Below are 72,089 nucleotides of genomic sequence, written 5' to 3'. Positions count from 1 at the left end.
TTTGTGACCATCCATCATCTTCTATAGATATGAAATTTTAAAATAGAAAAGAAAAACCTTTCTCTTATGATGATAAATCTTAGGATTTACTCTCAACTTTCATATATAATGTACAGTAATGTTAATTATATTTATCATGTGGAACACTACATGACTAGTACTTATTTATCTTATAACTGGAAGTCTGTACCTTTTGACTATTTTTATCCATTTTCCCCTGCCCCCACTCCCACTTCTGGTAACTACAAATCTGATCTTGTTTTCTAAGTTTGTTTTTTTCTGAAGTATCACTCACCTACAACACAATGTTAGTTCCTGTTATGCAACATAGGATTTGGTATTTTTTATACATTTCAAAATGATCACCACAATAAGTCTAGTTACAATATGTCACCATATAAAGGTATTACAAGTTACTGATAAATTATTTCCCACACTGTACATATCTATCTATCTCTATCTATCTATCTATCTAATTATTTTTAGTTGCTGATCTCTTAAGTTCAAATGAATTTTAATGACCCTGCATTGTAGCTCCCCTCCTCCCACATTTACTATTTTTAATATCATATTACAATTTTTTGTTTTATGCATCTTTTAACTACTTATTGGTGATATGATTTTACTACTTTTGTCTTTTAACCTTCCTACTAGCTTTATACCTGGCTGATTTACTACCTGTAGTGCATATTTTTCTTTACCAATGAGAATTTTCCTTTTGTAATTTTCATGTTTCTAATTGTGACCTTTTCTTTTTTGGGTTAGAGAAGCCCCTTAAACATTTCTTGGAAAGCTGGTTTGGTGGTACTGAACTCATTTAGCTTTTGCTTGTCTGTAAAACTTTCAATCTCTCCACCAAATCTGAATGAAAACTTTACTGGGTATTCTTATCTGCAATTTTTTCTCTTTCATCACTTTAAATATATCCTACCACTCCCTTCTGGCTTGCAGAGTTTTTGCTGAAAAGTCACCTGATAGCTGTATGGGAGTTCCCTTGTATGTAACTTGTAGCTTTCCCTTGCTCCTTTTAATATTCTCTATTTATCTTTAAATTTTTCCATCTTAATTACAGTGTGTCTTAGTGTGGTCCTCTTTGGGTTGATCCTGTTTAGGACTCTCTGTGCTCCCTGGACCTGGATGTCTATTTCCTTTTCCAGATTAGGGAAATTTTCAACTATTATGTCTTCAAACATGTTCTCTGCCCTTTTCTCTGTCATTTTTCCTTCTGGAACCCCTATAATGTGAATGTTAGAACACTTGATGCTGGCCCAGAGGTTTCTGAAACTGTCCTCATTTCTTTTCATTCTTTTTTCTGTTCTGCTCAGCAACTTCCACTACTCTGTCTTCCAACTCACTGATCCATTCCTCTGTATCATCTACTCTGCTACTGATTCCTTCTAGTGTATTTTTTATTTCAGTTATTGTCTCCTTCATCTCTGTTTGGTTCTTGTTTATATTTTCTAACTCTTTATTAAAAACTTCTAACTTCTCACTCTGTGCATCCAATCTTCTTCCAATTCTTTGAATATCTTTGCCATCATTACCTTGAACTCTCTGTTGGGTAGATTGCCTGTCTTTACTAAGTTATTCTTTGGTGTTCTATCTTGTTCGTTTGTTTTGAACATATTTGTCACCTCGTTCTGCCTATTTTGCTGTTTTTATTTCTGTATATCTGGTAGGTTGATGATGTTCCCTGCCAGGGTCCAGCCCAGGCAGGATCCAGGGAGTCCCTTGGGAGGGGTAGAGTCCGCGAGAAAAAAAAGAGAGAGAGAGACAGGAGGCAGAGAGAGAGAGAGAGAGTGTGAGAGTAACTTTAATTTTTGCTCCGGTCTTATATATCTTACAGCTTGTTATGTGGATTTTTCCATTAGGGGCCCCATATCCCTCCCCCAAATGTCCCATTGATTCTGCCGGGGGCCAGTCCTTAGTCAGGTGATGAGTCTTCTATGTAATCATTAGTTCTTATCAGTTCTTCGCGTTCTTGTTTTGTCCTTCCAGTGGTTACAAGGGGGAGGGGAGCACAGGATAACAATCTCTAAGGGCAGGCCTCTCAGGCGCCCAGGCTTGAAGTGACAGACACATTGTTAGCAGGTTAAGCTTAATTAGTGAGCTGCATTCTCTATGCTACGTGACAGCAGACATACAGGACATGGACGTAACATAGATACCCGTAATATTCCGTTCTTATAAGGGAAGAGTGCATGGGATATTTTATAGGCAACTTTGGTTTGACTGACCCTCACTTCAGAGGTTTGGGATAATTGTGATTGGGTGAGGCAGCATTCCTGATCACAATGCATGGCCCATTACGGCCGAATTGCCAGCATGGCCCAAGGGTGGGGATAATAAGTTTAAACATTCCTCCATTACCCGGGCCCCCTAAGGGTCTAAATGTGATTTGTTTGCGGCCCATAGAATTTCCACAACACCAAGAAAGCGGGGAGTAGCCACCATTCTTGAAGGCGGCGTTGGCGCCCCTCACCCAGAGAGCTCATCATTCCTAGAAAGAAAAGTACACAAAGGAGACTCATAGTGAAACTAAATCTCGGAGAACTCCGGTACTTCCAAGATGCCTGCTTTGCAGCTCTCCCGAACCGAAGATGCCTTCATCGGAATTCCCGCCTTGCAGGCCATTCCCGAAGTGCTCGGCCTTGCCTGAGCCTTTAGGCAATCCCCGGATGGCTCCCGGCAGTTCCCCAACTTTGGAGAAGTGGCCTTTTGCAGAAGACATTCTATGTATTTCAGCAGAGTACACCCCTCTGGTCACCAGAGCGTTATGCTCCAGGGTTTCCCCCTATTTGGGCTGCATAGACCCTTCTTTTGTGGCAGGCTGACTACTGTGGGCAGTCTGGTGTGCATGGCTGGCTTCTGGTATGCTTGGTTGCCAGGCTCTACCTTGTGCAGAGGCTGTTGGCTACTTGTGAGCAGGGCTGGGACGTGAGACTGCTGGCTTTGAGGACTTAGGGAGTCCTGAGGCTAGTGCTGGCCCTCTGGTGGGTGAAGCCAGGTTGTGGAGTACGTGGTTGTGGGGCCAGAGTTCCTGGATCTAGATTCAGCTCACTGGTAGGGTGAGCCAGTTCCTGATATTGTGGGGTCCCAGTGTCCCAAAGCTGATATTGTCCTTCTGGTCAGTGGGGCTGGATCCCAGGGAAGCTGGCTGAGGGGTCCAAGGTGTCTTAAAGCTTATATAGGCCTGTTGATGGGTGGGACCATGGCCCAGGGAGTCCTAGGGTTGTTGCCTATCCACTGGTGGCCACGGCTGGGTCCCAGTGTCTCTGGCTGAAGTGCTCTTGGTGTCCCACGGCTAGTGCCTGTGCACTGGTGTGCAGGGACAGGTCCTGGGCACCCTTGTAGGTGGGTCAGCTCATGGGCCAGCTCTGGGCTCAGGGAGTCTTAAGGCAGCAGACTTGCTGGTGGGGAGGCTGTGTCTCCACCGGATAGCTGCTTGGCCTGAGGCATCCAAGTGCTGGTGCCAACAGGCTGGTGGGCAGGACTGGGTTCCAGGGCTGATAAGCTAGAGGGAGAATTTCAAAATGGCGCTTGCTAGCACCAGTGTCCATGTGGTAGTTCAAGCCCCACAAAATGGCTGCTGCTGGTGTCTGTGTCCCCAGAACGGGCCCCAGTTGCCTCCTGCCTCTCTGGGAGCTGCTCCAAGATCAGCAGGTGGGTCTGACCCAGGCTACTTTCAAATTACTGTTTCTGCCCTGGGTCCTGGAGTGTGTGAGATTTTGTGCGCACCCTTTAAGAGTGAAGTCTCTATTTCCCACAGCCCTCTGGCTCTCCTGAAAGTATGCCCCGTTGGCTTTAAAAGCCAAATGTTCTGGGGGCTTGTCTTTCAGGTGTAGGACCCCTGGGCTGCAGAGCCCAATATGGCACTTGGATCACTCGGTCTTTGGGGAAAACCTCTGCGATTGTAAGTATTCTCCCGTTTGTAGGTTGTCCACCCAAGGGTATGGGTCCTGACTACACCACCTCTCTGCCCCTCCTGCCCATCTCATTATGATTCCTTTTTTATAACTTTAGTTGTAGGAGTCTTTTCTCCTAGTTTTCTGATTTTTCTCATCAATAGTTGCTCTGTAAATGGTTGTAATTTTGATGTGCCCAAGGGAGGAGGCGAGCTCAGGGTCTTCCCACTCCAGCATCTTGGTCACTTTCCTGGTACTATTCTTATCAACATTTGAAATGAAACTGAGTTGCAAGGAGATTCAACTTTATTATACTGATATTATTTGAATATAGGTACAAATGCTATATTTGATTTGGAAAGATGTGGCTGACTTTGAGGGATATACTTTGAAAGAATTAGTGTAATTTTTAGCATGGATCCCCAGCACATGAATATCTAACTAGTAGCCACTTCCCTCTCAGGCATCCTATCATACTTGCCTATTCTAGAACCTGCAATAGAATGGATGACCCTCCCTGACCTAGAGAAAACTCAACTTTTTCAAGAGTTCACAGGCTACCAGAACAATGTTCACACACCAGCATTGTCCTCACCCTGTTTGGGCCTGTGAGAGCTATAGCCCTGGACCAGAGATGTTCACTTTTCTCCCCACTTGGGCTAGGGGTACAGGGCTAGCATTAAGGCTTGTTCATATTTTACTTATGTCTAGTGAATCTATGGGAACGTAAATGTTAATCTATGTGAACTCCTGTGAAATGACCCATTTGGTTAAAGGAAAACCCTGCTCTTAGTTATTCTCTTAGCATTGGACGTTAATCTTTAGTAGGACTAAAGAAGAATGTCACTCAATGATCCTGTCTCTATGGAATGTAGCCAAGAATAAGGAAGAAAATAAAGGAGACCCTCAGTTTGAAAGAGATGCCCCTATCTAAATTCAATAGCTAGAAAGTAGTGTCGATGAAAAATTAATCAGTCAATCAAAGAAAGAAGTAGAAAATGTATGTGAGCCAAATTTGAGGATTATAACTTGAAAAGAGCATCTCAGAAAGCTCTGAGAACTGTTCTGCCCATTAGAAGTCAAGGCACAGTTATATAAGTTTTTTGAGACAGGGGCTGAACATTAAATGAGGTATTATTGACAGTTTACACAATCCAGATCTAAGTGCCATGTGACCCCTTGTCAAGAAGGAATGCTATCTTTAAGGAGATGTCTTGTTGGTGCTAGAAGAACAGTGCCCTTTATGGTTGAGCAGGTATTTCTGCCTATGGGGGAGGTTTGGTCAATGCATAATGCAGATGCACAGTGCACAGCTGGGGGAGAGAGGAGGCAGAGAAAATTTTTTATGTTTAAATTTTTCTTGTCTTCCCATAAAATGTGAATTTTATTTCACAGGAGAGATTATGCAGGCAAAGCACTAATTCCTACACAGGAGGCCTTGGAGTCTCAAGAAGGTGTAAAGCCCTTTTGCTTGTCTTGGGCAGCTGAGACCTGGCTCTACCCACTTCTTGAGGTCACAGGGATGAAAAGAGACAGGAAGAGGGATGTGGCTCTGCTGTCAAAACCATGTTGGTTTTCCATGTTCATTTACCAGAATCAATGCCTTTGACCCTCTGTTTAAAATTGTCTGTTTTAGAGGTCAATAGTAGTAATGGTGAAAACTCAGCCTTTGTGCACTGGTGCTGAATCAAATCTTGGAGACAGAGTTCTGGGTGAAATAGAAAAGAATAGCTTTATTGCTTTGCCAGGCAAAGGGGGGACACAGCTGGCTGATGCCCAGAAAAACCTTGTGTCCTAACCTGGGAAGATTTGGTGAGGAGTTTTATAGCAATGGTTTAAGGGCGGGGCTGCTATAAGGATCAGGGCTGCTATAAGGATCAGGATGTGTGCAGGACCTGCACTCATTTAATCTGGCCTCAGGTGGTCTCCTGATCTTCTCTGAAGAATACATCATCAAGTAGTTAACATCTTCCATTTGTTGGGGGTTTTAGTTCTGCAGAAGAGCTCAAAGATATTGTTAGGTGTTGTGTATCCCTTAAGCCGGAAGCAGGACCTTTCCCTAAGGCTGCATTACTGTTTCTTCATCCCCTCCCTTCCCTGATTAACAACTGTTTGAAAGGCTTCCATGCCCAGGAGACCACAAAGTCCTGCTCAGTTTCAGTAGCAAAGCATATGGTATTTTCTTCCAAACAAATGATTCAGTTCTAACACTAAATTTCTCTTCTCTCTCTTTTTTTTCTCTGTTGCCTATTAATGGAGACCTCTACCTTTCCTTTTTCTGGCCAATACATTTTTTTCTTCTCTTCTTGGTGAGTATGTTCACTTCTCAGTTTAACTTCAAATAGTTTACTTCCTCTTTTTCAAAAGGCAGCCAAAGTTTGAGTGAGAAACTATTGATAATTCATTGGTGTTTAGTCTCGAAATCTGGGGTGGGGTGGGGTGGTGGGTTAGGAAACCTAGATTTAAATATTCCTTGATGACTAGCTGTGATTAAAGAATTACTCTGATGAGTGGCTGTTACCTGGGGGACATCACAAGCAAATCAGATTGCTTAAAAGACGCATAGGCCATACGAAAAATTTGACCTTTTACAATGAAACACCTGTCCTTTCTATCTGGTATATAGAAATGTGAAACAGAGAAGGTTCAGAGGTAATTTACCCCCTACTGTGCCTATCACAGTGCCTTAACCATAAGGGACACTGAATTCATTACTTTTGAGTGTTCTGATGGAGACTAGCCTGCAGGTGTGAGAACAAAAGACAAGGGAAATTACATAGGAGGGGCAGAGGGTAGAAAGAATGGTTTTTCGATTTTAAGACACTGTGAAATACTTAAGGGGGCAGAGGTCAGTGCATTTTGATCTCTGGGGAGATGAAACACCCTGAGTCGGACAAGAGAAGAGGAATCCCAGAAAAGAGCAGTTAACCTCGAAGTCTATAAAGGACTTGGCAGTGAGGGTAAGAGTGCAAATCCCATTAGTGGAGAAAGAGAGTATTTTCACAGCCACATTTTAAAAAACTGAATGGAAAGAAATAGAATTTTTCTTTCCCTCTGCCCTCCCTCCCCGTCAGGACGGAGTGAGGGGACTGGAGCCGGCACACTCAGAATAATGGCACTAGAGCAATAATGAGACCTTTCTCCAAGGACTGATTTGTCTGTGGAAAGGAGAAATCATCAGGTATCCATTGTGAGGAGACTTGCCTTCTCTTAACAATGACTCTGATGAAGCTGCTAGAAGGTTCTTATCAGGGAGAAAAGACTCCTAGCAGCAGGTGAAGGGGAGAGGGAAAAAAATGAAAGGCTACCGACCCCAAATCATCCTCTAGGTTCAGTGCAGTGGAGAGAATGAGGGAGGCACGTTTCCTGAATGCAAGTGATGTTGGCTGGTCAGTCAAACTGAGCCTCTAAAGAGAGATATTTTAAAAGATGAGAGAGGCCAACTTTCCCACAGGCAGGCTTTTAGCAGGGAGGGTGAGGGTGGCTGAGTTTAAGCTGTGAATTCTAAGTTCCTCAGGTTGAAGTAAATAGCTAAAGGTCATAGAAGCTTCTCCTCTGGCCTCCACCTAGTGATTTTCTAGACCCAGGTCACAGGGTGGCCCCTTCTTTAGCTGGATTCTGGGAAGGAAGAAGACATTCACAAAGAGCAGAGCCTTGACAAGACTCTAGGCCCATGTCTGCAGGTCACAGGCACTTGGATTCAGAAACGACGGATTTTCTGTGTGCTGTAGATGGGAAAAGAGAATTAGGTTTAACTTTGTACTGATTAACTTTCATTAGATGCTTTACTGTTTGGGTCTCACTTACTCCTCATCACATCCTGAGAGGTGATGCTGAAAACTCAGCCTCTGTGCACTGGTGCCAAATCGAATCTCCAAGACAGAGTTTTGGGCAAAGTAGAAAAAAAAAAATAGCTTTACTGCTTTGCCAGGCAAAGGGGGTCACAGTAGGCTCGTGCCTCAAAAACTGTATATTCCCAGCCAGGAGGATATGGTGAGGAGTTTTATAGCTGTGGTTCAAGGGTGGAGTTGCTGGTAAGAATCAAGGTGTATGCAGGGCCTGCACTCCTTTAATCTTGTCTCAGGTAGTCTCCTGATCAGCTTCTCTGGTTCCTTTAATATGGCCACAGGTGGTCTCAGAATGAGCTTTTTGAGGTTATCAAGCTGTGATCTTCTCTGAACTAAAGAACGCTATCATATTCCATGTGTTGGGGGTTTTAGTTCTGTAAAGGGCTCAAAGATATTGTTATGTGTATCCCTTGAGGTGGAACCAGGACCCTGCCCCAAGGCTGCACTGTTGTTTCTTGGCTGCTCCTCCCTTGTCTCTGCATCCTCGCCCTTCCCTGATTAGCAACTGTTTGAAAGGCTTCCACGTCCAGGAGCCCCACAGTGTCCTGCTTGGTTTCAAAGGTGACTATTACTATTTACCATGTGATCAATGGACTCTGATAAAAACTCCAATCACATCACCCTTTGTCCAGAATGCTTCATTGGCTCCTTAATTAATTAATTTATTTATTTATTGGCTGTATTGGGTCTTCATTGCTGCACAAGGGGTTTCTCTAGTTGCGGAGAATGGGGGCTACTCTTCGTTGCTCTGCACGGGCTTCTCATTGTGATGGCTTCTCTTGTTGCTGAGTACAGGCTCTAGGCCCATGGGCTTCAGTGGTTGTGACACTTGGGCTCAATAGTAGTGGCTCATGGGATCTAGAGTGCAGGCTCAGTAGTTGTGGCGCATGGGCTTAGTTGCTACATGGCATGTGGGATCTCCCCAGACCAGGGCTCGAACCTGTGTCTCCTGCATTGGCAGGTGGATTCTTAACCACTGTGCCACCAGGGAAGCCCCATTGGCTCTTTATATTTAAATTGAGTTAAGCTCTGCCCTTCCTCTATCCTCAGAATTTAGTTTCCAGGATGTGACTATCACCTACCTCTCCTGCTCTTTCTCTCACTACTTATATATGTATCTTTGGTTTTAAAGCAAAGTTGACTCCTTGATTTTGTCCAGTTGAGACCTCATTGCTCCACTTTCCTGCCTTGGATACTACTCCCTCCACCTGGAATGTTCTTTTGACATTTCTGCCTATTCCATTCACTTGTTGAAACCCCAACCACCCTTCGTTCTTTCTCTTTATTTCTTTCTCTTTCTTTCTTTCACCACACTGCACAGCTTGCAGTATTTTAGTTCCTGGACCAAGAATTGAACCTGCACCCTCAGCAGTGAAAGCTCAGAGTCTTAGCCATTGGACCACCAGGGAATTTCCCATACCCATCTTTCAAAGTTGGGTAATTTCTCCTCCCTCATGAGGTCTTTATCAAAATGAAAGTAACTTCTCCCTCTCTGGAACTCTTAGAGAACTTTTCTTCTCTCTCTCATGGGCCTTCTCCTATTGCACCTTATTTATGATCATTTATGGTCTTATCTAACCATCTCTAATGAACCATGAGTTCTTCAAGGGCAGACTGTGTCCCTCTTATCTTGAATTATCTCCCAGTGACTAGCACACAGTAGGTGATTATTAAATAATGATTGAATTAGAATTTTCATAGCATTTGCATTTCTAATTTTTTTAACATGTTTTTCTTATTTATTTATTGTTTATTTATTATTTTTTCCTGCATTGGGTCTTCATTGCTGCGTGAAGGCTTTTTCTAGTTGCAGGGAGCGGGGGCTATTCTTCACTGCAGTGTGTGGGCTTATCAGTGAAGTGGCTTCTCTTGTTGGGGAGCACAGGTTCTAGGCACATGGGCTACAGTAGTTTTGGCTCACGGGCTCTAGAGTGCAGGCTCGGTAGTTGTGGCACAAGGGCTCAGTTGCTCTGTGGCACGTGGGATCTTCCCAGACCAGGGATCAAACCCATGTCCCCTGCATTGGCAGGCAGATTCTTAACCATTGCACCATCAGGGAAGTCCTGTGTTTCTAATTTTTAAGTAGAATGAACTTTCTAAGTTGAGTTAGAAAACAAATTTACAGGAAACAACTGGATCTGTAGAGGCAAGTCCTATATGGAAGGTCACACGAAAAGAGCTGTCACTGACTGGTATTCTTACCAGGGACAGACTATTTAAATGGATTTGGATTTTGGCTCTTTTTGCTTTTTACCTTCTTCTCTAAGGAGGATAAGATAGAGGAATACAAGGTGGAATTTATTGTGTACTTACTCTATGCTTAGCTTTTGGTTAACAATTTTACATCATTAACTGGTTTAATCTTTGTAACAATCCTTTGAAGAAGCATTATTTCCATTGCATAGTTGAGTAAACAAAGTCATAATAAAGTTCAATAAGTTGCTATAAATCATGTAGCTAACAAATGTTCCTGCTCAGATTCTGGCTCAAAACTTGTGTACTTGCCCCCTACACTATGCTGCCTCCTGGACTTGATCCAGAAATTTCTCTAGGAAAGGAATAGCCAGGGAAATCATGAAAGATGCAACACTGTGTTAAAGATTTTAAAAAGTCTCTCAAGAATAGAATACATGGAAAGCAGGATGTAGCAGTGGGTCCTATGCCTATTGATCCTCATAACACCCCAGGCAATTTTGATTATCATCAGATCCGAGAGCCATAGGTCTGGGAGACAGAATGTGGGTGCATCCTCAGAAAACTATGGTTCAAGTCCATCTCTGCCACAAGTCAGTCAGGTGAAGTGTAAGGAAGTTATGTAAACTTTGTAGGCTCAGTATTCCCATCTGTAGAATGGCAAGCATAATAATCTATGGAATGTTTGTTGAAGGATTCAAGGAAAACATTAAATGTGATTAAATGCCCAAGGAAGAGGTGAAATTTCCACCATGATGCTTGAGACACAATCCCTTAGAAATTAAACTTTTTTTTAGATGCATTCTCTTATGCTACCCATAAGTGGTCAACTCCATGTGACACAGTGTTTTATTTTAGTCCATTTCCATCTCTGTGCAGGAAGCCTTCCCAATTCAACACTTTCAGGGTGTTCCTGGGTCATCCTGTGCACACATCTCTCTTCACCCTTCCACACTCACAGAAATCATCTGCAAAAGAGTCTGGTCAAGATGGCCCTCAGGCAGAGGGTAGGGCTGTAGAGGCAACAGTATCCTGTTTTTAAGAATACCAAAAATTTTTATAACTTCTGAGTCCATGTCATTAATTGGAGGCAGAATTAGACATCAGACCTCAGGGCTCCTCTTCCTACACCAGGAAACAGCAACTCAGGAGGACTAGTCCTGGTCTAGGGATCAGGTGACAGTCCAGAGACAGATGAGATTGGTTTTCAACTCATTTCTAATTTCCCTTGATTTCTATACTCTGGTTACATGTAAATGGCTTGGCAGAAATTTCAAAATTAAACTTGTGAGAGACGTCACTGTTACTGGACCTCTAGGCAATTACAATAGCTGTCAAAGGTTTTAGAGCCAACATCCAACCTGACCCTTTCTAAATGACTCAAAGTGGCATTTAAATGAGAAATGAAAGCAGAAAAGATCTTTTTTTCCCTTTAAACAGGAGTTTTTATGGGGAAATTGGCACTGAAATGTACTGCCTGTCCAAAGTGCACTGGTGTGATGGTAGAGCAGAGCCTAGGGCTGTTGACTTTTGTTTGTTACTGTTGCTCCCTTAGTCTCTCCCACTGAACCCTCTCATAAGAAGTCACACAGCGGGGTGCTGAAGAATTACTCCCCAAGAAGGCTTCATGCTCATGAGCGCATTTGGGATAGCTGAATTACCAGGTCCAGTCAATCCCCATTTTCCTCTTCACCTCTGGGCCTGGTCAAGAGTAACCTACTGGGTGCCAAGAACAAGCCACTTTTTTTTTTTTTAAGGCAAAATACATACATCATAAAATTAACCTGTTTAAGGTATATGATTCAGTAAGTTTTATTATATTAACAAAGTTGTGCACCATCACCATTATCTAATTTCCTAATGTTTTCATGACTCCAAAAAGAAACTTGTACCCATTACCAGTCCTTCCCCATTCTTCCTTTCCTCAGCCCCTGATAACCACAGATCTGCTTTCTGTTTCTATGGATTTGCCTGTTCTAGACATTTCATAATAATGGAATAATATATGTCATATTTTGTGTCTGGCTTCATTCACTTAGCATAACTTTTTCAAAGTTGAGACGTTAGAGGGAACAGTCTGCAAGATCAATCTCACTTCTGACGTCAACTGCAAGTTTGGGGGTCGCCAAGACCACCCAGATTCAATAATTAGCTAGAAGGACTCACAACACTCATCAAAAGCTATTATACTCATGGTTACAGTTTATTACAGCTAATGAATAATGTTAAAACAGCCGAGGGAGGAGGTGCATCGGGCAGAGTTCACAAAAGTACCAAACACGGAACCAGAGCCTTGGTGTACAAAGTCTATATTGGGGCTTGGTTATATAAACCTAATTGACTACCCATGTGGCTGACTGTTAGTCTCCAGTCTTCAGAGATCAACCTGTAAAAGTGTCCCAAACCCCATCCTAAATTCTATTGTTAGAATTCGGCTGGCCCCAGGTTTCAAGGCAAACAAAAACACCTTTAACAGTCGGGACATTCCAAGGCACTAGATTCCCAGGAGCCAAGGGGAAAGACCAAATCTCAATTTGGGTAAAATTGAATTCTTTACTACATAAAATTTCATCCTTGTTGTAGCCTGTGTCAGTATTTCTTTCCCTTTTGTGGCTGAAAGTATTCCATTGTAGACAGACTGCATTTTGTTTATTCATTCATTAAATGATAAGCTTAGGGTTATTTCCATATTTGGCTATTATGAATAATGCTACTATGAACATTTGTGTAGTTCTTCCATGGACATATGTTTCCAATTCTCTTGGATATATTCTGGTTGTTAGAAAAGGCAATCTCGTGCAAGCAGTCTTTTGGCCCCCACACAGTTGCATAGGAAAGGGTCTTGGACTTGGAACACTTCTTTACCAAGAGATAAGGGGCCCACAGCCTGTGTTAGGCTTATCGCCTTATGTGAGATAGTAGTGGCCCACAGGGACCTCAAAATTGTGTCACAGTCATTCTTTTGGAATTGAATTCTATTGTCACATCATTTGGGATAATGAGATAAACTGTCAGTATTAATTACTTTAGCATTAATTAAGAAAAATAGACACTGAATAGATGAAAGTCCAATTCTGGTGAGGGAGGAAGCAAGAAAAAAAAAGAGTTCTAGAAGGCAGAAGTAGTGAAAAGCTAGGGGTTGCTTGTGAGGGTCTGTGGGAACAGTGCCAGGAACTGGGGCTGCCAGAGCAAGAAGGGGTACTCTCTAGAGGGAAGTGAAAAAGGACTCACCTCACACACATCACAGTCTTGTATCCATATAGGCTTGGCTACTGAAGCAAAGCTATTTGACTTTCTAACTCAGGCTTAACTTCCTCTTAGTGATTCCCTTAGCATTCTTGTTACAGGACAGTGGCAACAATGGAATAAGACATGCTATCTTTTCCAATTCTTTTGGAGAGAAAAAGATTGATGGGAAACAATGCAAACATCTTCCTGGCACAGATGGGCAGAGCATTTTGCTTGGGGCAGATCAGTCCTAGCATATTGGAGACAGTTCCAAGAGCCGCATCAGAAGTGCTTCAGGGAATAAAGGAGTTAGCTGGGAAAAAAATAACAGGAGCTAAATATGGGCAGGCCGGCTCGTCACCTCTGAAGGGGAACCAAGCAGTATGGTGGTGATCTTGGGGGCAAAATGCTATGGGGAATTTGCCTGGGCTGTAAGGCATAAGATGAAGGAAATGTAAGGCAAAGAAGTATCCAGCACTGATGGATTTACAGGGTACTCTCTCTCTCTTCTTTTTCTTCCCCTGATGTTATGCATTCCTCATCTTTGTTGTGTGTGCATTTCCAGTGTAAAGAAATCTGAAAAGACAACTTGAAAATTGCCTGAAGAAAGACCACATGGTGTGTGCTCACCAAAGCAGATGATGTGAATAGCAACACCTAGGTCTCTTTCCAAGTTTATGGACACCATTTGGAGTAAGTCTTCTTCATAAAATGCTGGGATCTGTATGGAAGGGGCATTCATTTTTCTTTATTTCTCTTTTTGTTTGCTGGAGGAAAGAAAAAAATTTCTTTCTACACTTCTAGGTTTTCAGCTGGAGATCTGTAACAAAAGACACACTAAAAAAAGAGTAGCATACACCTGTATTTAATATAAATTTTATATGATATGAGAGCCTTCATAAGGAAATGCTAAGACCCAATGAAATTGTTAAACCTGAGTGTTTTTATGCCAGGTCTGATGAAGAGTGGACAATAGTGGGAAAACATGATAGGACAAAGGGGTATGAGCTAAGAGTAGTAACTGGGGGAAACAGCAAGGCCTGCTCATTCAGATTCCTCTTGGAGTTCCTCTTTCTTGGATGCTCCTTTCCTCTGGATATAGGGAGAGCACCTCTCACCTGAGGGTCTTATGGACTGCTTCAGGGGAAATTCAGGAAGTCTTTCCTGCACCTACCATTTCTTAAATTCCTTCAGTTTAAAATATTCAATATGCTAAGGTGTTGTATTTTGGGGTAACATGTTCTGAACCTTGTCATTGCGGAGAGAAGAGCAGTAAAACAGTAAGTTGTTTTTTTCATTTTTCTCTCTTTTTTTTTTTAGTGTGCAATTACTTGTGTTTATTCTTTTTTGTTAATGCATTTTTATTGGAATATAACTGCTTTACAATGTTGTGTTAGTTTCTGCTGTACGACAAAAGTGAATCAGCTATATGTATACATATATCCCCATATCCCCTCCCTCTTGAGTCTCCCTCCCACCCTCTCTATCCCACTCCTCTGTGTTGTCACAAAGCACAGCGCCGATCTCTCTGTGCTCTGCAGCAGCTTCCCACTAGCTATCTCTTTTACAGTTGGTAGTGTATATATGTCGATGTTTTCTCAATAGTGAGGTTTTTAAACTTTATTTTTAAACCCATGAAATAGTTTGGTGGGTGAAAAGAGACTTCAATCGCTCTTTGTTTTCTTATTTTTTAAAATAGATTCAGGCTGACACTGGATAGTATCTTTGAAAGCAAACAAACAACTCTGTGATCCCACCCACAGATTCGTGAAACATTTTGGAAACCTCTCTTAGAATATTGCCACAACAAGTGAGCAAGGGTGATTACTGGGTCTGTTGCAAATACCAATGAAATAACCTTTGCTTCAAAAAATTTTTTTAAAAAGTTTCATGTAACTAGTTTTGAGTAATACGTCTTCCCTGTTCATTTGGCTTCTACACAGCAGTGCTATGTCAATTAGGCCTTCCTGGTTGGGAGATAATTGGCTTAGACCTATAGATTTTGGGGTGAAAGCGAATGGAAATTGAGATGCAAGATGAAGGACAGAAAACTGGACAGTTAGGAGCTGAGCTGAGCCATAAACCTTCCTGACAGTGGCCCTGATGCTTGAGAGCTGCTTGGCTTTCAACAGGGATGGGGAAACGTGAGCACCATGATTTACGGGAAGTACCCCTGGAGCCTGGTCTTGAAGGAACAGTCCGGCCGGTCACTTCATAGAAATGGCCGTAAACATTTACGAATCCCAAACATTTCCAGGATGCGGCAGGCAGGGTTTTCAGAAACAGACTGTCCACTTGCCCAGCCACCCCCAGGCCACTCGTAAACGCTGTCTCCTTGGAAAATGTGCGAACTTCTATTTCACCACCTCCCACCCCCGCCCCCCCTGCCACACCACCTCCCTTCTACTTTAGGAACAAGAGTTTCAACTAAAACACCTTCTCCTTCCAGGGCTGGCAGGACACCATGATGTGAGAGCTGCGTTTTTCCACCTGTAGCCCCTTTTATGACAATGACCTCCACCTTGTGTGCAGGAAGTATTCACGGCCCTGTGAAAATAAGCGGGCTAATCATGAGGCAACCAATGCCTCTGGAGTAGAAAATATGACGCTGAATGACAGGCATCCAGCCACAGATGTACTAATTTAATTTCATGCCCCAACATCAGCTGCTCCTCTCCACTTAAAAGGAACATTTGCATCCATCTGTCATCAACTCTCCCTTTCATTTTAAAATCTCTTTGCTCTCTTTTCTTTCCCTTTGCTCTTCCCCCCCGACCACAATCTGATGAAATAATGGGGCACATTTAAAATCCAAACTCAGGCAATTCAAATACTGAACGGATGCTATTTTGTTCCATTCTCAGTCAGCCTCGGAAGAGTGTCTGGGGAGCAGAAATCAAGGGGCCAAACAAAAAAGCAAGTGAGAGAGAGAAGATTTTGAATGCAAATCAACCTCCTCAACCCATTTGAAGCAACCTGCTGTGAACTGGGCTAGAACTCTTGGCCCATTAGCACCTTGTTAGGCTGTCAGAGCCCGAACAGCTTAACGGGGTGATAATGGGGAGGAGGATAATGGCCGAGACCTTGGCAAGCCCAGCCCCAGCTTCTTGCTCTTCTACCCAAACCACTCTTGGGACCCCAGGGGCAGGGTTGGTAAGAGTAGCTCCAGAGAAAAGGAGGGTGACAGAGAACAACTTCATTAAGCTTATTGTAGACTTTTAAAAACGCACCTTTTCTAGCAAAAAGGAATACAAAAGTTAATTTTACTTTTCAGGAGCGGGGGACAATTTATTTATTTATTTTTGGTGGGGATCTCTTTGTGCTTGCTTTCTCCCGCTTCATCAAATATTGAGGTTTTGTAAAAAAATAAAAATTATAGGATATCAGGGACTGCATGGCAAAATATCAGTGGTTAAGTCTTAGGCCACAGAAGGCAAATCCACAAAGAGAAAATGTATCATAGATACATATGCCAGTGAACATTCATTTGCAATTGCTTTTAAGAATGAAATACTTTCTTTAGAGAGGGAAAGGCTTGCGAGGACATCTCCATTTTCTTCTCTCCCAAATGCTTTGATGTCCAGCGTTAGTGACAGTATCTCTAACTCCATAACATGTAGATTTAGAGAGGCCATAAATCTTGCTGATGACAATATTTATTTCTAGATATTGAAGTTAGTAGATATTCTGTTACTAGGGAATGGGAGTATTTTCTTTCTTTCCATCCTAAAAATGCACAATTTATCTGGTTTAGTATGAAATAAACTAGAAGAGCCTTACTGTCTTTAATGAACCAATGGAAATGGCAGTGGGGAAAAAAAATCTGTTGCATGGTTTTTGCTGAAATGTTTTAATGAGATGCTGTTGCCTTTAAAGTCAATGAGCTTACAAATTTAGGACTAGGGCACAGAGAAAAACACAATCACTGTATGAATTAGTATGGATAAGTTTGGGCAAAAAGATGGTTGCTAGAAAATCTGTGGTTTCCCAAATGAACTCTGCCATTTTCAAGCCAAACTTCTTTGAAGTGTTTTACAATTATTCTGCTGTCTTTACCAGGATGATTTTTGTGTGGTTTTGCTTGGTGGAGTAAAGGGATAGATTTCATAAACTCTTAAGGTCACCAGACTATTTCTCTGTTCTCAGGCTATACACCAGTAAGAGATAAATAACCCAAGGGTATTTGTTTTAGTTTTCATTTCAGACTGGAGGTGGAGATTAGGATTTACAATAGTAGGATGCTTCTTTTGTCTCTCTGTCAGGATAAAAAATGAGAAATAAATAACCATATTACACTTAATTTTATAAAAGTGCAAAGTGAGTGCAAAATTTTGCAAATTTTTAAATAGTGCAATGTAAGTGCTAAATGCTAATAGTCCTTTGCTTTTATTCCTAAGGGAGTCTTCTCCCACTTTTTTCTGCAGGCAGGATCTCTGAGGCTAACTCGACATCCTGCTTTTCTTAAGGGATATGGAAATGTCCCCGGGACAGCTGTACTCTGCTGGCTGAGGAGCCCACAAGGTTAACGAACACCCACAAAGACGGAGGAGGAGAGGGAGCATTCTTCAGAGGATGATTAGCATGCCGGCATTCTTTCCTTTGTGGTAATGATGGTCAAGAAGGTGCCTGGCGATAGAAGGGAGAATGGAGGGTTTCTGCTCCTTCTGCCTCCAACGCTTATTAAAATTCATTTCCATTCAAATAGCCATCCTCTGATTTTCATCATCAAATAAGCACACAGTGTACATATTTAACAGGCAGGAGACCTGTGCCGGGTTCATGTCTTTTTGAAGTGAAGGCCTGTTCTCTTAATGACTGTCTATGCTTATCTCTGTATGTAAATTTCTCCCCCTCCTCTTTCTTACCCCTCCACTCTACTGCTACCCCAGTTCTGGGATCTTTGATGGGCAGCCTAGATGCCTATTATAATGATAATTCATTTGGAGCGGAATTGGAATCTCCTTGTCTAGTCTAGCTCATTATAAAGGTGAAGCCCTCGGGAGGGCAGGCTGAGCAGGAACAGGTTTATGGAGTTATTTTTTCTTCTATAAGAGGCAGAGGCAGGATGGGGGTGGAGGTGGCTTCTTTACTTCTCTCTGCTTTGGGTTTATCTCTCTTTGGGCTGGCCCCCATCCCCAGACATGGCGACTGTCCTCTAGCACTCCTGGGGACGGCCATCAGCTGGAAGGCTTTTCAGCTCAGCCAGTTCTATACTGAACAGCTGCTGGGAGCAGCTGGGCTTGCTCTACTGTTATCAGTGAGAAACCAAGTGGCAAATGTGAGTATATTGGGCTTCCTTAAAGGGTTCACGTGATCTGATAATTCAGTAAATACAACATGAAGGTATTGGCCTCTCTTGTAGTGTGCCAGGTAGACCCTGGTAAGGCTTGTTTTAATTTTATTTAAACATAAGGGACATAAGAAATCTCTTGAAGAGCTTTGGAAATCTCAGAGAACGTGATCAAGAAGGCTATCAAGAAAGCAATCATATTAATGGTGAGAGTTCTCTTAAACTCATGGCAAGACTGCATTTTCTAGCATAATTCAATTTGTAAATGATCTCATGATAATTTTAGTCCAATCAGGGTAGAATAACAAGTAACTTCCTTTTGTTTTCTTTTTGTTTTTCTCTCACTTGCCTTGAAAAAACCCCAACACTTTAGGTCTAAAATTATTTAACTCAATCTCATGGGTTGAAAAATCATCTCTATATCTACAGAGTCCTGGTGAGGAGAGTGGGGTAAGAAATTAGTTTTACAAAGCATATGCTGAAATAAAATATAAGGTAGGTGAGATATGGGGTAAAGCAAAGAAAAATATTTCTTGCTCAGGGTCTGGTTCTTGTAATTTCTTCTGTCGAAGCATGTATGCTTTTAGAAACTTGATTATTCATAGGAAGTTCATTCTTTTTTTTTGAAGTATAGTTGATTTACAATGTTGTGTTAATTTCTGCTGTACAACAAAGTGATTCAGTTTTACATATATATAGAGTCTTTCTTATATTTCTTTCCCATTATGGTTTATCACAGGATACTAAATATAATTCCCTGTGCTATACAGTAGGAAGGAAGTTCATTCTGATGAAGCAGTTTTCCTGTTTTTCAACAGAGAAATTAGACACTTTCAGAAAGTTTGCCTAATCTCCTTATTTGACTGTCTGGAGTGAATTGCTGCTACCAATATTTGGTAGCGACTGCTAGGAGCTCATTTCTAACCTTCAGGAGTCCCCAAGAGTTGCCTGGCCCAGCCTAATTAGGCCCAAATGACGTGGCAATATCTGATTCCTTATTGCTTTGACCATATGTTTTTTGTTTTTTGTTTTTTCACTTGGGGGAGGCCACTCATTGCTGGTTGAACAGTAAGAATTAAGTTGTATAGATATAGAATTATTAGAGTGGCTGTTTCAGTCTCATCAATATCAAGGTTGGCAAACATTCCCCTTTCTTAACTGTAACAAAAGACAACCAAGGCAATGTGAAGGATTCCAAAAGAGACAATATGGATGAAGCCATTTATTAGATTTATAAGAGCAGAAGGAAAGTGCTAAAGCTATCTATCTTCTATACTTTATTGAGAATAGGACCAATGACTCAGACTATCAGGACAATATCTCTAAGGCAGAATTGAAATCCTAAAGTAAGCTGAGAATAAGTGCATGCATTTTAGGAGAAAAGGGATCAAAGGCGGGAGTGAAAAGTGCAGGTAAGCCTCCAAACACATTGGCTACAAATCTGTTTGCAACAGTTATGCAGCTTTGTTAACATAACTTTGTAAATAAATATCTCATTTCAGAAGGCTTTAAGGATTTTTTCAACCCCTTAGTCCTTTCCTGCATTGAAAAATCATAGCTCCAAACATCAGGTGATGGTAGGCAAAATTATTATTTGGATCATGGTAAATGCATATGTGTGTAGGTAAATAAGTAAAATTAAGAAAAATGTCAAGAACCTATAATACTATTTGGTTGAGAAATACACGAGTTAGCTCTTCTCTTTTGTTGCGATGAAATTCTTAGAATAAGTCAAATTGGTGAAAATTTTTTTTCTGTGTTTAAAAGTGTCCTGAGTACATATGAGTTTGGAAATTGAGTAAATCTAAAGACATTTGCTTTAGAACCTTGACAGCTTAAAATTCTAACATGTTCATCTAAGGGCATGGATTTCATTTTTTAAATTACACATTGATTTCAAAATCTGTTTTTTGTTTGTTTGTTTGTTTTGTTTTTTTGGCTGGAGTTCCACTAGATAGAGTTGGTTTCGGCTCCTGTAGGTGGTTGATTTGCTATTGACAAGCTATGTGACCTGGGACAAGTTTGAGATGTCTCTTTTTAGGCTCAGTTTTGCCAGTTTTAAAGTGGGGGTGATAATGTTCTTAATGCAAAAATAAAGCTTGATAATGAAATTAAAGCAGTTAGTTCGGTATTCGGTAGTAAATATTAGCTATTATTATTATTGAGAAAAGTGGATGGCAGAGGCTTGGACTCTTCCAGAAGAGAGTTATGAAGCAAATAGGGAGCTGTGAACCAGGAATTCTCTGAGGGGGTCTAGTCACTGCAGAGGATTGAGGCTAAAATATTAATTCCACGGAAAAACATTCACTGAACATCTCTCATTTTCAAGTTTCACACTTCCTGCTCTCTTATAGACTGCATTCGAGTAAAGAAAATTAGAGAATATTCCAAGCCAAAATAATACAAGTGCTACAAAAAGAGCACATACATGGAACTATGGGCTTTTGGAGGAGAGGCATGTCGACTTCAGCAGGGATGGAGGTGGTCAGAGAAAGCTTAGTGAAAGAGCCGTGAAGATGAGTCCTTTAAGAATGAATATAAATTTGAAAGGTAGAAATGTTCATTTATTTAACAAATGTGTATTGAGTACCTGCCAGATACTCTTTCATGTGCTAGAGGTTCAGCCATGAGCAAAGCAGCTGAATTGCTTTGCTTGGTAGAATTGGGAAAGAATATTTGAATGAATGTTCTTTGGATTTGAAAAAAAAATCTGTTTTATGATTATAAGCAACAGTGACTTCTGAATAAATATCTTAAAGTCACAATACCTCACCTCTATCTAACATGCATAAAATTGTGATCCATTTCTCAAAATTAGAAGATGATTTGAGACAAAATTTTATAGATAGATATAAAGATATAAAATCTTAAAGCAGAAAGGATGCTCTGTTTCCTTGACTTATCCTAAGATCCATTAAGTTTTTCCATTCAACATAAAGATAATAATTTTTTCTATATATCTGTATCTGTATTTATATCTTTCCATCTCTCAGTATAACTTTTTTTGAGAACAGTGTATCTAAGCTAAGTTCTTTCATAACTGAGTCTACATTTTATTTTCTAACTTGCCCGCTTTCCATATTTCAGCTCCTACCCCTTTATTGCTAATTCTAGTTTGTAGCATGGCACTCTGAAATGTCTCTCCATAGTACTCCAAACAGGGTACCAAAAGAAACAAAACAAATCCAATTATAAAATAGTACTTTTGATGACCTCACCTCTATCAATATCCTCAAGGCAGCAAGGTAGAAACCTAATGTTGGCGGATCCTGGGACTCTACTTCTAAAATACAGAATTATTGGGAATTCCCTGTGGTGCAGTGGTTAAGAATCTGCCTGCCAATGCAAGAGACACGGGTTCGATCCCTGGTCTGGGAAGATCCCACATGCCGTGGAGCAACTAAGCCTGTGCACCACAACTACTGTGCCTGTGCTCTAGAGGCCACGAGCCATAACTACTAAGTCCATGTGCTGCTACTGAAGCCATGTGCCTAGAGCCTGTGCTCGGCAACAAGAGAAGCCACCACAATAAGAAGCCTGTGCACCACAATGAAGAGTAGTCCCCACTCGCTGCAACTAGAGAAAGCCCACGCGCAGCAATGAAGACCCAATGTAGCCAGTACATAAATAAATAAATAAATTTATTAAAAGTACAAAATTATTGAATCGAATTCAACATAATTATTAGCAACTTAGGTGACATCATGAGTTGTAAAAAATATTTTTTCTATTGGACTGGCACATCTGCCCTTGGTCTGCTTGAAGTCTTCAGCCTCCTGGGCAATATCCACCTTCACTGAGTTTTGAAATCCCAGCAGCTCATACAGACCAGATTCTCCCCTCCCCCAACCACCAAATTAAGATGAATGTGAGTAAATGTCATTCAAAATTCTCGGTATTCAATGTTGCCATGTGCAGCGGGAAGTTTGCTGCCTATGTGTGTCCCTGTCCGTGGTTCTAAAAAGCCCATTGTGACCAGATGGGGGAAAGCCATTAATGAAGACAGTAGTAAATATTAGAAAAGCGTGTTTGAAAGCAAGGGTCTGGCAGTGCTGTTTCTCAGAGACCTGTGCACTTCATTTATACCTATTTTTTTTATAGGGCTGATTTACCAACAGTCTCTTTTTAATTATCATCCTCTCTCTTTCTCTGATTGATTGACCTTAGGTCATAGGAAGAAAATGTCAGGGTTTGCATGGGGAAAGGAACATGTGTTTATTAAAGGCAGATGGTTGAACTGAGCTAGGATTTGTTGCTTCCTATTATAAAATCCTATTTTCAAAGGTTTTACAACTCAACCATAAAAAAATTATACTGTCGGATAAAATTTAGGAAAGAAATGACTCTTTGCAGGCTAACTAATTAGGGGAAAGTCCTATAACCTACAAGTTATGCTCATGGAAAATAAAGCAATGCCAGACTCTAAGTGCCTAACTCTTTACCACTTATTGTGTGGAGTCACATAATTTGGAAATCGATAACTAGGTAGTGTATTTAAGACTTCCAACCCCAGCATTGTACAAGGCTAACCAATTAGAATGGTATTTGGGGAGAAACATTGATAGTGGTGCCAAGAAATGGCTGAGATGTTGAAGTTCATGAGCCAGCTGTTATGCATCTGTTGTACTTTTTTTTTTTTTTTTTTACCAGTATCATTACGAGGAAGAGAGTTAGTGAGTTGGCAAGAAAACCTAATGCCTGACGCTTTTGAAATCATTAAATAAGATGGCATTACTTCAGCTCATATCAGGGCCATCTGAGCCTCTTTAGATTAGGTACAGGGATGTCTTTAAATAGAATTTAAAAGTCAAAAACAGGGCAGGTTCAAATTCAATATTTCTAGTCTTGTACAATAAATTGGCTTATATATCTCTTGCTTGACAGAAAAATAAAGAGCAAAATAAACTCTTTTTGTTTTTCCCCTGAAGCGGATGAAAAAATAAAACCTACAATTCTAGTGTAAAAAATGCTTGACACTTGTATTTTAGTTCTCTACAACCATTAATATGTTTGTTCTTAAAAAATTACTGGTATTTAATTGTATGGTAAATTCTTCACAGCTGTGACTAGATAAAAGAAAAGAACATAGAAAGGATAATTGTATGAGAGTGCTTCATTAATTCTTGTGAATGAGTTAATTTATTAAATGACTTATGATGAGCCCTTAGAACAATGAATGGCACACAGCAAGCCCTTTTACTGCAAATATATTTTATTGTTGCTGACATTTTCTTTATTGTTGTCATTATAACAGATAGGATAAAAAAGCTTATTCCCTTGGCCAAAACCCCATATTATCAGTAAAATATAATCACCAGAGGTGCTTGGACAACCTTCTTCCCTTTTCTCCCTCTCTTCATCTCCGTCCCGTTACCTATATCTCAATATGTGGTTTCTTGTCCTGATAACCTTGGGTTAAATTACTACATCTTAAATAAAAATCAGTTATAAAAAGGTCTCTCTGGATGATCTCATAGTGACAGAATGATCCTTGGTTCAAATAATAAAAAATATATCAAAAGGACAGTCAGGGTTTTAGTCTGGAATCCAAAAAATAAAACAATAGCCTTAGTTTCATCATTTGGAAAATGGGAATAATAAGACATACAGTGTAATGAGGATTAAGCATCCTCAAAATAATTAGTACCTATGCTTGGCACTTGGTGTTTAACTCTTTTTAAATAATTTTTTAAAATAAAATTTGAAGTTTTTACTACTGTTCTTGTTCTTATTTTTTCTCATTGGAACCAATGTAGACATAGGGATCTCGGAGTGTGTGAAATTGTTCTGAGTAGAAACCAGAGAATAGAGCTCTCCTTTAGCAAACTATCTTGTCAGAGCTAATACAATTAACTTGGTCTCCAAGGCCAAGGGGGTTCTCATGACAGGCCTCCACTTTGTCTCTGTATAAACTTTCCCTTATATATCTCTCTGAGGGAGGACTTCCTCCTAAGTAGAGAATACACCTAAGACCTGCTCAGTCAACCATGGGGCACGTAAAGCCACATTATTCATCTAAGAGGAGAAGGTCATACCTGGTATGACTCTGCTGAAGCTAATGCTCGGGATTTCAGGGTAGCCCTCATATTTTATTTCCTAATTCTTCCTTGGTTTTCACCTCTACTTCAAACTAGAGGCCACCTCTTTCCATTTCTGTGTGCATGGAGGCAGCCACGTGGCTAGTTTCTGGCGGGTGTGTATAAGACTTATGTGTAATCCTGACTTCAACAATCTGAGTGTCCCTGCTCCTGTAGTTTTCCATCACTAACCATCTTCTTAATGTTTTTTTGCTTTTCCAAGTCATAAATTCTATGACCGTCTCTTTGTTTCAAGTTTTTCCTGGTGGCTGTCTCCCTGTAACTCTCCATCTGTTTAGTGGCCTGATTTCTTTTTTTTTTTTAAAGAACTTTTATTGAGATACAGTTAACAGACAATAAGCAGCATATATTTACAGTGTACAATTTGGTATCCCAATCTCCCAATTCATCCCCCACCAACCCTCTCCACTTTCCACACTTGGTGTCCATATATTTGTTCTCTACAACTGTGTCTCTATTTCTGCCTTGCATTTCCTCTTTCATAGTTTTTAGCATTTGCCTTATGTATTGAGGTGCTTCTATATTGGGTGCATATATATTTATAATTGTTATCTTCTCTTCTTGTATTGATCCCTTGATCTTTATGCAATGTCCTTTCTTGTCTCTTGTAACATTTTTTTACTTTAAGTCTATTTTATCCGATATGAGTATTGCTACTCCAGCTTTCTTTTGATTTTCATTTGCATGGAATCTCTTTTTCCATCCCCTCACTTTCTGTCTGTATGTGTCCCTAGGTCTACAGTGGGTCTCTTGTAGACAGCATATATATGGGTCTTGTTTTTGTATCCATTCAGCCAGTCTGTGTCTTTTGGTTGGTGCATTTAGTCCATTTCCATTCAAGGTAATTATCAATATGTATGTTCCTATTACCATTTTCTTAATTGTTTTGTTTTTGTTTCTGTAGGTCCTTTTCTTCTTTTATGTTTCCTGCTTAGAGAAGTTCCTTTAGCATTTGTTGTAGGGCTGGTTTGGTGGTGCTGAATTCTCTTAGCAGTTGCTTGTCTGTAAAGCTTTTGGTTTCTCTGTCGAGTCTGAATGAGATCCTTGCTGGGTAGAGTATTCTTGGTTGTAGGTTCTTCCCTTTCATCACTTGAAATATATCATGCCACTCCCTCTGGCTTGCAGAGTTTCTGCTGAGAAATCAGCTGTTAACCTTACAGGAGTTCCCTTGTATGTTATTTGTCGTTTTTCCCTTGTTGCTTTTAATAACTTTTCTCTGTCTTTAATTTTTGCCCATTTGACTACTGTATGTCTTGGCATGTTTCTCCTTGGGTTTATCCTGCCTGGGATTCTCTGTGCTTCCTGGACTTGGGTAGCTATTTCCTTTCCCATATTAGGGAAGTTTTCAACTATAATCTCTTCCAATATTTTCTCAGGTCCTTTCTCTCTCTCTTCTCCTTCTGGGACCCCTATAATGCAAATGTTGGTGCGTTTAACATTGTCCCAGAGGTCTCTTAGGCTGTCTTCAGTTCTTTTCATTCTTTTTTCTTTATTCTTGTCTGCATCAGTGATTCTCACCATTCTGTCTTCCAGGTCACTTATTCGCCCTTCTGCCTCAGTTAATCTGCTATTGGTTCCTTTTAGTGTATTTTTCATTTCCGTTATTGTGTTGCATATCTCTGTTTGTTTGCTCTATAATGCTTCTAGGTCTTTGGTAAACTTTTCAATCTTTGCATCCCGTCTTTTTACAAAATCCTCGATCATCTTCACCATCATTATTCTGAATTCTTTTTCTGGAAGGGTGCCTATCTCCTCTTCATTTAGTTGTTTTTCTGGGGTTTTAACTTGTCCCTTCATCTGGTACAAAGTCTTTTGCCTTTTCATTTTCTCTGTCTTTCTGTGGCTGTGGTTTTCAGTTCCACAAGACAAAATACTGCTGATACTGCTTGATACTGCTGTCTGCCCTCTTGTGGAGGAAGCTCTCTAGGAGGCTCCTGGGTGCTTCCTGATGGGAGGGACTGATGGTGGATAGGGCTGTGTGGGCGGAGCTCAGTAAGACTTTAATCCAATTTGGTGGGTGGAGCTCAGTAAAAGTTTAATCTGCTTGTCTGCCAATGGGTGGGGCTGTGTTCCCACCTTGTTGGTTGTTTGGCCTGAGGCTACCTAGCACTGGCGCTTACAGGCTCTTTGGTGGGGCTAATGGCGGACTCTGGGAGGGCTCACACCAATGAGCACTTCCCAGAACCCCTGCTGCAGTGCCCCTGTCTCCTTGGTGAGCCACAGCTGCCCTCCACCTCTGCAGGCAACCCTCCAACACCAGCAGGTAGGTCCAGTTCAGTCTCCTATGGGGTCACTGCTCCTTCCCCCTGGATCCTGGTGAGCACATTTTTTTGTGTGCCCTCTAAGAGTGGAGTCTCTCTTTCCCCCAGTCCTGTGGAAGTCCTGCAATCAAATCCCACTGGCTTTCAAATTCTGATTCTCTGGGGATTCCTCCTCCCATTGCCAGACCCCCAGGTTGGGAAGCCTGATGTGAGGCTCAGAACCCTCACTTTAGTGGGTGGACTTCTGCAGTATAACTGTTTTCCAGTTTGTGAGTCACCCACCCAGCCTTTATGGGCTTTGATTTCAATGTGATTGCACCCCTCCTACCATCCCATTGTGGCTTCTGCTTTGTCTCTGGATGTGGGGTATCTTTTTTGGTGTGTTCCACTGTCTTTCTGTCAATGATTGTTCAGCAGTCAGTTGTAACTCTGGTGTTCCTGCAAGAGCGAGTGAGTGCATGTCCTCCTACTCTGTCATCTTGATCCTATCTCCTAGTGGCCTGTTTTTTCTTTTTTTTTTTTCTTTTTTTATAAATTTATTTATTTATTGGCTGTGTTGGGTCTCACTGCACACAGGAGAGCAGGGGCTACTCTTCACTGAGGTGTGCGGGCTTCTCATTTTGGTGGCTTCTCCTGCTGCAGAGCACAGTCTCTAGGTGTGCAGGCTTTAGGAGTTGGAAGGCTTCAGTAATTGTGGCACACAGGGTCAACAGTTGTGGCTCACAGGCTCTAGAGCTCAGGCTCAGTAATTGTGGCACACGGGCTTTGTTGCTCCGTGGCCTGTGGGATCTTCCTGGATCATGGATTGAACCTGTGTCCCCTGCATTGACAGGCAGATTCTTAACCACTACACCACCTAGGAAGCCCCCCTAGTGGCCTGATTTTTAATTTTACTCCACGTTCAACCTTCTATCACCAACTGTTTCTTTGTTTAATTTACTTCTAGCTTTTGTTTTATTTAGGTATGCAAAAGTGACTGAGCCCATACACAACATATTTAATTCATATTTATATTATAATTACTTATGCCAAAGTTAGGCATATGTTCAAAATTTGGGGGTGTTTGCACCGTAACTCAGGAGAACTGATAGAAGTATTTTTAATTTAGGTGATTTGAACTAATATTTTGATCTAGACACAGGTTGTGTATCTATTTTCTATATTCAACCATTTTCCCCCCAGTAAATGGTTTTTTTAGCTGGTTTGGGTACGCTGGCTCCATTTCTGTAGTTGCATATCAGAAAATGATATACAAATTCCTTTCTCTTTACCCCTTGAAGTGTGAATTGCAAACTTTGTTTTGGTAATTATTGATTTGTTTTAGGTAGGGCAATAGATTCAAGATGACAAAGTGAAGAGAAAGGAGAGAAGAAGAGTCATTTTCCTAGGCAATAGTCCAGAAAAAGGCCAAAACCTTCCAGGGGTGACAGAATGGTGAGCCATCTTGAGTCCTCACATCTTCTGGGTCCAGTTCTCTGAGATAACTCAGCAGGGTGACCACACACATACACATAAGAAATCATCTTTTATTCTTCAGAACATTCTCCGAGACTTTCTTGTGCAGAGGGGAGGATGCAAACCCTGTTTGTTTTAGTATCTCAGAAATTCCCTTGTATTGCTAGGTTGCTTTGAATAGTCAACTGTTGAATCTTTGGCTACCCCTGTGTGTAGAGTAAGGAGATAATTGCTCTGATCCCAGGGTGAACCATCTGCTAGTACAAATTGCTCTGCTATCTGCTTCATTGAAATGCTTGTGTTCGTTATATTATGTTGAAATGTTCATGAAACGTGATTTATACTAAGCTGTGTTCCTGGAAAATTTGATTCTATAAATGGGCAGAACACTCTTAATTGCAAAGGCTCTTCTCTCTCTTCAGATGTCTAAACTGCTCTGCTGATTTGATCTGGGGCCCTGGAGAGCCAACATCCTGTGATAGTGGCTGATTATCAATGCCTAGGAGGATATAGCAGTGACAATCCAAATTTGCAAGACTCATAACAGTTTCTGAAAACTCCTTCAAAACAGACGTTCCTGAGTTCTGGAATCTGAAAAAAATATGTCTTGTTATTATGATACAATTCAAATGGTCTTTGTTGACGCTACTATTGGAGAGTACCGTTAGTGCCTCATCTATCAGCTTTATGTTCGTATTTTAATACCGGTCAGGGGAAAGTATAATTTGATAAATGCCCACTTCCAAATCTTTTATTTTGCTGTGTTAATGTAAGATTAATGACCATGATGGCTTGAGATGGGATTTTTTTGATTTGTTGCTTTATGTCTTCTAATATTGCACAGATCTGTAAGATGTATCTGTGCACAAAGGGAGAAAATAGTGATTTAAGTAGAAAATAGGAGTAGGGCTTTCAATTAACAAGACATTATTAACATTTGTAGGTGGATTTTATGATTCTCCACACATGTCTGCTGGAAATTTTAGAAGTGAAAGTGGTGAGAGGCAGAGAGACTATGTTCAGATATTAGCAATTTCTTCCTGCCACAGTATTTCTTACTCCACTGTGAATAAATCGAATGCTAATTTATTTATGCATCTGTCTTTTGAACTGCAATTTAAAAAGCCATAAAACAAAGATTCAGGCAGGATGGCAGATTTGCTCAGATTAAATACTCCAGTGATTTCTACCATCTGAGGTCTATTGACATATAATGCATATCAGTGAACCTGGAATCACCCAGTTGGATCTCCCTCACTGTTACCTTTGTGATCTGTGATGATTTGTATACACCAAATATCTTTTTGGGTGGAATGGTTTTACAAATGATGTTTGGAAATTTTATATATAAGGCTAAAAGTTAGTAGATCAGCTTCAAAACAAAATTACATATGTGAGAGTCTTCTATTACTCTCTTGTAGACTAAACAGACAAAAATTTAGGCCCTTGTGTGGTGAAGTTAGTTTTAAAATTCCTCCTTTGTCTTTCCCACCAAGAGCCAAGACTGAGAGAAGAGCTATTTATTTGAAACATCTCTCTTCTATCTCTTTCTCATTTTTCATAAATTTGATTCCCTTTTTATTATCATTATTTATGTTTTGTATAACTAGAAGAAGAATTTGTCATGGATTATGTCTTATTTGCAAGAGGCTCTAGGAAGATGGCAGCAAGGCATGCACAATATATCATAATTTAGCAGCTTCTCCTGTAACTCTACTGAAGTAATGGTGGAAAAAATACATATAAACAACTCTGAGGACAGATTTTGAATGATCCAGTAATTTTGATTTATTCTTGGTATTTGATGGAACTGTATTAGCAGTTAAAGTCAATGGCTAAATGATTCCCAGCACAAAATGAGCCAGAAGTACAAAAGAAGCTTTACAATGCATGATTGAGAGCTCTGAGCCTCCCAGCTTAAATTTCGAAAGTGCAGTGTAAATTACAGGCCTGGTTGTCACTTTCAACTAACAATTCTACCCAGTATGGTCTAGCTAGGTAATTTGTCTAGTATGCCTTTATGAAGCAGTAAACACCAGCTTAATTCCATTGACTTTTCTAAAGCAATCAGCCTCATTTCTCATATCTAGTGCACCGGATGGGTGAATCTCCTGCCTCTGATGACAATAAGCCCTACTTGACAAACGTGCAACCTAGGATTGCATAGAAATGTTTTCCATGCCTATTAATAGCATTCACTGCCAATCATGTTGAAGAGATCTCAACCTTCCTGAGTTCTCTAAGGAATAGAATTCTCATATTCCTATATTTATTTCCCGCCCTCATCCAATATTCCCTTGCACCCCTAAACAGCCATTTTCTCTTCATTTGTTCCCTCTATGGCTTTGCCTTTCACAAAGAGGAAATAAATGAAAGTATTGGAAATCAAAATCCAATGCTCTAACTACCAATATTAACAGAAAGGGAAAAGTGTTCCAAATACCAATAAGAGCCTCAAATACAACCAAGAAAAATATGCAATTAGTCAGGCAGATGCTGGCTTGGCAGCCACAGAGACAGACTGATTTCTACTACTTCATTAATTTGACTTGACTACTCTGGGCAATTTGATTACACCCTTACAGCAGATTTCTTAGCCAGAAACAGATCCCCAGAGATTATAGATATCATGAGGGAAAGACCATCCAAACATGAGACCTTTGATCTCTCCAGCCCAGGTGGGAAAGCTGATAGATTTGCATAAATGCTTCCCAAAAGATCTGTATGTAGCAGTGACACAGAACATTTCATTTAAGAGGTTGGTTGTGGACTGGCGAATTCTTTCTTTTCTAACCTCACCATGGCATTCACGTGCAGAGAAGTCAATCCTTACATCTACCTACTGGTCTTTATTCCTATATTTTTATTCAATGAATATGAGCCCTGATACTGTTATGGAATTGGTTGATTGAACATGCGTTGGGGTCCTAACCTGGGCTGAGACCTCCTGTTCTGCTAGGGAGGATATTTTTCTGATCATATTTGTGTAGCCAATAACAAAATTGATGCTGAGATTGGAACAGTACAAACTTTATTCAATAGCCAAAGAATGGAGAAAAGGTAACTTAGTTCACAAATCAACTTCTCAACCCAATTCCACGCAGATACCAAACATATAGAAGGTTCAAGAAAAAAGGGAGGGAATTTAAAAGAGTGGGAGGAATATTCATGAGTTATCAGAGAACAGCAGTGTGGTTTGGACCTGAACTGACGCAACTCTCCTTTTCAGTCCTTATGTGGGTGTTTCTGGTTATTGTCTTGGCAATCGTCAACTGTCATGGCTCTGGTGGGTGTGTCTTTGGCATGCTAATGTTTCACAATGATCATATAATGAGGCTCAAGGTCTACTGGAAGTCAAATCCTCTGCCACTTTGGGCCTAGTTGTTCTAACCAGTTCCTGGTTTTTCCTCTTTGTAGCTTCCTCTTGAAACTTAGAGAAGAGTAATTGGCTTCTATTCAAGGGAGGGGCAGGGGTATAATTCTGGAGCAACAGCCTTGGTGACAATACTATCATTCATTTGAAAAGCATCCTTTGGGGACTTCCCTGGGTGACCAGTCGTTAAGACATCGTGCTTCTGCGGCAGGGGGCGCAGATTAGATCCCTGGTCAGGGAACTAAGATTCCGCATGCCAAGAGGTGCAGTCACAAAAAAAAAAAAAAAAAAGAATCATTGGAATCATCCGATCATTTACTCATTCACCAAATATTTACTGAATTCTTACTTCTGCTAAGTACTATAATGCACATTAGGGATGAAGAATGAACACTGCTTGGTCACTGCCCTTGCAAAACTCAAAGTCTCATGGGAAAGTCGGATATGTAAATAGACTATTATAACACACAAATAGGTGTACATAATTGACATAAAAACCCTGAAGAGGGAGGAGGAACTAGGAGAGTTATGAAAGGGTTACAAGAACTAGTGGTATTAGAGTGTATTTCTAAAAGATGCCCAGGAATTTGCAACTCTTGGTAAGGAGCTGCTGCAGTGGTAAGGGTCTGGGGGGGTGTGGTCATACTCAGGAAGATTTCATTGAGTCATTACTGTCTTTCCAGCATGGTATCAGGTGAATTCATTATGTCCAAAGTCCATTATTCACCATGTGATCTTCCTGGGAGACATCTCCAGGATGGAAAAGAAGGGGGTGGAGTTGTGGGGAGGAAACTTTGAGGTTCATTACCTAAAGGTCATTTGGAGAACAAGGTGATTGTGACGGGGCTCCTCTTTGGAAGTTTCTCCTGAGCTGCCAAAATGCCACCATTTAAGAAGACACTAGCAGAGTTTTACTCTTTAATTTCTCTGCTCATTAAGCCTTCACTTCTGAGGTGTGAAAATGACTCCAGGCTGGTAATAAACTGCTAGAGAAGTCATTATTTTAAAACCAATCTTGCTCCCAAAGGGGATGGAGTGGTACAAAGCACAATTGCTCTAAGATCAGCTCCTCAGTAGGACAGTGATTGTTCAAATGTTTCAGTTATCATAAGAATAAGAAAGGGCTGTCTAGTTATAGGGAGAAAAGATGAAGCACAAAGCACCCAGAACTACTCAATAATCACACTAGTCTATTTTGGGGGTGGGGAGAGGGTACATTTCAATGGGGGAAAATTATTGTATTGTTAGCTTGTGTATTCTAATGCAAAGGAAGCTGAAAGGGTACTGAAAGGACCAAAGTAGACAGAAGTCACTTTCAGGGAGTTTAGTGATGTTAAGGAAGGGACCAGGAAGAAGTTGCAATAACAATACTGCTGTTAATGATAATAAGATCCTCCGGAAGCAGTAAATGTCACTCCCCTTCACTCCCAGTGAGTACTTAGTCCTGGGTAGACAGGACTTGGTCAGTTTTGCTTTTTTCACGTGGTTCTCATTTTGCCTCCAGATTAGTAAGGGGTTAGGAAAGTTTCTCTGGACTAGCACTTTCCCAAGGCAGTAAATCCCAGACCTTTGGTACATTAACCTTCTGTATCCATTCTCTTCTTCCCCTTCCTTCCCTCCCTCCCTCCCTCCTTGCTTCCTTCCTACCTTTCTTCCTTTCCTTCTTTCTTCCTGTTGTTTGTTCAATGCTTAAGGCTATATATTTCCCCTTAAAACCATCATGTACAATGCCATCTCTGAATTTCTCTCTAAATGAAAGTGAATTAAGACAATTTGATTTTAAGAAATTTTTGAGCATACAGTGGAACCCAGCGCGGTAATCAGAGAGCTCCTGTGTTGCTGCCTAAGTGGGTATTGTGGGAGGTGTAGAATGAAACATGATTGATTAAATGTGAATAAAATGTTATTCTAAGGTTTTTGCTTTTTATCCCTTTTCAGCAATCAGCATCCTCTGCTTGGACAAATTAAGGGGCATGATTAGAGGGAAATTGAAGCTTCTGGCTGGGGATACAGGGATGCTCTTCCTCAGGAGGCAATCTCTTCTCTGGGGAAATGAACCCAGTCAGTCACCTCACCTCTGACCTAGAGCCAGTGAATCTGAAGGGGAGAAGGAATAGGAAAATCCCTGTGGTCTACACGATGTTTTGGCTTTTCTCCTGAGGTTACTAATTTTTTCCTGCCCTGGCAATTTGGTCACATGTCCTCACTGTAAATCACCCAGGGACCTGCCTTTACCTCTAAAGACCCATTCTCAGGTTTCCTTTGGCCACCAGGTGTATGGCCTTGTTCAAACACATAGCAGATGTTACTCAAGACATGAAATGATTAGTTGTTCTTTTGGTAACTGCTTTCAGACTCTATGGTCCCATCAGCAATCGAAAGTAATGTCTTATAGCTCACTTCTTCTCAGACCGTTATGTTATATGGCCAACTTCCACGTGATCAGTTATTCTTCAGCCCTTTGACGATCAATTCAGCATCAGATGGCCACTAATGAGGAGACTGAATTTTAGGGATCTAAACAGAGTACAGAGGAAAGAAGAGAGAACAAACACATGGTGATCTCCACTGGAGTGGCATGGTCAAATTTCTCATGTTTTTTGGCTCATATTGATGACTAAGACTTGTCTGTTGCCTAGGAAGTTTGGAAATAGAACTTCTATGGCCGGTGCGAACAGCTCCAAGAACTTTACCATCACAACTCCGACCAGAACACGACCACTACCTACAGCACCAACTTCACCACCACCTCTAGCCCCACCTCTACCTCCACCACCTCCTCCATTTCCACCTTCACCTCCAGTGCCACAAGGATCACCAGGACCATCACCTTCATCACCACACTCCTGCCACCTTCACCGCCTCCAGCTCTAGCACATCCGTCTCCGGCACCACCAGCACAACCACCCCATCCACTTCAGATCAGTAATGAGTAGGCAGCAGCATCTTCCCTATGTTTGAATGAGGGCTTTGTGAGTCTGCCTTCCCTCTAGTTCCTTTTCTATTGGGAGCTTCAGCTGATTTGTTTTTCATACAAAAATTTTCTTTACTTAATTTTTTAAAAATGTCACTTTCCTTTTGTTTAAAACTCAGAAATTATGAAGAGCATAAGCACTGAAAATTCTCAAAATATAAATACGTCCCTTTTATACAAATGGTAGCAGATTATATACATTTATTTTTAGCTCTTTGTGTTTATAAATTTATTTATTTATTTATTTATTTTATTTTTGACTGCATTGGGTCTCCGCTGTTGTGTGTGGGCTTTCTCTAGTTGTGGCGAGCAGGGGCTACTCATCATTGCAGTGCTCGGGCTTCTCATTGCAGTGGCTTCTTTTGTTGCAGAGCATGGGCTCTAGTCATGCACAGGCTTCAGTAGTTGTGGCATGCAGTCTCAGTAGTTGTGGCTTTCAGGGTCTAGAGTACAGGCTTAGTAGTTGTGGTACATGAGCTCCATTGCTCTACGACATGTGGGATCTTCCTGGACCAGGGATCGAACCCATGTCCCCTGCATTGGCAGGCGGATTCTTAACCACTGTGCCACCAGGGAAGTCCCTTAACTATTTCTTAACAATATGTCTTGGACATCAATCCAAAAGAGTCTATAAATATCTTCATTTTTAAAAAAGTATTTTTAAAAATTAAATTTCTGCTCTTACCTATATTAATTATTTTCCTCTCTGTTACTTGGGTTTATTTTGGTGTTTTTAATTCTAATTTCTCCTGAAGAGATGCTTAGCTCGCAGATTTTCAACCTTTCTAATCCTGTTTCTTTTTCTATTTTATTTTAATATGAATAATTATGTCTATACATTTCTATTTATTTCATTAGCTTCATTCCAGGTAAAGTATATAAACAATTTTGTTTTTTTTTTCCAAAATATTTAAAAACTTTTATTATGCTTTGTTCTTTGACCTATTTAAAAGTATATTTCTTAAGTTTACCAAGCAGGGATTTTTCAAGTTGTCTTTTTGTTATTGATTTTTAGCTTAATTGCGTTGTTGTCAGGGAGCATAGTCTATGAAGTTTATTATTTTTTTTAAGTTGTTCATTTTGCTTTATGCCCCAGTATATAATTATTTTAAGAAATGTTCTGTGTATGTATGCTTCAAAATATATAGTCTATGGATCTTGAATGGAGTCTTCCACATATGTCTATGAGGTACATTTTGTTAATTTTGTTGTTCAAATATTCTATTTCTTTACTGATTTTTCCTTGTTATATCAGTTTCTTGTGGCTGTAAATTTTTGCTTTATATATTTCAAAGTCCATATTATTAAGTGCATGCAAAGGTAAATTGATATACTTAACTTTTAGGTTTAGCCTTTATCATTATGGAGTTATCTTTGTCCATGATGCTTTTCATCTGAAAGTCAATTTTGACTAATATTAATATAGCTGCATGAAATTTGTTTAAAGTTTTCAATTTTTAAAAGCCTTTTGTATCCTTAAGTTTTAGATATGTTTCTTTTAAATAACATATAACTATGCTTCTTGAAAGTCAGTCTCTTATCTAGAATATTTTGTCCATTTATAATAATAAAATTCCTGGAGCTTTTGGGGTTAAATCCAGCATCTTATTTGGTGCTTTATGTTTGGTATACCTTCTCTATATTCATTTTTTACCTGTCTTGCAAAATTTTGGATTAATACTTTTTGTTATCATTGTATTTTTTCCCTTCTACTAGTTTATATGTTAAAGACATAGTTTTTACTTTTTTCCTATGGGCCTTAGAATTTACAACATGCATATTAGGTAAGTCTAAAATTAATTAATATGCTTACCTACCTCCTAGATAATTCAAGAACCTCAGAACATTTTAATGCCATTTAAACACCTCATGGATTAAATGGATTTTTTGTTGTAGTTCTTGCTACCATGTACTTTAGTATTGTTTTAAAAAAAAAACACTAGGTATTGTTATTACTTATCTGTAAGCTATAATTACTAAATACATGTTGCTATTATTATTTTGACAAACTGAAGCTGTTGTCTATTAGTCAATTCAGAATAAGAAAAATTTTTAAATTTTCTTTTACATTTATTTGTTCTTTCTCCAACAGGCTTTCTTTATGTAAACTGCAGTTTTTGATTGATATCATTATTCTTTTTTTTGGGGAAGAATTTCTTCTAGCATTTCTTGCAAGGAAGGTCTGCTGGCAATAACTTCCTTCAAATGTTTTTTGTCTTAGAAAATCTTTATTTTCCCTTTACTTTTAAAGGATCATTATGCCAGACACAGAATTCTAAGTTGGTGTTTTTCTTTTTCAACACTTTATTTTACTCTAATCTCTTCTTGCTTGCATGATTTCTGAGAAATCCGATATAATTTTTATCTTTGCTCCTCTGTAGGTATGGTTTCTCTTTTCCTACCTCCTGAAACTTTTTTCAAGATTTGTTCTGTGCTTGATTGCAGTTTGAATATAAGATGCATGGGTGTAGTTTTTTTTGGGGGGGGCGGTATTTACCATGAGCTTGGTGTCCTATGAGCTTCCTAGATCTATAGTCTGGTGCCTATCATTAACCTGGGGATATTCTCAGTCTTTATGGCTTCAATATTGCTTCTATTCTTTTCTCTCTTTCTTCTCCTTAGGGTATTCCCATTATGTCTGTGTTATGCCTTTTGTAATTGTTCCACAGTTCTTACTCTGTTATGTCTTTTTCATTCTTGTTTTTTCTTTGCATTTCCCTGACATTTCTTCAAGGTAATTGGTTCTTTCCTCTGCCGTATCTAGTTTATTTATGAAATTATCAAAGGCATTCTTTATTTCTGTTACAGTGTTTTTAATTTCTATAATTTGCTTTTGACTATTTCTTAGAGTTTTCATCTCTCTGCTTGCATTACCCATCTGTTCTTGCATGCCGTTCATTTTTTTTTTCCATTAGATCCTTTAGCATAATAATCATATTATTTTTAAATTCCTGGTCTGATAATTCCAGCATCTCTACCATATCTGAGTCTGGCTCTGATGATTACTTTTTTCTTCAAACTATGTTTTTTTTTTCTTTTAGTATCATAAATTTTTGCTGATAGCCAGATACAATGTTCTGGGTAAAAAGAAACTGAGGTAGATAGACTTTTACTGTGAGGTTTTATGTTTATCTGGCTGGGGGTTAGGCTGTGTTTTACTATCTGCTGTAACTCTAAATATTGAAGCTAAAATTTACTCTGGTATCCTTATATTTGTTTACCCTGTTGTTTTTTGATTTTCTTGCACAATTTTTAAAGAAGATCTGAGACATACAGTTTTTTTCAGTTGTATTTCCCTGTTATTATGCAGGAACCCTGTTGATGTGGTGGTAAGGTATGGGGGGAGGAGAAGTGTTCTGTCATCTTATGATTGTGTGTCAGTCTTTCAGTGAGCCTGGACTCCTGGGCTGTGACCTTCACAAGTGCTTCTTTTCTCTTAAGCTCTTTATTACAATATAATTGCTTTATACTGTTGTGCTAGTTTCTGCTGTACAACAAAGTGAATCAGCTGTATTTATACATATATCCCCACATCCCCTCCCTCCCGCGACTCCTTCCCACCCTCCCTATCTCACCCCTTTAAGTCATCACCAATCATTGAGTTGATCTCCCTGTGTTATGCCGCAGTTTCCCGTTAGCTATCTATTCTACATTTGGTGGTGTATATATGTCAATGCTACTCTCTCACTTTATCCCAGCTTCCCCTTCGTCCCCCCCCCGCCCCCCCCATGCCCTCAACCGTTCTCTGCATCTGCATCTTTATTCTTGCCCTGCAACTGGGTTCCTCAGTACCACTTTTTTAGATTCCATATATATGCGTTAGCATACAGTATTTGTTTTTCTCTTTCTGGCTTACTTCACTCTGTATGACAGACTGGTGGATGGATCACAAGTGTATCTTGTTTTGTCTTGCTTTTTCCCCTTTAGGAGAGGCAGGAGGGTTGGCATGGGCTGGAATTGGGTATTTCCCTACCTCCAGGTCGGTTAGGCTCTGATAAAAATCAGTATGTTAGGCTTTGTTAAAATAGTTTGTCTTGAAGGCAGGCCTTGTTAAGAAGATCAGAACATTCTGGTATATTTTAAAATGGTTTCTTGAGAGAATTTTTCTCTACTATTAACTGTGAGAACTTGATATAGCTCCTGGAGATGAAACTCACTAGTGTGAGTATACCCAAAATACTGAGACTCCCTGGAATGTTTAACTCTCAGAAATGTCCGCACTGAGCTTCCAGCAATTCATCAATGACAGTTCAGGTTTTCCTACCCCAGTACTGGTTCCTAGGGAGGCTTTTGCTTCTTTTAAGCTATGATTCTTTACATCTGCCTGTCTGTCTCTCCAATTCTGGGATTATCAGTGGGCCTTTGACCTCAATTCTCTGATAGATCTAAGTTGCTGATTTTCAGTTTGCTCAGCTTTTTTGTGAGGATAGGAATGATGACTTCCAAGCTCCTTACATACCGAGTTCAGAACTGTTTTCCTCAAATCCTGTCATTTTTAAAGACAGATATTTTAACTTCTATTTTCTTTAAATAGTAAGTATAGCAGTTTAAAATTGATTTCTATTGGTTTCAGTATCTGAAGACTTCAGGGATCTGTTTCTGCTCCTTGCTGTCTGTTGGTTCTCACTTCTGTTTTCCTTTTTCCTTATGTAATTGAACACTGTTCTGTGTCACTCATGGCCTTTGAGAATTATTTGTTTATGTTCTCATAGGCCCTGAATGAAGATAGTCCATCCAGAGTTGATCTGAGTTTCCTTCTTCAATTATTTTGAATTCTTTGTCGTGCAATTTGTGTATCTCCCTTTTTTCGAGGTCTGTTTATTGTGTTGCTTTGGTGATCACATGTTTTCCTGATTTTTCCTGACCCTTGTAGCCTTGTGTAGGTGTCTGTGCATTTGAAGAAGTAGTCACTTCTTCCAGATTTTATGGACTGATTTCAATAAAGAGGGTGGGGGTTGCATTGGAGTATGCTGTAATCCTGGGTCTAGAGATGCAGGGCACCAAGTGCAGGGGCATGGAAGGGTTCCAGCTAGGGGAGGTGTGATGTCGCACCAGCTCAGGCTGCTGGGATCCACACACTGATCACTGTGTGATCCTTGGCAAGAGAGCCCTGGGGGATCCACAGTGGCTGCAAGGCTTGTTGGGGTCTTCCACAACACCTCCAGATCCAGCAGCCAGGGACCAGGGCAGGTAGGAGTGGGTGGTGTGCACATGCTCTATTGCAGGCGGCTGGCTGCAGGCATCTGTGTAGTCGTGAGAGCTGGCTGCAAACATACTTTAGTGGTAAGGGCTGGGGCTGTCAGCACAGGACCAGGCCAACTGCAGGCTCAGTAGCAGCTGTGGGACCCTGGCTGTCAGTATGCACTCATGTTGCTGCAGTTTCTCAACAAGGGTGCCCGCGAGGCAAGGGAGACTCATGTTGGGAGTCAGGATGGCAGCGTGCAGGGGCACAGCTGCAGGGGCCAGCTGCAAGTAAGCCCAGTGGTGCCGGCCAGTGACAGGAGAGGGTTGGATCCATCTGGGCTCACAAACAGTTGTGGGGGCCCTGGCTGTCAGTGTGCACTCCTGGGCTGCTGGGGGTAGCCAAGAGTGCATGGTAGTTGCAGTCAGCTGTGAGTTTCTAGGCTGATGTCTTACATGCCCAGAGCCACAGAGGCTGGAGCTGGCTGTCCTTGTGGGGATCCTGGGCTCTGGGGATGGGAGAGGGGTTGGGATGTGAAGAGGCTCTGGCAGCTGACATCTGCAAACATAAAAACCTGTGGGGAGAAAACATCAGCAGTGAAATCTGCAGAGGGTCCAGGACGGCTGTGCTGACTGTTGGTTTTTTCATAGGTGAAAGCTTTTAGGGTCCTCTGCAAAGCAGTCTCCTGGGGTCTGTGGCAAGGTTCTCAGTGATGAAAGTTGGGGGTGCCCTCAATATCCACAAGGGCTGTTGAAATCCTCAGCAGTGAAGGCTACTGGAATCCTTTGAAGAGCAGGCCTCAAGGAACCATGGCAGCTCCCACTACGTGGCTGACACTGGTAGCCCCTGCCCGTCTTCCTTGTTCCTAGCATTTTTTAGATGTCTGAGTGTTGCTGATCTCTGGGTGGTGAAATCAAAGGGCAATGCCCTGAAGGGTGGGGAATGTGGTTGTTCACCCCACTCCCCTTTCGCGGGCAAAGGAAACTCTTTTGAGTTGGGGCGTTTCCTTTTGGTGCTGAGCAGTGCTGGCCTGGGGGATGGGATGATGCAGGCAAAATAAAAGTATTCTTTTACCCCTTTTATTCTCAGGTTTTTTTTGTTTGTTTGTTTTGGTTTTTGGTTTTGTTTTGTTTTTTTGTTTTGTTTTTTGGGGGTTTTTTTTGCTTCACTGTGTTGCTGAAGCTTCTTTTATTTTATAAATTTATTTATTTTATTTATTTCTTGGCTGCGTTGGGTCTTCGTTGCTGCACATGGGTGGGGGCCGCTCGTCATTGTGGTGCACAGGCTTCTCATTGTGGTGGCTTCTCTTGTTGCGGAGCACGGGCCCTAGGCTCGTGGGCTTCAGTAGTTGCAGCACATGGGCTCAGTAGTTGTTGCTCATGGGCTCTAGAGCACAGGCTCAACAGTTGTGGTGCACGGGCTTAGTTGCTCTGTGGCATGTGTAATCTTCCCAGGGCAGGGCTCAAACCCATGTCCCCTGCATTGGCAGGCAGATTCTTTACCACTGTGCCACCTAGGAAGTCCCGTTGCTGAAGCTCCTTAACTGGACATCTGAGCTGAGCTCTTCCAGAGCTGTTTTCAATCAGGGATAACTATCTAATTAGTTAGATAGTTGATCTTTTTGGGGGAGTGGAGACTGGGGTCTCCTACTCTGCCATCTTGCTGACATTACTGCCTCAGCTCTTGGATACCGTAAAGAAAACATTTCAAAAATTTTATGTAGCATCTTGTTTTTTTCTCAGCTGGAGAATTAGTTCAAATAACCTAGCCTGACATTACCAGAAGCAGAACTCCTCATACTTTTTCAAACTGCCCCTTGTTTACTCTTTTGGACTTTTGTTCAAAGATGTGTCAGTATGTTTTTTGTACCAATCCAAAAAGCCCATTTTCACAACTATTTAAAGTCAGAATTCTTTAGAGCAAAGTCTAAGCCAGCTTAGTCTCCAGTGTTGTTTATTCAGAGATAGAGAAAGGCCCCAGTGATCTGATCAATTTGACTAGTTCTGATCCTGGGCAGAGGGTGGGAGGAGTGGTCCTGTGATCCTGAGCTCACTTAGGCTGGCCCGTTGGATGTATGGTCCTATAGGCATAGGATTTCAAAGATACTTAAATTATCTTCTTCACCCTCAGATTTTACTCCACCAGGAATTTTTGTCTTCTTGGATCGATCATTGTTGACTTTCCAGTTCTCTTTGACTTTCTCAGATCTAACTAGTCTCTTGTAGAATGTCAATTCTTTTTTGTTTTTCAGTCTGTTTCCTAATTCACTGCTCCTTCTCTCCGAACTACATTAGGAGTCTGGATCCAAAGTGATGCCTATTTTGTTGCTAAATCACCATGTTGAGTCATAAACAATGACATTTATTGAATGCTTACTATGTGTGTTAAGTGTTTTACTCATTATCTGGCTGAACCTTTACTCATTTGTCATATATGATTATCTTGGTTCTTTTGAAAATTACAGTTATATATGAAAGATTTGTCTTACAAATGTGCACATTTCAGTTTTCATTTTCTTGTTCTATTTGTTTGTTTATATTGTGTTTCTCTTTGTTTCAGTTTGAATCTTTGGGGATCATTGATCTAAAAGTTTTCAAAGATGAATAAACTGAGACTCAAAGAGTTTAATTTTTCAGGGTCACACAGGTAACTTGTAACAGAGTTAAGTTTAGACGTACAAAGAGTTGCAATGATATTCCTTATTCCTTCAGCCTAGATTCCCCTGATGATAATATCTCATATAATCATATAGTGATTGAAACTAAAAAATTCATGTTGGTACAATACTGTTAAGCCATAAATTTTATTCTGATTTCACCAGATTTTCCACTGATTTCCTTCTTCTGCTCCAGGATCCAATCCAGGATGCCGTGTTGCATTTAGCTTCATGTCTTCTTAGTTTCCTCTAGTCTTTGACAGCTCCTGTTTTTCCTTGTCTTTTATGATCAGGCCATTTTTGAAGAATGCTGGTCAGATATTTTGTACAATTTTCCTCCATTTGTGTTTGATGTTTTCTCATGACTGATTGAGATTATACATTTTGGATAAAACCCCACAGATGTGATATGCCTTTCTCAGTACAGGCTGATCTTGTTTTATTGTGCTTCCCTCTATTGCTCTTTGCAGATATTGTGTGTTTTACAAATTGAAGGTTTGTGGCAACCCTGCATCAAGCAAGTCTGTCAGCATCATTTTTCCAACAGCACTTCCTCACTTTGTACCTCTGTGTCATATTTTGGTAATTCTTGCAATATTTTAAATTTTTCATTATTATTAAGTTTGATATGGTGATCTGTGATCAGTGATCATTGATGTTACTGCTCTGACTTGCTGAAGGCTCAGATGATGGTTAGCATTTTTTTAGCATAAAGTATTTTTTAATTAAGGTATGTACATTTTTTTAGACATAATGTTATTGCACACTTAGTAGACAGTAGAGTGTAGATATAGCTCTTTAAAATATTTTTTAATTGAGATATAGTTGATGTACAATATTATATGTTACATATGTACAACATAGTGGTTCACAATTTTTAAAACTTACACTCCATTTATAGCTGTTGTAAAATATTGGCTATGTTCCCTATTTTGCACAATATATCATTGTAGCTTATTTATTTTATGCATAATAGTTTGTACCTGTTAATCCACTACCCCTATCTTGCCCCTTCCCTCTCCCCATTGGTAACTAGTTTTTTTCTCTACATCTGTGATAGACATAACTTTTATATGCATTAGGAAATCAAAAAATGTGTGTGTCCTGCTTTATTGCAATATTGGCTTTATTGTGGTGGTCTGGAACTAAACCCACAATATCTCCAAGGTAGGCCTGTATATCATATCAGGGAGCACATAACATTGATGTCTTATAACTGTTGATGTTGACATTGATCATCTGGTTAAAGTGGTGTCTACCAGGTCTCTCTCCTGAAAAGGTGCTATTTTCCCTTTATAAATATATATTTTGGGGGAAATATACTTTTCCTGTTTCTCCATAAACTTTTACCCACTAATTTTAGCATCCATTGGTTGCTTTCTGTATATTTTACCTTTTATAGAGTGCACTTGTCTGGAAAGAGAGTGGTATCAGATTTTCACATTCTGCCTGAGGGACCAAGGTGATAATATGGGCTGGTTTTGGTTGAAATCAGAGGAGAGTTGATATTTGAGTTTGAACTCTTACAGAAAGGTGATGTGTCAGAGTAGGTCATAATCTGGAAATATGGATCAAAAGTATAGGTGAAACCCATATGCAACTGGTATCCAATGTTAAGACCAGGCTGTCGCATCAGCAAAGAAATAAAGGAAACCTGGAGAAGACATGTGACCTAAAGGCATGCAAAATAATAAAAACAGCTACTCATTTTGAATATATGGGTAGAAGGTGACTGACTGGAGTTACCTACGTGCTGTGAACAGTTTGCCAAAGGAGGAAAGGTGTTTGCCAAGAAGAAGGATTATACAAGAGTTTTGGCAGAGATGCATTTTAATTAATTAACAGGAAATTTTGTAATAACAGAAAAACAGTCAATTTAGGAAGATTTTGTAATTATTCATGGAGGATGGTTATTTTGTCATATCCATTAAGAGATGAATAATTGGAACCTAATTGTCATTGTTCTTGTTTTGCTCTACACATCCATTATTTCTTCCTGTCTCTTCTCTTTCCTTTCTAATCGCAGAGAGGCACTTTAATGGGGTCATGAACAAGATGACCCAAAGGGGACATCACAGAGTAATTCCCCCCTTTTCCTCCTTTTCTGGATAGAGAATCCTTTGATAGGAGAAGTAGAAATTGTGATACTATTTCTTATTGCTTCCTGGCTTCCCTTTTCCACTTCTCTGACAAAATGGAAGTTGGAGCAGGTCCTGTCATTTGTTTGGGAAGTGCCCTGCCAGGTCTAAAAGAGTTAAATAGGAAACAGAAGAAAGGAAGCCAGAGCAAGGGTGAATCAGGAGGTCAGGAAGTAGGGAGTACAGATCTGCCCCATCCAGACCTTTGGGACAAGACATGGTCAGGGGTCCTAGGGAGCAAGATGTGCAATTGTCTGGAGCGTCCCAATGGCACATTTCTCAGGATTCCAAGCAATGGGGGTGAGCATAGATGCTGGTTGAGGCAAGGCTACCCATACAGATTGGGGATCCCTCAACAATTTGTGCTTTGTACCTTCATGTTGATAACGTTAATCCCAAGGTTTTAGATTTGATGGTGATAAGCAGAGCTCCTTTGTCATGGTTACCCAGGTCTCAGAATCTTCCATTTTTTCCATATTGCTCCCAAGTTTGAAAAGACAACTTCTTCGGAGAAGGGTAAGGTAGCTAATCCAATGCACCTTAAAATCAATCAGCTTGGGACTTCCCTAGTGGTATAGTGGTTAAAATTTTGTACTCCCAGTGCAGGAGGCTGAGGTTCAATCCCTGGTTGGGGAACTAGATCCCGCATGCTGCAACTAAGAGTCCACATGCCACAACTAAGAAGCCCACATGCTGCAATGAAGATCATGTGTGCTGCAACTAAGACCTGGCATAGCCAAAATAAATGAATAAATAAGTAAGTAAATGTTTTTTTTTTAAAAAAAGGGACCTCTCTGGTGGTGCAGTGATTAAGACTTGCGCTCCCTATACAGGGGGCCTGGGTTTGATCTCTGGTTAGGGAACTAGATCCCACATGCATGCCACAACCAAGAGTTTGCATGCCACAACTAAGGAGCTGGTGAGCTGCAACTAAGGGGCCTGCAAGCCACAACTAAGGAGCATGCCTGCCACAACTAAGACCCAACACAAGCAAATAAATAAATAAATAAATAAAACAAATATTTAAAAAATCAGCTTATTAGAGATAAATAAAACAGTTGTTTTTGAAACACTTAAGGCTCAGTACTAGTTTTCCATTACTGCTTTAACAAATTATCACAAATTAGCTGTTTTAAGTAACATAAATTTATTATTTTACAGTATTTTTAGCTCAGAAGTCTGAAATAGCTCTCCTGGGACTAAAATCAAGATGTCTGTGGGGCTGCGTTCTTTACTGGAGATTCTGGGCAGAAATCTGTGTCCAGTTCACTTGGGTTGTTGGCAGAATCCAGTTCCTTGTGGTTGTAGAACTGAGGTCTTGCTGGTTTCCTTGCTGATTGTTGGACGAAGGTTGTTTTCAGCTCTTAGAGGCTACCTGCCTCCCTTGGTTCGTGGCCCTCTTCATCATCAAATCCTGCGATGATGGGTCAAGTCCTTTCCACACTTTGATCTCCCTAACCTCCACTTCCCCCTCACCTTTCCTGCTTCTCTTTTGTCACATCTCCAACTGACTCTAGCTGGAGAAATTTCTTACCTTTTAAGGGCTCAAGTGATTAGATCAAGCCTGCATGAATAATCCAGGATAATCTCTTTATCTTAAGGCCTATAACAATTAAATCTATAAAGTCCCTTTTGCTGTGTAATGTAATATATTCACAGATTCCAGGATTTGAGGTATGGACATCTTTGGTGAGGAGGGACATTATTTGGCCTACCAGGCTCAGACAACACCCACCTATGAGTCACAGGCCAGGGCTGTGGGAAAACGGCCTGGAGGATCTCTCCCCACAACGCCTAGCTCTTGGGAAGATACAAGGCTCTGTAATGCCCTTTTAGCTCAGGCCAAGCTGGAGATGACTTGTTTGTGTAAACAAAAGAGTCAGAGAAGCATAGAGGTGGCATTGAACTAGTATCAGACAACTTATATAGACATCCATGAAGAAACAAAGCAGAAAGCGTATGAAGAATCAATTAGTCAAATGAATTGATTGTTGTATTTTAGGCCTGTTCTTTGGAAGGAATTGGGAACAGGCAGAAGAATAGAGACAGAATTCACATAAATCTTTTATCTAAATAAGTGTAGTAGGAGCTTAAGGACTAAATTACCTTTAGCGATGGTTGAAAGGCCAAACATTATAAGGTTGGAATGAAAACAAACAACCTAGAAAAGAAGAGTCCTTGGCTGTGGATGAAATACAGAGTTTCAAAGTGCTTCTTTCCTATCTGTCAGACCTTGTTTCTAGTGATTTAACGTATTTGAACCATCATTTTCTTGTCTGGAATTTGGGAATAGTAATAATTTTGTTCTGATGATATGTGATACACATCAAATGGCATGATGTCTGTGAACCAAAATTAACATAAAACAAACATTTGGTAAGAGCCCACTGTGTACTAGGACTGCCCTGGGCATGGCAGGATTCAGAGATGAGTGTGACGTGGTCCTTGCCTTTGAGGAAATCCCCAGGTATGAAGCAGACAGGCACATGTGTGAATTTATATAACAGACAATGGCATTGATAGAAGAAAGAAAGACCTGAGGAGTCCAGAAGAGAAGCAATCCTTTTTTTAGGTGTGGGAAAAATGAGAAGTTGACATCTAAGCTAGAGGGTTAGCAGTTTTGTCAATGCATAGAAAGCAATGAACTGTGTGGGGAAGGTAAGAGAAAAAAGATGGAAGAACAGAACTAAAGGCATCTATTATGCAAGTGAGAAACAGAATGAAGAAAGGAGTAAGTCTGGGGATTTATTAAATTTAAAATTCCCATGGAGCTTCCATAGTGTTATTATTCAATAAGAAGTTGGAATTAAGAGTCAGATATTCAGGTGAGGGAATGGAACTGGACATAAAGATTTGGAAGTAATTTGCATGTACATAATTGCTGTCATGAGATTAGAAAAACAGCAATTGAGTGAAGCAATAATTGGCTCAAGGACAGAAACTTGTGGAATACCAATATTTAGTGGGTGGGGAAGGGAAGATGAAACAGGATATTAAACTGGAAGATTTCACTGAAACAAGGAAAAAACAAGTACAAAAATTTCAAAGTGAAGTATCATATCACCAGGCAGAAATTTAAAAGTAGGTATCTGAGTATGTTTTGCTAGCTTTCATGTCAACAAGGAAAATATGAAAGGATCTGTAGAGATGGATAGAAGAATTTCTGATGAGGGCTTCTTTCGGAGAAGTCTCTTCTGGGAGTTCTATTATTTCTCACTGCGGTCTTTTGGGAAGGGCCTCAAAGGAGATCACGTAGAGAGCTTGGTATGTAAACCTTATATTTGTTGGGGGTGGGGGGTGGGGGGGCAATCACCTGACATCTAGCACACGCCTTAGGAATCATAATGTGAGGGAGAGGCCAGCTGAACTGCCTCTGACAGCGGTAGAGTGACAGGTAATTGAATTTCCTTCTGATAATGTGTCCAAGGTGGATGATTCTGAAAGGATGAGGACCTCACCATACGATGTCATATGATGTCATTTAAAAAGTTATTTTGACCAAGAGATCATATGTCAGAGAGTGTCTAGTTGGAGGCTTTAGTAGGGGAGACTCCAAAATACCCACTCATTTGCTCATGAAAGGAAAAGTCAGCTTTACATTCTTGCCAAGCCTAGAGACAACTGAACATCCTTAAGACAATGCCAGTCAAGACAGAACCTTCTCATTCCTCTGCTCTCCTTCTTCCATCTTATCCTCAGTTCAACCATGGCAAGTTTAAAAACAGCAACTAGGATAAAGTGATAAAGAAAAAGAGAAAAAATAAATAAACCCCACCTCCTTTCTTGAAGATAGTCAGTCTGCTTTCAACTGTGCCTTATTTGGGGTATGAGGAGCAGAAAGAGGCTATTATAACTTTGAATGAAGATTAAAATGCCAATTAACATATTTAACTAGGAATTTCTTATTTTCAAACTGAGACTCTGTGACTTAACTCATTCTTTGATTTATGTATTTCCCAAGAGTGACCGTACCAATGTTTTATCTAGGGACTTGGGAAAGACAGCTTCTAATGAAAAAGTATAAATGGACAGTGAAATACCGAAATAAATTTGTATTTTGAATAGATCCCACAAATTGTGCTTTTTTAAGGCTTGATATGAAGAGAATTCAGACAAAGAAAGAGAATAAAGAACCAGGGAAGCCAATAAGATTAGAATCGCAGAAACTAAGGGAAAGAAAAGTATCAAAAATAGGGCTGGTACAGGAGACAGTTGTTTTCATCCTAACAATGAGGACAATCTGGATAAACTATAAAATCATAAGTATTTTTTGAAAAACCTGTCAGAGTTCTGAGGATTCGAAGACTTCTAAATGAATTAAATCCAGAAAGAGATGAGTCCTTCCTAAGAGAAGAGTCTCACTGCTGCTTTAATTGCTGAAGACATAGTAGAAAAGAAAGTGAACCTACCACGAAACGGTGATGAGAAGTCAGCCTAATTTTTTTTTTTTTGGCCGTACCACGTGGCACGCAGGATCTTAGTTCCCTGACCAGGGATTGAACCCATGCCCCCTGCAGCGTAAGTGTGGAGTCTGAACCACTGGGCCACAGGGAAGTCCCCTAGCCTAATCTTAATGAACACTTCATGGCTACATGTGGACTGGCATGACAAGCCAGAAATTTGAAGAGTCCCAGCGGCAGAGTGATTCTGCATAATCCCACTAACTCTTTTCCATGGACATTCTCTGTACCACCCTACCATACCAGGGTGGTGGGCTGAGAGCTGAGACAGGGCAGAAAAACAGAGAGGCTTACCCCTGGGTGTAAGAGGTATTTTCTAAGGGCAACGCAGGGGTCCAGCAGGGCATAGATGGAAAAGGTGGCAGAAATGCCTTTAAGTTCCACTAGAACTTTACCAAGTACAAGTACCACGTGGCCCAATAAAGGCTAGGTACAGGCTTGCAAAACAGATAGTTCTTCTGAGATACTGAGAGCCAGCGTGAGAATTGGAAAGCAAAGAAAACCATCCAGCGGCCCCCAAATCTGACAACCAGGCAAGAAAGGAGAGAGAGATCACAATTTGAAACGATAGTGCCTAGAGAAGTCTCCAGGTAATCACTAGTACACAGATTCCAAGCGTTGCTGAAGGAAAAAAAAAAACATGATCCCACTTTCAAAATATTTGGCAAGGTGAATATAAAGTTGCCAAAATTTCCAGATCCAGCTTAAGTTCAGATCAGATTTATTCTGTTCACGAATTCTAGCAGTCTGTCATATAAAGAAGTATGGCTTTTTCTGAAGATAAATTTTATTTACTTCATTTTGTTCTTTTATACATGGTGTCCTATATATAGTAAAAATTATAAAATATAGAAGAGACATGAAAATATGAGTTATAAAAAAAAGTCAATAGGAGATCTACAGATGGTACAGATATTGGAATTAGCAGATAAAAGCTTTAAATTAACCATTATAAATATATTAAATATTTCAGCAGAAAAATGAAAAGTATAGAAAAGAACCACGCAAACATATCAGAAATGAGGAATGTATATCAAAAATAAAGAATTCATTCAATGGCTCAATAGCAATCTGGGTAAAGGAGAAGAAAGTATCTATGAATTGAAATACAGGTCAATATGATTATCCAAACTAAAAATCAAAGAAAAAATAATAGAAAAAAAACCAAGCAGAGTGTTTGAGACTTTTTGGACAATACCAAAAGGTCAAGAACAAATACAGTTGGAATAGGAGAAGAGGGAGAAAGACTAGGGAAGAAGAAATAGGTAATGGTCTGGAATAGGTAATGGTCTGGAAGTTTTCCAAATTGGTGAAAGATATAAACTCAATTCCTAAAAGCTCAGCAAACCCCAAGGAGGGTAAATAGAAAGAAAAATACACTTAAATACATCATACTCAAACTGATAAATATTAAATATAAAAATTAAGTCTTAAAAGCAGCCAGATAAAAAAGATACATGGGCTGTGGAACAAGAGTGACGACTGATGTCAGAAATGATGGAGGGAGAAGATAATGTACAACATCTGTAAAGTACTGAAAGAAAAAAAACCGTCAACCTCAAATTCTATATTCTATATCCAGTGAGATTATCCTTGTTTTTTTTTTTTTTTTTTCCCAGACAGATAAGGGCAGAGATAATTCTTCCCCAAGAGATCTAAACTACAATAGTGGTAAATAGTTTTCTTCTGATACCAGCTAGTTTTCCAGGAAGGAGTAAAAAATACCACAAAGTGTGGAACTGTGGATAAATCTAAAAGATTTTATATTTTCTTTAAACTTCCTTGATGGACTAATGACTGTCAACACAAAAATGTTAGTAATGGAGGCTGCGTGTGAAGAACTGACCATTTGTCCAGTATGTCCTATGCAACCAGGGTCAAGAATTTACTTGGGGTGGTATAGTGGGGCCACAGCCAATACAGCAATTTGTGTGGTCAGGATCAGTGTGGCCGTGGCCAAGGAAAGGACCTGATATTAGCTAAATGCAGGAAGATTGAGAAAATTAGCATATGTTTTGAGGAATGGTGGGGTCCAGTTTCTGACTGTTAAAAAGTGAGTTACAAATATAAAAAGAGGGGAGGCCATAATAAGCCTCAGTATAGGGTTAGAACTGGAGGTATTGTTGTGAACTCATGGTTTTATACCTATCATCTATCTATCATCTATCTATCTATATCTATCTATCTGTCTATCTAACATCTATCATCTATCTATCTATCATCTATCTATCTACCTATCTAGTTACCTAGCTCTCTAACTATCTACTATCTACCTATCTATTGATGTAGATATGGATGAAAAAATGGAAATAAATATAGATGCCATGTAGGTATATACACAAATATAAATAGCTTTGCCCATTGAGAGGACCTAGAATAAATGACATGTCAGGAACAGTGGACACACCTAGATTTTGCTTTCTAAATACCATTATTCATTAAAAGAAATCAGGACTTGAAGAAATAAAAAAATTTTGGAATGGGTCAGGGGATGTACGAGTTGAGTCTGCTACATGTTCATGGATCAGAAAGTAAGAAAGTGCTCAAAGGATGCTGGAAGTTAAAACAGCAGCATATAGGAGCTTGCTTATGTGAACGCCTACTAGCTAAATATGGCAGTTTGAGTATCAAAATAAATAGAGATAGTAACAGGTTGTGCCCCACTGAAAACAATAAGAATCCATGTTTCCATATTAGTACCAAAGAATGAATGAGTGGAAGAGAAGTGAAAGCTGTATCTTATGGTAGGATGCCAACTAATAAATGTAGAAGTAGTATAGGCATTAGAAAAACCACTATTTCAGTACCATGATAAAATTAATTAATTCAGGCAAGTATCATCAACAGGTACTTAAACTGGTGGGTAAAAATGTGAATAGAAACAAGATATTTATGTACTGTCAAAGCATCTCCTCACAAATTTACCTATTGGTTAATAAGTACAAAATACTTAGTAGCTTTACAGTGGAGTCACCTAGCAGGCTCCATTTTAATCAAGAGATAAAAGTTTACATCACCAGTAATAGGACAAATAGACATTATGTTTCCTGTTGTGTCTCATTGAGGAGAACACAGCATCCCTTTTAGGGCATTCCTGCAAAAAAATAACATAACCTGTAAATAATTATGAAGGAATGTCAAACAGATCCAAATCGAAGGTTATTCTACAAAGTATCTGGCTGTACACAATAATGATTTTTATTTTTAAAGATGCAGCCAGGTGAGTTGCCAGCATCCACCCCAGTTCAAAATATAAAAGGTAAGGTTTCAATGGGCCAAGCCAAAAAAGGGCGGCAGTTAACCAGAGTAGGAAAGGCTTAGAGAAGGCGCTTTCCTCTCCATGCATTTTGAACACTCATTAATGACTTACTTTATGGTTAATGAGCTCCTCCATTAAAACAAAAACCCTTATAAAAGTTAAACTTCATATTCTCACCTAGTATGAATTTCTTTAATCAGATAATTAAATGTTTTCTTTTGGACACATCTCAGAATCACAAACTGCAAGAATCTTTTTTTTTTCCCTTTTAATTAAAAACTTTTGGGGTGGTGATTACTTGGAGCATGTGGCATTTGGGAGAGAGAAAGTACCTAATCAGAGAGGGGGGATGTTGAAGGGCAGCTGCTCCATCTGCGATTGTGAAGAGGATGGGAAAAAGTTGAAGATTGGGAGGAGAGAAAGTTTCAACACAATTTTCATCTTTTCGCAATTTTTCTTTTTTTGTGGACTCAGCTATCTGCCTTCATGCCCTGGAAAATCACCCAAATGGCCATTGTCCTATGGGAAGAAGGTAATTACCAATCCCCTGAACAGAACTAATGGCCAGTCAAGACAGTTTCCCAGGAAGTAAGTGGTGAGTTTGCAGCAGCCACCCATCTGATCAGAGTACAAAAGAAAATAATTTTCATCAGGAGGGATTGTTGCCCTATCAGATACATGGGGCTGGAAAGTCCTCTGGGTCCTAGAAAGATTTTACAAAATGCCATGGGGTCTGGTTATTCTGTTGCCTCAGAAATCTGTCTCCTTTGGCTATCTGATCACCAGCCCCTAACAGGAAGACTGCCTCAGCATGGGATCTGAGACATTGGAATCTCAGATAAGCAAAATGCAAAACTAAGCAAAAAATCCTGCTCTCCAGTCATTTAATAATGCTTCCTGTGAACAGCCAGGAAGAGAGAAGAGGTTCTCATCAAACAAAGCTTGACAGAGAGGAAAATCATGCTTGGAATGCTTTCTGTGTCCAAATAGCTTTTAATTCTATTGTCTTCTCAGATTCTGAGAGAGGGGACCCGTACCTGAATAACTGCAGGCAGTTGTCTACAGATCCATCCTCTTGTTCAGCGGGACCTGAAAGGGCAGAATGCAAACGCATAGTTACAGCTTGAAGTTCCAGCAATGCAATTTACTAAATGAGATTGTCACAAATGCCCTTGTGGAAGACATTCAAGTTAGAATGCTGAGGGGTGGAGAATAAAATGTAAGCGTCATCTGGTGATGAGCTTGGGTGACAAACCCATGCCAGTTTGTCTGGGACCCTCCTGGTTTTGATCCCATGTCTCAAACACCCCCTCAATCCCAGGCAAAAGTAGATGTCTGGTCCACCCACCCAGTGGGTCAGCCTCAGTGATTCATAAGTGTTTCTTCACACCCTAGAATCCTTTCAATCTGATGCCTGTATATGTAAGTGCAGTATCGCCCTCATGAACTCTAGAAAACAAAAATTGTGGCACTACTTTGGTCTAGAGGGAAGAGTGTTGGACTGGGAGTTGGTGGCTCTACCAATAACAACTGTGTGGCCTTGGGAAAAAAAAAATCTCTCCTCTTTCAATATTTTTTTCCCCAGAGTGAAGAACCTCAGATGGATGTTCTATAAGATTCCTTCGAACTCTACCACATTATGGCCTTTTCCTGTGAATTTAAATTGTCTCGTGTGAGTCTTAAGAAGATGCTTTTGCATACCAATTCTCTGCTTCTCTAAGTGTGTGTGGAGTGGATAGGGGTGTGGGGGAGGGGGTGAGGAAAGCAAGTTGGTAGAAGCCAAAATAGGGTGTAGAAAGGACAACAACAAAAACAATTAGGAGACATTCTGAGCTTTTATTCCAAGGAGGTCAGAGGACGTATTATAAATTAATTTACCTACTACTACAGAAATTTTTTTTTAGGTGCCCAACAAGCAAGATCCATGCTTTTCCCACCTTAGGCCCAGAGAGGAAAAGAAGTTTGTCCAAGGTCACACAGTAAATTAGTTGCACAGGTAAGAAGTAGAGATTACGTCTGCTGAACTGTGCTGTTTTCCTGCCAGGCTGTGCTGCTTATAAGGTGCCCCTAATTAGAACAACTGCTCCTTTCTCCTTTCATTTTGAACCAAAGAGGGAAGTATTATGTCTGATAAAAGAAAACACAGTAGACAGGGAATAATTTCCAGGCTCTTGCCTTCTCACAACTCATTGTCCAACCCTTGGCTTTGTTGACAATTTCAGATACGGGTTAAATACAGCAAGGGGAAGTCAATGCTATACCTTAAAAATTAATTGTTCAAGTACTAGGTCATTTCAGAGTAATGCACCGTGAAATTATGTTATTCTCCAGAAGAATTTCCATAAAGTTTAACATGCCATGACATATTCTTTTGCCACTGGAGTTCGTTTTTTAAAAAAGTACATAAAAAGAGTCTTCAGAGTCCAGGGGTGTGTGTCTCCCTGGCTGCAGACAAAGCAGGACGTATTTCGTTAGGCAGGACTTTCAGAGTGGCAGATGCTGCCAGATTGCTACTCAAGAAGACGCCATTACCAAGATATGTCCCATAAAAGCACAGCCCGGCTGGGATCGGTGGAGGCAAGCGCAGAAGTCATTAGTCTTGGTGCTTTTTTTTACTGTTATTCACACTGGGATAATGAGATTATTGGAATATTTTTTTTCCTAATGAGAGTGAGACAGAATACCTTGGTCTCTAAATGATTTAGTCACAGAGGGAACACATTACTCTTCCCTTGATTGCTGTCAAATGCTGGAAAATTGGAATATTATACTGATATTTATTGTGATGGGCAATATTTTTCCTGCCTTCTCAGTGTCAAATGAGATGGGAAAAATATTTGTCTGAAAAGCAGATTCCTTTACAAGGTTTGTAGAAAGGAAGACAGATGAAGTGCAGGATAAGAAACCAGGGGCGGAGGTTAGAAGGAGGATAATTGGAGGATGGCTTTTTGCTATGTCTCCTTTTTTCATCAGGAAAGCTAGCCCCCATTTTAATTTCCTAGAGCCTTCTCTTCTAGTTAGCTCACCCATGCTTGGGGCTAATTAGACATTGTTTAGATTCAGAATAGAAGGTTAATTTTAAGGGGAATTGGGTTTGTGTTGGTCTGGAGGTCATTAGTGGCAGCTAGTTAATTTGTGTTTCTTGGAAAGGAAGAACATCCTGGGGAGGGAGAGTTCCTTCTACAGGAAAGCTTTTTGTGCTCTTACACTTAAGAGCCTTTCACCTGAGACTTGTCAGTCCAAAGTTTAGAGAGATGGTACAGAGTAACTGGGTGTCCTGGTACACTGAGATTCAACTCAGGTCATAGGTGGTTTTGCACCCAAACTAGACAAAGATCCAGGAGTCTAACTGCTGGTCCTGCCACACTCCCAACTCATCCTCCAAGAAGATCTGAAACTTCAGGAAAACAACCACCACAAAAAACTAACAAGTGAAACACTCCCTGTCATCATGACCTGCTGTTATTCAGAAGGGAGGTGTCACAACAAAACTATGTCATAATCGGGAAATTTCAGTGATCTCAGTGTAACAGGTGGAAGAGACTTACACCATGAGCATTGGTCCTGTGAGTTACAGATACAATTCCTTAGATTCATTTAGGCATCCTGTCGTAAATATAGAAATGCAAGTTGACCCACTGTGGTCCTGATTCAGTTAGTTGGGGTGAGGGCCAATTCATCTGTATTTTAACAGGCTCCTAGGAGACTATCTTGCAGCCAGGGACATAAACAATGCCTCTTCCAGGGATAGAGATGCTCTAAATGCTTAGGAGAGTTGATGAGGGGGCCAGAAATCAACATAGAAGACAAAGTCAGAATGAATGAGATACATGACTGTGGAGGCATCATGTGAGTAAACTTTACACCTAGAAGCATCTGGAAGCAGTTTTACATCATCAACTTATTTGTCATTTTGTACCACTGTTTCCTCTGAGATGAAGAATTCTATCTTTTTACCATGAATCCCTGGAAGGATAAATTCCTTCATGCCAGGAAAGAGGGCATTTGTTTACCTTAGATGATGCTCAAATTCCAGCTCCTCTATGAAATTTTCCACTCCCGGCCAAGAATCTCTTCTTCTTTGAAACCAGCGTATACTTCTATGGTCAACTTAGTAATGTCCAACTTGTAGTATTGGTATTTATGTCTATAACTGAGCCCCAACTGAACTGTATGCAAGTTGAGAGCAGAAAACATATATCTTGTTCATCTTCATATCTCCTCTGTGAGGATTTCTAGAGAGCCTTGCCTATGATTGGTGCTCAATCTGTTAGTACTGAATTAATTAAGTGGAGAAAAAAGATGCCACAGAGACCACCCAGTGCTGTGAATGGCCCTACTGTACCTGTCATATATCTTTCTGTCTCTTGCCACTTCTTTTTGTCCCTCCTCTGATGTCCCACCTCCTGCCTTCCAGCATCCCAGCTTCCCAGATGGTGGCTTGTGTTTTTCTTCTTTTATTGCCTCCCCTTCTTCCTTCTTCCTTTTCCTTGCTCAGAGTGACCAATGGGAACATTACTTAGCCTACTACTGGGTCAGTGTTTCTTATTGCTGCTGAGGACCATGGTGAAATTTGGGATTCTAGCATCATTTTGCATCAGAATGCAAATGATTTCCTGGGAAGTAGAGGATGATGTATTCTGGTCACGCTCAGTTAGTTTCAAGATAGCTTGCATCTCACTTCCAGTAAAACCACTTATTTATAACATATCAATGTATTGACAAGGTCGCAGAGCAAGGCAGTCCTGAGGTGAGAGGCAAATTCTAAAGGGGTGAGCACTAATTGTTCGAGTGATTGTTTATTTATTGGCTACAACATAATTACTCTCTTTGGGGTCATGCATTTGCCTCCAGGTTACTACGTGGTTGTGCCCTTGGGATCAGGCCGGGGCAGAGTGTCATCACTGAGACTCAGACTCCCAAAGCAATCAGCAAGAACCTCCTAGAGAAGGTGGCAGACCCTGCTTTCTGAGGGATGTTGCTTGGTCTATGGGGTGGCTTGGATCTTAACCCTGCTTGGGCAGCTTTCCTGGTCTTCTTGGAGTATTGCAAACTACTATGTGGGCCCAATGTGTGTCTCAATGACCGTAGATGTACATGGGTACAACAGATGAGTTAGGAGCCTGGTCCTGGGAAATTAGTACAGGGCTCTGCATTCAGAGATGTGTGATATGCATCTCCCATTATCTGTCCTCTTTATTTTGCAAGAACCTGAAGCCCCGCAATTACACAGCTAGTGATGAACGCCTGATGGGTAATGCATGTATATTTTTAAAGCAGACTCATTTGACTTCTACCCATCCAGCCCCAGAGAATAGATACCAGGCTCTGTTTCTGATTGGTAAGAAGTCATTTTCTGGCAGCTTGGCTGAGATTCTGGACTCCTTCAGGGACCTGCCGAAATCCTTGGGATCAGGGAAGATGAGACACTTAGGGCTCATCTGCCACAGCCTTTCCTGGGGATTTCCACACGAAGATGAATAGGTCTGTGACTTTTTTTTTTTTTCCCAGCTGAAGCGCACTTGCAAGGGTCAGCACAAAACTGGAAACCCCGTGGGCTCTCCCTGCTGCAGCAGCCGGATAGCTAGACCCCAGGCCCGCAGCAATCTGTGCCCTGCAGCAGACCTGGGCTGGGGCTTGGGGTGAGTTTCATTTGCACTGTTGTCCGACGTGGCTGGCAGCTCTCTCTGGGAGGCTGAAGAGCTGATGCAGGGAAATAGCTGAGTGTGGGAGCAATGGGTTTCCACCAAAGTGATTTGCCCTTTTTTTTTTTCTCTTTATTTCCTTATACATTTTTAAAGCAGATTTATTGCTGGTAAAAGTGCTGGCTGGACAAAGCTCTCTCATGTTATGCATTTGCTTTTTCTTCTCCTGAATGTTTTAAACCTCTCGAGGTGTTTTTTCTCTCTGACATAGACTGGCAGAGAAACAACGTAGGCAGCCTGGATTCCCAGATCACTGCTATAAAGGCTTTTCTGCTTGCTGGCTGCCCTGCCCGGCCAACTCCAGCCCTGCAGGCCCCACGCAGCGGGGCATGCAATGCCAGATGGAGAGAGGGAAGGCAGACCCAGTGAGAATCCTCTCAAAGATGCGTGAACGGCCCAGGGAGGAGAAAGATGATGCTGGACCAGTTGGACAAGAGCCCAGCTCTGAGTAACTCCCCCCATTTGGGGAAAATAAAATCACAAATGAGAACAGTTAGGGGCCAAGAACCAGCTGGAGACAAAGGGGTGTTAGATTAGGGGTGGGGACTGTGAGACAAGAAAGCTCTGACGAGATGTTCAAAAGTCTGGCCTGCCGTGGACAGCTGCCACCCGAGCTCCAGGCCTGGAATTTTGTCTCAAGCCCAGTGAGCTGCTCTGGCTGCCTTAGCTCAGGACAAGGAAGGCTGATGAGATAGGAAAGGCCTCAGCCTCCTGCCCTCATCTTTTAGCCTTCCTGGTCCATCCCTGGCACTTAGTGGGTAGGGCCAAGATCCCTCCCTTAGGCAACTGACAGCAGGAGGAGGCAGAGGAGGGAGAGAAGGGGGAGAAGGAGAAGGATGAGGGGGAGGGGGGAGAAGGGGAGGAAGGAGAAAAGGAGGGAGAGGAGGAGAGAGTAGAGGAGGGGAGGAGGAGGGAGAAGAAGGGAGGAGGAGGAGGAAGAGTAGTGGGAGGAAAGAGAAGAAGAGAAGGGAGGGAGGAAAAGGGAGAAGAGGAGGAGGAAGAGGATGAGAAGGAGGAGGGAGAGGAAGGGGAGAAGGAAGGGAGGGAGGAAGGAGAAGGAGGAGAGCAAGGGGGAGGAGGATGAGGAGGTGTGGGTTGTGAGATCCAGTGAGTTTCAGAGCACAGGCTGCTTTTCACCACCCCCACCTTTGGGACGCTGTGTCTTGTCAGCAGCTGAAATGGTCTTTCTGGAGTGTTTTGGGCTCTCCAAATTTCAGAACATGGAATAGAAACAGAAATCCATAGCAGGAGGATGGCCTGGGCCTGGCTGTCCCTGTTTTGCTCTGCCTACCATCTGTTCTGTCCCGTTCTTGATGAGCAAATCATTCTGGTTGAAGACTTCATCTTTTAAGATCACACGCCTGTCCCAAGTCAGAGAGCTTCTCCCTGCTGCCTGTTACAGCACCACTTGGGAGATTAAAGGCTTCTTACTCCTGCAGTCCTAGTCAGAAACAAGGGCAATGAGAATGTCATGTAGTCATTTCTTCCCATTAACTGGTGATCATCCCTTGATCTGACTTGAGGCTTCGAGGGCACTTTCCTACCTGGGTAAAGATAGATGGGGCTGAAGAAGAGGAGGATGGTTAGGCGCTCTTAAGTATGTTATGCAACAGACATACACATACACACACACTATATATATATATATATATATATATATATATATATATACACACACACACACACACCTCCATATATATATATACACACACACACAAATATACATGTATATATACACACACACATAAAATACAATATATATTATATGTAAATATGTAAAAAATATATATACATGCACACATATATATGCATATGATCTATGTTTCAATGAGATTTATATATTATTTAAAATATTTGTATAATGCTTTATATTTTAAAAGTATTTCCATATCTATTATCACCTTTGATGTGACTCACAAGACAGCCTGGTAGGATATATAACATTAGAATTTTAGAAAGGAAATGAAAGTTCAGAGAGGTTGTGACTTGTGTCAGATCATACAACTACTGGGTGGCATAGCTGGAATTCAAACCTAATTTTCTTTAATGTAACATTTTACGTTCTTTCCATTGTGTGATTCTGCCTTTCACAAAGCAGGTGGAAGAATGCGGGTAGCACACGTTACTCCTAAAAGTGGTTCCTTCATCCTTCCCAGGTAATGTACTGGAGAACTGTTTTATCTAATTTAATTCTTAAAATAGTTAAGATTAAATTAATATTCTTCAGTATGTAAGCAGTAGAGTCAGGGTTTGCACCCAGTCTGGATGACCCCATAGCCATGCTCTGTCCATGACTCTGGAGAACAGACAAAATGATATTTTGCAGGCCAGTGGGGCCAGGGTAGTCCAATGGAAAGGCGTAAGCTTTGCCATCAGTCAGACCTGGGTTGGAACTCTAGATCTATCATTTATTAGCTCTGGGAACTTGGGCAAAATGCTCAGTTTCCTCAGCTATGGTAATGGGATTAACATTGATTCTACTGTGTGCTGGAAGGATTAAATGAGATAAAGGAGGTTTTTAGCATAGTGTCTGACACATATTTGGTACTCAACACGTGACACCTCTAGACCTTCTGTTTATATTCTCTTTTGTTGATTTGAGTGTAATTCCCCAGTCCTAACTTGGACCAAATAACCCATGTAGATTGAGAAGTGTTGTCTAAGTAAAAACAAGATATTAAGATCCAGAAGAGGGAATTCAAGGCTAAAACTGAGTCTCTAAGGGAAGAATAGGAAGTTCTGAGAGCAGAGAGGTTATGAGAATTGTCATTCTCGGTTCTCCCTTTTCTACTTTATCCAATTTTCTGCTCAAGTGAGTGGGGGGTGACATAGAAGAACCACACAGATGCCTCCAGAACTGCTTTGCATTCCAACCAGCCCAGGGAGGCAGTGTCAATCATGCCTCCCCCTCCATGCCCCTCATGAAAGCTGGGAATCGTTCTTTGGCTTTACCTTCCTGAATGACAGAAAAGAGAATAAGAGCTTAATCGGTATATATTGGGGAGGTGGGAAATTCCAACACAAACCCGCCTTCCCTCCCAAGCCAGCAGGATTCCACCACCACCCTGTCTTTCTGCTCATTGACAGCACTGCCACAACCTCTGGGCAATAGCAGAGGCAACTGATAGATAGTGATTAGTTTACAGACTAAGAGCTGCCCCCCACTTTCTCTTCTTTGCAGATGCTATATTCCTTGGACGCTTCAGATTAACGAAGATTTCTGTCTCTTTTTGTTCCTTTGTATTTTAAATCAGTTTTTGACTTTTCTGTCTTTAAAAATAACCCACATTTGTCCCAAACTCCTCTCCTCTGACACATGCTGAAGCTATATTTTTAGGCCTTTGGTACTGTTTTTCTTCTGATGCATGTGACATCTTAATAATTCTAACACCAGGGGTGGAGAAATGAAAAACAGAACAGCATGACAAAATACTTCTGGGCCATTTTGGAATTAGGTATATTTTTCAGGAGTGATCAATTACATTACTTAACTGGAGAGCTCAGATTATAAAGAGAAATATAATTAGTGGCAAATGCGGTGAGATATATATAAAGACAGATAGGCGGGCCGAGGAATAGGAACTCATCAATTTTTCCAGGTTCCATCAGGAAGGCAGTTTTTTTATTGCAAAGCTCCATCCCAATGATTGGAAAGCAAAAGCAAGCACACTCTGAGCATTGCCAGTCCTCAAAGGAAAGCGCATCAGTTGAAAATCAGCGGGTCTGCATCTGGTCTACCATTGATTACTGGGCAATTCACTTACTCTGACTGTGTTTCAGTTTCCTCCTCTGTAAAAGAGGATTAATAATGCTTATTCTTCCTGCCTCCCTTGGAGCTGTTGTGAGGCTTAAATGAGCCATATGGATATGGACTTGCTTTGAAAATTAAAAGCCCTGTATACATGTAAAGGAGGATTAGGAATATTAACACTATTTGAGCTGGATCTTGCAGAATAAGTAGGATTTGACTTTCTGGAAATAGATATGAGGGATATCAATTAAAGGATACAAAACAAGCAAGGCATCAAACCCATATATTAGTTTGGCTATAGCATAAAATATTGAAACAGAAGAGGAAAATATGACATCCAAAATGTGGGCTGGAACAGGAACACAGAGGTTTAACTTTTTGCCAAAGCAGGAGCAACCACTGACTAGTTCTGGTGGGGAAGCACAGGATCCTGGCGGTTTTGCAGAAAGTTGAAGCTGGGCGTGCAGAGTGGAAGACATCTTTCTGAGGGGAGTTGGTTAGAAACTTATGGTCAGAAATAAGAGATGTCTACACTAGGGCATTGAATACGAGAAAAAAAGCATTGTGGGAGAATTACTGGAGCAGAACTCAAAGGGCTGATTGAAATGCCATGGAAGGAGCTGGGGATATGGGGAAAAAGGGAGGCACCAAAGATTACTTCAAGGATTGAAGTCTGAGTTCCTGGGAGGATGGCCGAGTCTTTGACAAAATCTAGAGGGAAGGTTGAGGGGCACTTTGGGGTGGGGGTGGAGAGGGTAATAAATGTGATAGATTCTGCTGATGTTGATTTTAAGGTGCTGATGAGACCTGCAGCTAACACTGCCACTTAATTGGTAAAAATTACCAGGGAAGCTTAGGAGAGCAGTCAAGGCATTTTGAAATCATTAAGAAAGAGGAAAAGCCATGAGAATTGGGGAACTCTGTGAAGGGTATGAGAAGAAACAAGGGAAAGGAGGCAAGATTTTCAGTACATTTACTGGAAGGTGAAGTGGGTGTGTAGATTTATCTTGCTCATGGAATTTCCTGCTTCCCTTCAAAAGCATCTTACCTTTCCCTAGGGACAGGAAGGGGTGGGGGAGTCAGTATTATCTTCTCCTGTGAGGAAGCAACCTATGGGCCACAGAGGTTGTGAGAATGTTTGCTAAGATGCATTGAATCACTGGTGTGGCACTTAAGGAGGGGAAGGGAGGCAGCTCTGCTGGAGTCCTCCAGAGCCCTGGTCAGCCCCTCTGGCCTCGGAGAGTCTGGGAGATTACTCTGCAGCTAATTAGGAATCACTCTTGAGGATCAATACCATAGTTTGATTCTGTGTCCAGAGCCAGAAAATTACCTCTTCTCTGAGAGTACGGATGGTCTGTGTGGCTGCTTTGTTAATAGAAAGCTACACGCCTCTTGACTGGAGTGTTTTTCAAACCAGCAGCCTCCAGATATGGAGGGGCCATTGGCTTGTGGCTTCCCTGAAACACGGTGAGAGGCTCGGCCCTGTCATCGAAAGAAGGAAACTAATTGTACCCACCGATTGGAAACTACAGCTGTATAACTTTCCATTTCATGGCTCAAAACTCCACCCCCGATTTGCAGTGCCAAAAACGGCATCTTTGCTTTGGTGTCTCCCAGTGCCTGGGTATTATTTTTATAGCTCTGTTGATGTACGTGCATGTGCGTGAGTGTTTATTTTTGAAATCTCAGACACGCGTTTTACAGGAAGAATATTGGCATTTTGGAAGTCATTGACGTTTTGGGTCATCGTCTACCAGGGTTGTGGGTCACTGCCGAACAACCTGATGAAACATCATCAGACTTGCAAACCTGTTTTCAAGTGAGATGTTCTAAAGCAATATTTATAGCAAAATTATGACCTCGAGGCATCTAAATGTAATCCATTTTTAAATCTCATTTTTTCCCTCTGAATCCTTCAATCTAATTAGGCTCACATCAGTATATTATTACAGAGAGTAATCATTCCTTTCTTCTAATAACATTCATGGATAATTTTATTTCTCATTTCCAGCCTCCTACTCCTGTGGTGTAATTAGTGTCTTTGGCACCTCGTGATGCTCAGAATGAGTTGCAGCTGCTAATTGCTAATTGAAAAATTAGAAACTCAGTTAGAAAAAGGATCTAATTAAAATGAAATTAGATAAAATGCCTTCAAACCAGCTCTTTTCTCACTTTCTCTCTTACTTTTCTTTGTTTTTCTTTTTTTCTCTTATGCCTTTGTTTTTCACCACAGAACTATTAGTACTTGCAAAATATGTATAATTGCTTAAAGTAAAACACCTTTCTATATCTGGCTATCCAATGGTCTTTAGGAGGAAGCTAGGGAGAGGTTTTCGACAATTGAATTCAACTTCAGAACTTGGGTTTTCTTCCTGTTCCTGTTGCACCTCTGAGATATGAGTTCTACCTTGTAAATAAGACTTCCAAGCCTCCAACAAGTGTGTGGTCAGCCCCAGGTCCTTTTCCTTTGTGTTTAGAAGAGTCATTGCTGGCCTCATAACTGTGAGCTATAGGGATCCACTCACTTCTTGCTGCAAATCCATTCCCACCCTCTTCCCTATTGTATTGTCCCACCTGACAAATAATGATCTAGTAAATTCCCAGCCCTGTAGGAGACACAGGGTAAACCAAGTCCCTTCTGCTTCCAAAGTGCTTACAATCTGTTGAGAAGTCTAGATGGATAGGCATAACAACAGAATAAGAAAACATATTATCAAATGAAAAATATTTAGTTCAACCTGTCAAATGTTTTTGAGCACCTTCTTACTACATGCCAGGCACTAGTTATACAAAATATACACCACATATTTCCTATCCTCAAGGAGTTCATATCTTGACATACGTGAAAAAGTGATTTATAATATCATATGAAAAATGCAAAAATAGAAAACACGTAAGTTGTGGAATTAATGCAGAATTATGGGTGGTGAATTCTTGTGGGTCAGAGAGGATATTAGGGAATTTACTTAGAAGAAGTGACATGAGCTTAGGGTTTTGAAGGATAAGTAGGAGTCCTCCAAGAGGATAAGCATTTTAAATAAGAAAACCTGTTCCAAAAAACAGACACATAAAACAATACAGTGACTTCTGGAACTATGAATAATTTGGCATTTTTGAAGCCTAAATTGGTAAGTGTGTAGCAGGAGATGAGACTGGAGAAGTGGATAGGGTTTGGATTACAAAAAACCTTACTGGCTTTTGAGGGTGGAAGGAGATGTGTGCTTGACTATTCGGGGGAAAATTTCTTAGGCAATATAGGATTTAAATGATAGTAGGATCCATAAAAGTCTTCAGGAGGGGGATTTTTTTGGAGCAAGAGAAACATTCTAGATTTAACAAAAAGATAGGAAAGACTTCGAATAGTTCAGTTTGACAACGAGAGGCAGTAGTTTAGGAGTAGATGTAGAGAAAAAGTGAATTCAGATTATGATTAAAAATCAAACAAGGAAGTTTATTTTATAAAAATATTTAAAAATAGGCACTGTCATTGTATGCCTTCCTCTGCAGATGTGAATACTGAGACTTGGAAAGCTTAAATAATTTATCCAAGTTTACACACCTAATTTGTGACTTTGGGGGATTTCAACCCAACTTCTGAAGCTATTCCATCTTCACTTGATCAGCCTACTGCTGCAGGCTCCCAATTCAGGCTGCTGTCCATTGCACCATCTCTATCCTGCACGCATTCTGAAGGAGGCCACTGAGACTCTGCAGACTTGGCACATGCCCTCTTCCTCAGTCCGTGGCAGGCGTGGGGAATGGATCCTGGCATTCTCTGACCTGCCAGCCCCTCCTGGCATGGAAAAAGAGGCCATCATTACCAACTGATCTGCAAGCTGGTACTTAGAGGAAGCCATTCTATCCTTTAAGAATTCTCAGTGGACAAAAAGCAAGGAGATAAATGAGAAAAAGTGGTGGACCGCTTCCCTGCATGTGCAGTGGAAGGGGAGAGCAGGAAACAGCTAAAACCAGGAATTCATTCACACAATAATATTGTGTCTGGAAAGCTTCTCCATGAATAATCTATTTTCTGCTTGAGGAATGACTGCTCAAACAACTCTGAAAACGTAAGTATAAATGTTCTGTTCCTCCTAACTTATTCTGATCCCCAAAGATAATGGAATGAAAATTAAAATATGTCTTGCCTTCAAGAAATCCTTCTTTATAGCTAACTTACATTTTTTCATGCTGCAATTCAGCTTACTTTCTTCTAGTTTATCACAAGAAAACCCACTGCTTTCAGCCAACCTACATCCTCTAGAATAATTAAACTGCTCTGGTTTGTTCATGACTCAATATGCTGAACAGAACTAAGGTCAATGGTGGGGAAGATATAAAGTTACGTTAGTATGTGAGCATCAGATCAGACTACCTGGATTCAAATCCTAACTCTTCTACCTAATTGTGCAAGTTGATAAACTCTTCCATGATAATGGTGATGACAAAGTGACAGTATTTATACAGTTTGGGGACAAATGAGATGTATATTTGTTCAGCACATGTTTGACACACCCTGTGCTCAGTAAATGTTAGCTATTATTGTTATTGGGACAAGAGAATAGGAAGGAAAAAGAAAAAGGTGAGGAGAGAATAGAAGAGAGTGATGGCTGACCCTATTTATAGCACTCAGTTCCATGCCTGGCAGAGACTGAGCCCCCTGTACTTATGGCTTGATTGTAGAATGGATGCCTGGATAGCACCAATTCTTTGCCTGATTTGCTACATGTCAGTTTTAGTCATCTAAGCTATGCTGGTCCCATGCTATTTTTTTTGGAGTGAGATGTTCTAAAGCATACTGAGATAGGAAATGACACACTGACAATCTCCTGTTTGTCACTTCTGGAAGGAGACTGAACAACTAAGAAAAAAGGATGGTGAACTGGTCAAGAAAATCAGCTTAAGTTCAATTTTAGGAACCGACATGAGAGGCAGCTCCTTCTGCTGTGGCAGCAGCAGATGCCCGTGCTCTTCTGCTCTTCCGCTTTTCCACGCTTGCTGAACTCCTAGGCTGGGTCTTCTCTCAACAGGGACCCCCAGGACGCTTCTGTGAAGTTCCTGAGAAGTTTTCTTCACCCTCCTACAACATACTCACTTTTGAGGAGGAGTCTGATAACTGGATAGGATGTAAATAAAAGCTATGGAAAGTTAGGCAAAATCACCCCTTCCTGGAAAAAAAAAGTTAAAGAAGGATTTTCTACATATGCCAATTTACTCCAAGGGGCATGTTTTAGAAACAGGCTTCTAAAACTGTTCAAAGGGAGCATTTATGTATTCCAAATTGTAATACCCTTGAAATTCAGTAGTGATCAGCTCAAGTCTCAGGAAATAGATTGGGTTACTTGCCTCTTTGCTAAGCGATTCCCTTGTATATCACCTCTTTCCATTTTCCTCTTACACAAAGCATCCTTACGCATCAACACAAAATAATTCAGTATAACATACCAGAGGGAAAAGTATTTTCCCCACTTTGACCTGAAGTCTCTCTTCCCTCAAATAGGTATCTGGGGAACTCCCCAGCTTTTCAGACTCTATGCTTTAGAGGGGAAACTGAGAAATTGCGCAAAGACGGTATGCGAAGCACATCCATATTCAAAGCATGATTCTGTTGTATAGGTCAGTTCTTCCGGGGTTCGACTTACTTCCACCTCACATACCCTGCAAACAGTAGCCAAGATGGCAAAGCTATTGCTATTCTGCATCATAGCAAAGGGATTTTCAAAGAAAGGTGACTTTGAAGGATTCAAGGTGAAAGTCACTGTCAGCTGGCAGATCTAGCTGTTTGCAGAGAAGGAATTCACTAGGGGATAGAAGAAGGGCTGGGGGCTTTAAGTCCTTGATATGGCTAAGCTTCCCATCTCAGAACAGGTCATCCTGCTAATTATCTGTCATGTCACTCTGGCTCACCACAGAAACAGATAATTTCCTTCTCTGGGTTTTTCAAATCCATTTATGGTTGTGAAAAACCCTTCCTACCCTGTCTTTCAGAGATTCTAGGAACGAGAGTAAAGGTGATGACCACTGGAACAATTTTCTTCAAGGACTTTTGAGTATGTTAATATCTGTGCAGGAAGGCAGACGCTCTAACTGCCTTAGAGTCACCACAGTACCACAATACCTTTAAGGAAATAGATGCAGTTTTATGGTTTCAAGCTACTTGGAGACAGAGATGAAATAGTGGGAAACATACTCAAGGGGAATAATATAGTGTACTATGAGATCTGGGTAAACGTACATAGGATTTGGACAGTCTGGCCCAAGGGCTGCCAACATCAAATATTCAAATAATCTAGATTTTATTATGTGCAAACACCTTGAATAATATCACATGGTGTAGTAGCTAAAAGAGAGAAATGGTAATGAGAAATGCAGAGGGATGACACCAAGAGAGGCCGGGCTTCTGGGAGGCCTAATAAGAATGTGGAGAATTTGCCAAGGTTTAGAGACTACCTCTCAGCTTTACAGGTTCAGAGGCTCAATTTTGTCTTCTTCCTAGAGTTCATTAGGGAGACTAATACCATCAATAATAACATCAGATGTTTAATACAACTGCACATACTATATGCCCTTCACGATGTTAAGGGATGGCAGTGTGCAGAGGGTAGAGTGACTCCTTGGGGAGGGAATCTGGGTACTATTCATCTCTGTAGCTTCAGTGTCCATCCCAGCGCCTAGTCCCCGAATACATTTTGATGGATGGCAAATGACCACTCAACGACCTAGTGATTGGCTGGCTGGTTGGATAGGTTGATGAACAGATAGCAATAGGTGGGTGAAGAGATAAGAAGGCAGGGAGAAGAGAGAGAGTGAGGGAAGAGATCATAGCAATGGTCCTAGCTGATATTTACTAGACAGCACTTTGTGCCCAGCTCTATGCTAAGCACAGCTAATTAAGCACAGCCCAGCTCTCTGCTAATTAGATACATTAATCTCTAAACCCTCACTACAACCCCAGGAGGATGGAGAGGTTGTATTTTCCATCTTACAAATGAGGAAGCTGAAGGTTAGAGGAAGGTAACATGGCTGAGGATACCCAGCTAGTAAGTGGCAGAGTCAGAGTAAATTCACAAGAGAGTAAGACACAAAAATAGATTTTTTTATTGCACGATGAGAACTAGAATGTCTAAGTTGACACTACATGTGTGTTCTCTGGCAAGCGTAGTATCTCCCACTTGACAAGTGTAGAGGAAGCCAAGTGTAATTAGAAGTGTTCTTGTGGAGGATAGCCTCAGAATGAGGAAGTGTCCATGTGGTTTCAATGTTTAATACTGTCTAGTGTCTCCCTGCAATGTCCATATTCGGGGCCTACCAGACAGGTGGATCAAACCCTCATTTGACTCTTTGGAGCACCTTCTGCCCTGGACATTGCTAAGATGGATATTTCTATGTTCCATGCTTCTATTGCTCACCTTTTAAATTTACTCTATGATGGTAATCAGAGACTCTTTAATACCATTTTCAATATTTCTGTTCTTATACACTTTGTGTAGAATGCATAGTTATAAACAGCTACTCTTGTTTCTCTCGCTCAATTCCTGGGGTGTGTCTCAGTGTCATCTAGTTAGTGCTTGGCTGTTTGCAGATGACACGATACTATACATAGAAAATCCTAAAGACAGCACCAGAAAACTACTAGAGCTCATCAATGAATTACCTAAAGTTTCAGGATACAAAATTAATATACAGAAATCTGTTGCATTTCTATATAGTAAGAACAAAATATCAGAAAGAGAAATTAAGGAAACAACCTCATTTACCATCACATCAAAAAGAATAAAATACTTAGGAATAATCCTACCTTAGGAGGTAAAAGACCTATACTCAGAAAAGTATGACACTAATGAAAGAAACTGAAGGTGAAGCAAAGAGATGGAAATGTATACTGTGTCCTTGGACTGGAAGATGCAATATTGTTAAAATAATCATATTACTCAAGACAATCTACAGATTCAATGCAATTCCTATCAAAATACATGACATTTCTCATAGAACTAGAACAAATAATTTAAAAATTTGTATGGAAACACAAAAGACCCAATCTTGAGAAAGACACAATTTTGAGAAAGAAGAACAGAGCTGGAGGAGCCATGCTCCCTGACTTTAAACTATACTACAAAGATACAGTAATCAAAGTAGTATGGTACTGGCACAAAAACAGAGCCATAGATCAATCGATCTATTTACAAGGGTAAGTCAAAAATTACCCACACTCTAGCTGTAGAATTTATTTTAATTAACTTTTAGAAAAGACAAATACATCATTTGTCGACTTAATCTCCTTTCTTTTCAATACACTTTGTCCATCTGTCAACAAGCTTTCCTATTTCCTCATTAAAAAATGTTTTATGCTGCAAGCCACGAATGTACTGCTGTTTTCTTCATCAGAAGTGAATCTTCATCCTCGTAGGCCTGCTTTCAGGGGACCAAACTGGTGAAAGTCTGATGGAGCAAGATCAGAACTATAGGGAGGATGCTTTAACACCTCAAAATGAAGTAATCCACAATAGACTTGTTTCAAAAATTTTGTGCAAGATGGGACCAAAAATACTCATGGAAGAACATAAACAGAAGCATTTGGATATCTGCAAACAAAATTTGGACTGATATTCTAAGGAGGTGAAAGTTTCTTAAAGAGAATCATTACTGGTGATGAGACATGGATTCATCACTATGAGCCTGAGAGTAAGTGGCAGAGTATGGAATGGAAACATCCTCAATCGCCAACCAAGAAAAAGTTCAATAGTCAACCATCAGCTGGAAAATTGATGCTTATAGTTTTCTGGGATTCTGAAGGGCCAGTATTGGAACATTATCAGGAAAAATGTTCGACAATCAACAGTGCTCATTACAGTGAGATACTTATTGAAGAGTTGAAGCCTAAAGTTCAGATTAACTGCAGAGGACTGCTATGCAAGGGCATTGTGATCCTGTATGACAATGCACGTCCACACACTTCTGCCCACACTGTCTACACTCTGCAAAAACCACTTTCTGAGGTGTTAAAGCATCCTCCCTATAGTCCTGACCTTGCTCCATTAGACTTTCACCTGTTTGGTCCCTGAGAGCAGCCCTACAAAGATGAAGATTCACTTCTGATGAAGAAGTGAAGACAGAGGTGCATTTGTAGCTCTCAGCTCAGCCTAAAACATTTTTTAATGAAGGAATACGATAGCTTGTTGACAGATGGACAAAGTATTAAAAAGCAAGGAGATTAAGTCAAAAAATGATGTATTTGTCTTTTCTAAAAGTTAATTAAAATAAATTCTACAGCTAGAGTGCAGATAATTTTTTACTCACCCTTATATGTATGTATGTATCTATCCATACTCACACATACAATAGAATACTACTTAGCCATAAAAAGAATGAAATCTTATAATTTGCATAGATAGATCTTGAGGATGTTATGCTAAGTGAGATGTCAGACAGAGAAAGACAAATGCTGTATGATATTGCTTATATATGGAATATAAAAAATACAGCAAACTAGTAAACATAACAAAAAAGAAGCAGACTCACAGATATAGAGAACAAACTAGTGTTTACCAGTGGGGATAGGGAAGGGGGGAGGGGCAGTAAAAGGTAGGGGACTTAGAGGTACAGAGTATTATGTGTAAAATAAATTACAAGGATGTATTTTACAGCCCAGGGAATATAGCTAATATTTTGTAATAACTCTAAATGGAATATAATCTTTAAAAACTGTGATTCACTATATTGTACACTTGTAACACATAATATTGTACACGAACTATACTTCAATAAAAAAAATAGTTAGTGTTCAGTAAGTGGTGATTCATGGGGAAGGAAAGTGATTTGCTTAGCTGGATGAAGCCAGGTCTCCTGATTCCAGCCTGGTGATTTCCCACTGTATTATACCCCCTGGATGAGTGAATTAATATCATTTCACAGAATCTTATATCCATCAAATTCAAGTTGTTTTTAATGACATATGTCACGGTTTTTTAAATGCTCCATGAGTTCTGTGGAACATGCGGTTTTGCAGCTCTAAAGAGTTTATGCCTGCTCTATCTGATCTTCTCCAGCCAGGGACCTGACCCAGCCTGCTGGCTCCCGGCACTTAGTGTTGAGTCTGAATGGGTTTCTGTCTTGTGGATTCCGTACTTTGGAAACCCAACTATACACAGTGTAAATAACTCCTCATGTGAAATAAATAGACGCCAAGTGCACACGTCTCTTAAATCCTCATACCTTTCCAATATGGCTATTTTGACAACAAAATGTCAAGATTACCGGGTGTTCTGGACACCTGTCAATCCCACAGTTAATCACAAATGCTTCCTGCTGGAGCAAGA

The sequence above is a fragment of the Hippopotamus amphibius genome, chromosome 3 (assembly GCF_030028045.1).
Source record: "Hippopotamus amphibius kiboko isolate mHipAmp2 chromosome 3, mHipAmp2.hap2, whole genome shotgun sequence".
Classification (NCBI taxonomy): Eukaryota; Metazoa; Chordata; class Mammalia; order Artiodactyla; family Hippopotamidae; genus Hippopotamus; species Hippopotamus amphibius.
Note: the sequence above shows the minus strand (reverse complement) of the source record.